This window comes from Helianthus annuus, chromosome 12, assembly GCF_002127325.2.
Source record: "Helianthus annuus cultivar XRQ/B chromosome 12, HanXRQr2.0-SUNRISE, whole genome shotgun sequence".
Lineage (NCBI taxonomy): Eukaryota > Viridiplantae > Streptophyta > Magnoliopsida > Asterales > Asteraceae > Helianthus > Helianthus annuus.
Window position 1 is genome coordinate 64,994,663 of NC_035444.2, and position 72,089 is coordinate 65,066,751.

The 72,089-nt window shown below is 36.5% G+C and overlaps 1 protein-coding gene and 3 long non-coding RNA genes across 6 annotated transcripts; 2 read left to right on the forward strand and 2 right to left on the reverse strand.

Annotated features, from left to right (window-relative positions):
- The first annotated feature begins 23,023 nt into the window (after positions 1-23,023).
- On the forward strand, positions 23,024-24,849 carry LOC110896790. 2 transcript variants are annotated; one of them, XM_022143908.2, is made up of 4 exons: positions 23,024-23,105; positions 23,278-23,709; positions 23,952-24,192; positions 24,639-24,849. In XM_022143908.2, the coding sequence occupies exons 1-4, from the start codon at positions 23,088-23,090 to the stop codon at positions 24,656-24,658; spliced, it is 711 nt and encodes a 236-aa protein (XP_021999600.1). In that variant the 5' UTR covers positions 23,024-23,087; the 3' UTR covers positions 24,659-24,849. The 2 variants fall into 2 exon arrangements, with proteins under 2 accessions (XP_021999600.1, XP_035836982.1); XM_035981089.1 differs by lacking the exon at positions 24,639-24,849 and having other exon boundaries at positions 23,952-24,356.
- A 5,606-nt stretch (positions 24,850-30,455) lies between these two features.
- Positions 30,456-33,123, reverse strand: LOC110895202. Of its 2 annotated transcripts, none has more exons than XR_002566981.2 (3): positions 31,781-33,123; positions 31,593-31,664; positions 30,456-30,939 (listed from the first exon to the last, which is right to left on the reverse strand). It is a non-coding gene; the product is annotated as an uncharacterized LOC110895202 (long non-coding RNA). The 2 variants fall into 2 exon arrangements; XR_002566980.2 differs by lacking the exon at positions 30,456-30,939 and having other exon boundaries at positions 31,615-31,664; positions 31,781-31,949; positions 32,357-33,118.
- A 5,402-nt stretch (positions 33,124-38,525) lies between these two features.
- On the reverse strand, positions 38,526-39,175 carry LOC118484954. Its single transcript, XR_004875208.1, has 2 exons — positions 38,965-39,175; positions 38,526-38,821 (listed from the first exon to the last, which is right to left on the reverse strand). It is a non-coding gene; the product is annotated as an uncharacterized LOC118484954 (long non-coding RNA).
- A 20,814-nt stretch (positions 39,176-59,989) lies between these two features.
- On the forward strand, positions 59,990-60,803 carry LOC110896788. Its single transcript, XR_002568165.2, has 3 exons — positions 59,990-60,165; positions 60,251-60,319; positions 60,437-60,803. It is a non-coding gene; the product is annotated as an uncharacterized LOC110896788 (long non-coding RNA).
- Positions 60,804-72,089: the final 11,286 nt, after the last annotated feature.

Genomic DNA, 72,089 nt, shown 5'->3' on the forward strand with positions numbered 1-72,089 from the left:
TCAAATACGACAAGTTTAACAAAACAACATGATAACATAACAAAATTTTGATACAACATTTTAAACCCTAACGTCTATATGTGTATCTAGGCATCAACGCTACTTCATTTCATAGCATCATCGTCCTCAACCTGTAACATGTTTAAAATAAAGTTCAATGCAAAAGCAAAGGCGAGTATACAAGTTTGATACGTACATAGCAAAAGATAAGTTTGAACAATTCCTCATAGCATGCATGTGATTCAAGATAAACATTTAAACATGGCATGTGTCTAACATATCAAACCAAGAAAACGCAACTTGCTCATGACATAACCAAAGTTTCAGTAGAGGCGGGTCGTTAATCCTATAGCGCTACATATGTCAAGGTTTGGCTTGTACGAAGTTAATGATAAGTTCAACACATAAGAATCACCCAAATTTAAAGTATCAAGCCATCACATATACAAGCATGTTATAGGAATGTTCATGTGTTTAGACAAAAGTTCATGTGTAAGTTTCAATAGGTAAACATGTTACACCCCAAAAGTAGTAAAAGTAAAAAGGGGAAAAGTACGAGTATACTCACAAAGTTTGCATATGTTTTCCGATTATCCAATTGTTGAAGAGTAGAGATTTAGAGTCCGAATGTATAAGGGTTAAGGTTCAAGTATGTTTAGAGTCGAGATTCGGTGTTTAAAACAACATAAAAATAAGACATGAGAATAACATGGAAAATAATCATTTAGTACATATGATGCTTGTTCTTGACACTAGGAAACTCGAAGGAGTTTAGATGTTTTCATGGAACAAGGTTCCATTAGAATCGTGACAAGTTATCATAGTCTAGGATGATGTAATCTAGTACCCCGACATATGAACACTAGTTCATCATCAAAGATTCGATTATTCGAATAATATATTTAGGTTATATAATATATGTCCAATAGTTCAAGCATGAGGTAGAAGATTAAAATCTTCATTTTGGTACCTCTAAATGTCATAGAAGTCATGTAGGAGGTAGGAAGATCAAGTCTTCCATTTAGGCACCTCTATGTGTTCACCACTACACTTGATGTAAAAAAAACAACCAAGGAGGGTCATGAACATACAATAAAGAATAAGAAATATACACACTAACTAAGAGAAATCATCAAATCATGTGAGGATTGTATGTTTGGACAACCCAAGTTGTTCCATAATCACTCATGTATCAAAGACAAAGTTTGACATGACTTGTGGGTTAAAAACCCTAAACAAAACACCAAGTTTATGAGGTTTAATCCTCTGATTTTAAATGTCTCAACCTTGTTTTTAAGCTTAACCAACCATGGGATAAGTTGTAAGCATTAGGACATAGGTATGAGATGTGTTAGACACAAGTTGCATAGGTTTAAACAAGTTTTTGATGAACATAAAAACAAACAGAAAGTTTATGGACTATTTCGGGGCATTTTCAGGTCTGATTTCTCCAAGGAGAAGTCTAGGAATCGAACCCCATGATTATACAAGCAAGTAGGAAAAAGAATCGAGTGAATCGGATAAGAATTGAGTGAGTTATGCTCATTTTCGTGAAGGGGTGTCAATCTACTCGAACCCTTGCTTTCAGCTACGGTTTGGTGGATGTTTTGTGAGTTTTTAGGGTTGCAAAAGTGGTAGGGAGGCTGGTTATAAGTGGTATTGATAGGGGGAAGGATTAGGGTTTCAATGGGTTGGGCTTTGGAAGTGTTTAGAAGGGGTTACACCTTGAAACTAGCCCACAAAACCCAACTATATGGGGCTGAATTTTGCTGAATTGGGCTGCCATATTTCTTTATTTTTTTATTTTTTTAAAACATTATAATGAGTAATTTTGTTAATTAAGTTGTGTAATAATATGCAACAATGTTTCCCCAAACTTGTAACAAGGTGAAATATGAAATAAAACATGATTTAACTAGGTAAAAAGTGTAATGTACAAGTTTTATTTACGAAGCAAGTTCCGTATTTTACAACGATTACGATGAAAGAATGGTTATAAGAACACAAGATTTCCAAAGATAGAATTTCACGTAAGGTTTCTAAATGTAGGATGTTTGAAAACGCAGGGCGTTACAGTCTCCCCTCCTTTAGGAAATTTCGTCCCGAAATTTATTCAAGAGGAAGGCTTGAAAGAGTTTTTGGCATAAAGGTGATCATTAAGAATTGAAACTTGAAAATTTTGAAACGTAAAAAGTACGAAATTTTGAAGAATGACAAGATAGGTTTGCAAAGGAGTTCGTTTGCCTAAAATGATTTGAGGTACCAAACATAATTGGAAACGTACAGTTGCGTATATGGAATTGAACGATTGACTCTTAATAAACGAATGCAAGCATAGGATTGGCATATGTATTGGATAGACGAAAGTAGCGTACTAAGAATGAAGCCTCATCATGGATAATCGGATATAACACGTTTGTGAGTTGTTTAAAGTTTGAATTAAGTCTAAAAGGTCTGCAAAACACTGAATTTCTCATGGCACGTTTTACGAAAGTTTGGTAACATGGTGAAAACACTTATGTATAGGAAGTACTAGCGGCGTATCCAGCATGTTTTGACCACATTACGTCCGTTTCGTATTCGGTGTCATGTTACATTCCGTGTCTTACCACACACAGTAGTACACTCTATGGTTCTCATGAGCCAATCACTATAATCCCGTGTGCACCCGCGATTATTTTGATCGTCGCATGATCCGCATAGCTTGTACTAGTTGAGTATGAATCAGGGTATACATAATTTAAAAATTAGAATGTGTACGTATAAGGATATAGTATAGAAGCAAGTCTATGCATAAGTATGTATAGGACCCACGTAAGCGAATCCCTCAGATTACGCTCGCGTACGGGTATGAATGTATGAATTTTAAGTATGAATGAAAGTATGAGCATAAGTATAAGTTTAAGTATGAATATGCACATAAGTATGAGTATAGACATAAAATGTACGAGTAGTATGAGTATAAGTGTAAGCATAAAACGTATAATCATAAGTGTAGGTACGAATAATAAGTATTACATATATGGTGTACGTTGGGACATAACGGATTTAAGCGTATAAAGCATTCAAAAGGTTGAGTAGGTAATACGAACGATATGAATGATGTCATCGTGAGATATCGACTAAAATGTGTATGATGAAATGCATGTATAGTTGTTTAAACGAAACTTTGAGCTAATAAAATTAGATTGAGCTTGATTTGAAGGGTAGAATATAGTTTGTAAATGTAAGACAATATAAAGTATTCATTGGTTAAGCATAATGTATTTCGTAGTCAATGAAAATGCTACACTTGTTTTAAAAGAATTTACGTAACCCGGAGATGGTCGGTCCCCATGAAGTCTGCTTGCCCACATGTTTTAAAAATTGGTGTAGGAAAAGGTGAAAAAAGTAAGTTCGTTTCATCAAACAAGAAATTTTGAATTTAGGAGGTTCATGTGAAAATGTTGATCCTTAGAAAAAGGAATTTAGCAAAAGGAGTTAGTGTTCATTGTAAAGGGTTTTGACAAATGATTCGTTGATGTTGAAAAGAGTCTTTGGTAAAACGATCTTATAATATCCATAAGATCTTATAAGTAATTGAGAAAGGTTGGTTTAGTTTTGATTAAGAATGGAAGTCTTTAGTATGGTGATATAACGTGAGTGTGTTTTAGTTATTAAGTCGAATATAAAGTTCATGGGCAAGAGATTCATTGGACCGATTGAATTGTTAGGTAGCATTTCGTAAGGTTTGAATTTCGGGTAATAAAACATTTTAAGACATGATTAAGAATCTCGTGTATATGAGTTGAGTGAAAATAGATTGTAGAATAAGAAGTACGTTTGATAAAATATTGTATTTTGAAATCGGTATAAGTAGGTATTTTGAATAATGAAACATGACCGGGTTTGCATAATAAGATATTTTGAAGGAAGATTTTTTGGTAACGATCACCTAGGTAAGGGAATCACCCCTAACTCGGTGGTGAGGTCGTTTCAAGAAAGAGGGAGTGGAGTTAATCGTCAAGGTAAGGAAATCACTCCTATCTCGATGATATGTCTCCACTTGTCGTTACAAGGAATGTGAATTTAAATTATATGAAATCATGTATACATAAAAAAAAATCAATAATTTGTGTGTGTGAGAAGAAAATACCGAAATTAAATTTGAATTTGAAAGATTGTATCGTATAAGATAAATAATAGAAACACATGTTTGATTAAAATTTGGGATGGTTCCAAAACGGAACTTTGACTAACCAAAGTGGTCGAAAAATCTTTCGAGTTTTGGGAGCATGCTTTGGCCTAATAGGTAAAATACTCTCGCCGACAAGTCGGTTAACGGTATTTACCCTTCCGGTTACTACATGTCCCAAATCAATCGAAATTTCGAGACTTGGCGGGATTTATGAAAAAAATAAAGGAGTGGAACTAGTCGACAAGGTGCGGGTTTCACCCCTAACTTGACGATTTCGTACCCTAAGTGTGGTTGATACTCATCGGGTCAAAAGTTAATTTCGACACTTTGACGAGGGTCCACTAGAATTTGAAATTTGAATTTCTCCATCAAGGTGAGGATTTCACTCCTAACTTGATGGTGAATTTCGTGTAAGAAAAGAAAAGTAGAAGGATTGAGAGTCATTCACCAAATTGTGGGTTTCACGCCTATTTTGGTGAAGTCGTCTCCTTTGTGTATTACGAGTGGTTTATGAATTTAGAATAGTCAAGTAAAATGTATGAGGAAAAACGTATGTTGAAGATTACACAAACAAGTATAAACATGTCAAGAATGACACATAAAGAATGACATATTAAAACAAATATTAACACATAATAAAACATGTATTAACACATAAGAATAGCATGTCAAGTATGTTACATAAGGATAAATGACATATATGTTTAAAAGGCTCAAAGAGAATGTATAAGAAACACATAAAGTGGCATGCATGTAGTTTCAAACAAAACAAAACATAAGGATAAGGCTCTAAAACTATAGACTAGGTAAAAGCATTCCTACTTTTCCTAATTCCCTATAGTTATGGCTCTGATACCAATCTGTCACACCCCAACCAATGGCGGAAACATCGGGATGAGACGAAGTGTGAAGATTGCTAGAGACATCATAACGCTATTTGTGACAATATTTAGAAAATCCAAATTTCATTTCATTTCATAACTTCAAATAGTCAGCATTACAAGAAATTCAAATACGACAAGTTTAACAAAACAACATGATAACATAACAAAATTTTGATACAACATTTTAAACCCTAACGTCTATATGTGTATCTAGGCATCAACGCTACTTCATTTCATAGCATCATCGTCCTCAACCTGTAACATGTTTAAAATAAAGTTCAATGCAAAAGCAAAGGCGAGTATACAAGTTTGATACGTACATAGCAAAAGATAAGTTTGAACAATTCCTCATAGCATGCATGTGATTCAAGATAAACATTTAAACATGGCATGTGTCTAACATATCAAACCAAGAAAACGCAACTTGCTCATGACATAACCAAAGTTTCAGTAGAGGCGGGTCGTTAATCCTATAGCGCTACATATGTCAAGGTTTGGCTCGTACGAAGTTAATGATAAGTTCAACAGATAAGAATCACCCAAATTTAAAGTATCAAGCCATCACATATACAAGCATGTTATAGGAATGTTCATGTGTTTAGACAAAAGTTCATGTGTAAGTTTCAATAGGTAAACATGTTACACCCCAAAAGTAGTAAAAGTAAAAAGGGGAAAAGTATGAGTATACTCACAAAGTTTGTATATGTTTTCCGATTATCCAATTGTTGACGAGTAGAGATTTAGAGTCCGAATGTATAAGGGTTAAGGTTCAAGTATGTTTAGAGTCGAGATTCGGTGTTTAAAACAACATAAAAATAAGACATGAGAATAACATGGAAAATAATCATTTAGTACATATGATGCTTGTTCTTGACACTAGGAAACTCGAAGGAGTTTAGATGTTTTCATGGAACAAGGTTCCATTAGAATCGTGACAAGTTATCATAGTCTAGGATGATGTAATCTAGTACCCCGACATATGAACACTAGTTCATCATCAAAGATTCGATTATTCGAATAATATATTTAGGTTATATAATATATGTCCAATAGTTCAAGCATGAGGTAGAAGATTAAAATCTTCATTTTGGTACCTCTAAATGTCATAGAAGTCATGTAGGAGGTAGGAAGATCAAGTCTTCCATTTAGGCACCTCTATGTGTTCACCACTACACTTGATGTAAAAAAAACAACCAAGGAGGGTCATGAACATACAATAAAGAATAAGAAATATACACACTAACTAATAGAAATCATCAAATCATGTGAGGATTGTATGTTTGGACAACCCAAGTTGTTCCATAATCACTCATGTATCAAAGACAAAGTTTGACATGACTTGTGGGTTAAAAACCCTAAACAAAACACCAAGTTTATGAGGTTTAATCCTCTGATTTTAAATGTCTCAACCTTGTTTTTAAGCTTAACCAACCATGGGATAAGTTGTAAGCATTAGGACATAGGTATGAGATGTGTTAGACACAAGTTGCATAGGTTTAAACAAGTTTTTAATGAACATAAAAACAAACAGAAAGTTTATGGACTATTTCGGGGCATTTTCAGGTCTGATTTCTCCAAGGAGAAGTCTAGGAATCGAACCCCATGATTATACAAGCAAGTAGGAAAAAGAATCGAGTGAATCGGATAAGAATTGAGTGAGTTATGCTCATTTTCGTGAAGGGGTGTCAATCTACTCGAACCCTTGCTTTCAGCTACGGTTTGGTGGATGTTTTGTGAGTTTTTAGGGTTGCAAAAGTGGTAGGGAGGCTGGTTATAAGTGGTATTTATAGGGGGAAGGATTAGGGTTTCAATGGGTTGGGCTTTGGAAGTGTTTAGAAGGGGTTACACCTTGAAACTAGCCCACAAAACCCAACTATATGGGGCTGAATTTTGCTGAATTGGGCTGCCATATTTCTTTATTTTTTTATTTTTTTAAAACATTATAATGAGTAATTTTGTTAATTAAGTTGTGTAATAATATGCAACAATGTTTCCCCTAACTTGTAACAAGGTGAAATATGAAATAAAACATGATTTAACTAGGTAAAAAGTGTAATGTACAAGTTTTATTTACGAAGCAAGTTCCGTATTTTACAACGATTACGATGAAAGAATGGTTATAAGAACACAAGATTTCCAAAGATAGAATTTCACGTAAGGTTTCTAAATGTAGGATGTTTGAAAACGCAGGGCGTTACATGCATAATTTTGCATATTTACTAACTAGTTCATAACTAGTTATTTTTGCCAAGATTTACATCAAAAATCAACCTTCCATGTCTAGTGTTCATGAACTACATCTAGAACTTATTTCATAACATCAATATTCATGAATTTAACACCCTAATCCAAGTGTTCATCACAATGACATGAAAACCCACTTAGCACATAAATGGGTAATAATCTATTTCACAATTTTTCATCATTAATTCATCAAATCCTTACTAGGGTTTGTTCCTAGACAAGGATTTATCCTAATTTCACTCTTACATCAAACATGCATGCAATAATTTCGTTTATCATAAATTCATCAAGAATCTCAACTTCACTAAACATAAAAATTTAACATACCTTGTGACCCCTAAGCTTGGTGATCACGAATTTGTGTTAATCCATACAATTTGGCTCTAAATTGCCTTTCAATTTGTTGAATCTTGATGAACTAGGGTTACACCCTTTTTCTTCTTGCTCCTGGGCGATTACACACACACACTCTCAGTGTGTGTGTTGTGTGTTATTATTTGTTTTAATGAATATTAGTTTCCCACTTGACAACATTAGTCCCTCATGTTTTTATTTTGATCAATTGAATCTATAATTCACTATTTATAACTTAGTCACATATTACTAACTAGGTCAATTATTCCTAGTTAAATTTAATGGGTTCGGGAAGTCATAACCCGTTTTATTTTACGTCCGTTAACTCGGGCCTTCTATATACTTTGTTTTCTCAAAGTATTTATCCTCTTTTAATTAACATCAAGTTTATTTATTTAAATTCTAACCTTTACCACGTTAATTTTTTTTACCACTAACGGTGTTTTACCCGTTATCACTATTAACGTGGTTTAATTACCAAACCCATTTTTGGGGTGTTACACATTTCATTGTATAACAATTGTCAAATTACAATACAAGGAAATTCAAATACAACGTGTTTCAAATACAACAAAGAAAATTACAACATAACATAGTACAAAACTTGATACCACAATGTAATCTAAGATTTCTAGGTTTGTATCTAAAGCATCGTCGCTGTGCCCAATTTTAATATCATCATCATCATCATCCTGCAATATGTTAAAAATACATGGTTCAATATAAACGTATTGGCGAGTATACAAGTTTTGATACATAGTATGGTAATAAAAGTTTAAAGGAATCCACACGATAAATTAGCTATTCAAGATTAACATTAAACTGGCATGTGAACAAACAAGTCAACCGAAGGTTTAACGCAAGTAAAAGACTTAACATGACCTCATGCTCACCGGAGGTGCGTTACTCCTATAGCGCTATACATGTTAAGGGTAGGCTCGTACGAAGTTAGTGACAAGTTTATCACAAAACGAACGAACCTAGATTGAAGTATCAAGTATAACGTATGCATGCATGTATTGGATTGTTTGTGCATTTTGATAAAGTCTAAGTGTAACTGTGTAGGTTTATAAGTTAACATATTGCACCCAAAGTGTAAAATGGAAAAAAGGGTGTTCGAGTATACTCACAGTTTTGTTGATTCTTCGTTAGAAATTCTGCGAGCATAGTTTTGGTAGGCGTAGTACAGGAACACCAAGGTTATTCTACCCGGCGAGCAAAGGGATGGTGGAATTAGTACAGGAACACCAAGGTTACCCTACAGGGCAAACGAAGGCGTGAGTAGGAGTTGCAGAATTTAAGGTACTTAGTAAGGTACGAAAGTATAATAAAACAGAAATTATAATCTGTTCGTGCCCTTGTACTGACACTGATTTTCTATGGTTTTACGGGTCCAGGTTTGCCCGACAGAATCAGCAACAAGGAACACGGAAAGCAGAATAACGGTAAAACCGAAATACGAACTGTTCGGATGAGAGACTGTTTCAGACGAATGGGCCGTTCGTACGAAAGGGCCGTTTGTACGAGAGGGACTATCTGCTAAACCGAGTCTCATTTGAACGTTTTAATTATCAAACAGTTATGTTTGTGATTTATGTTAAGTTTATTAGTTGTTATGCTAGTATATTAATAGTCCAGAATAATCAGAAGGTTCATATAAGTCATGCATGGAGGGTTAACCTCTTTATTGTTGACCAATGTACAAATCAGTTAACTGGCCGGTTGTTCAAGAATACGGAAATGAAATACGGAATGTAAAGTAAACCAAACAACCGAACATTGTACAACCAAGGTGTGCCAACAAGACATAGAAAGAATTAACTAAGTGTAGGAGGCTGGACGGGGTTCACTTGTTCTAGGTCTAGGAGATTGTTTGGGTGTTCATTAAACGTGTGAAGTGAGGTGGTGGATCTAGATTGGAAACCAGAGTTTCCACAGATCACACACTGATGTTCTAGATTAAACTATATTGAAACTAGAGATCTGGTTAAACATTCAACACTTAGAATCGTCGGAACTTGGAGAAACATTTGCACTCAGACGATCTGGGAGTCCCTTTCGTGCGAGAGGGGAACCCTCTCGGATGACTGGGCCTGCACTATTGGATGAACATGACTGTTTTTAGGTAAAATCAGTTCGGTTTTGTTTGAACTGATTACCTACTCGGCTGGAATTGGTTCACACTTGAATCCACAACTATTGACTTAGCTTGTGAGCTCATAGAACCTCAGATCTAGCTGAGTTCGAGATCAGAATAGTTTTTTTTAAATCATTTTGTAAGATTTACTTCACCTTCAACTTGGTCTTTAACTGATTTTTGAGAGTTCAAACCAGTTGCCATAGCAGATTTGGAAAACCAAGTGAAGATTTGTGAAGAATCTTGTAAATAGTTTGATAAAACAGAAGAATAGTGGAAGAATAAGGATGAAATTAGCTGTTTACGAGCTCTGTACTCACTTAGAAGTGACTGAGATAGGCTCCAAGTGAAATGCCCAAAGTTGGTTTGAGAGAGAATTCGGAAGTTGAAGGTTTGAAATGAAGGAAATGGACTTGTATTTATAGGCGGGTGTGCACTTTGGGACGAGTGGGCTCTCGGACGATTAGGCCAGGCCCATTCGCACGAGAGTGCCAGGACCATAAGCACAACTTCCAATTTTGCTTGGTTTTGACGGTTTTAAGCGTATAAGTGCAATGTATAAATGTTGTGTATAAATAAAGGAATGTATAAATGCATTTTGCATGTATAATAACTATAAATAAGTATGAATTTGCATGTAAATGGTATCAAGTATGTATGCATCAAAAATATCTAACAAGTATTTACGAATAATGATAGGATTTTCATTATGTTTCAAGTCTCGGATTACAACGTTTGAAATGAAATACGAATACAAAGGGATGCAAGTTTCCATAAATGGAAAGTACGATAAACTTGCTAAATAAGGAAAGTTACAAAAAGCGAAGCGTTACACATTTAACAGAGGGGGACCCACAGTTACGATCGCCCATAACGCCGACGCAGATGGGTTTTCCGAAGTTGTAGGAGATGAAGCTCATTAAGAAGTTCGACGTCATCGGCAAGCAGTTTAAAACCCGCAGAGGTCACGTATGGGTTCCGGAGGACCTACCAGAGCTGTTCGATCCAGTCTATCCTCCGCAAGATCATGCAGCGGTCGTGTAGGACCCTCCGGTGGATTTAGACGTAGCAATGAAGCCACAACCACCACCACCTCCCAGGGCGCCCCAGTTTCCACGACACCTTATTCCAGGTCATGCCTCGGGAGCTGCAGCAAATCCGTGTCTACGAGCCGACGTTGACATGCTTGTGGATTTGGTGGGTTGGTTGGTTTGGGAGGTGCAGGATAGACGAGAGAGAGAGAGAGAGAGAGAGAGAGAGAGAGAGAGAGAGTGAGGGAGAGAGAGAGAGAGTGAGGGAGAGAGAGAGGTTACCTGTCATATCGCTCACACCACCTCGAGCACCATATCATCATCATCAGCAGTAGCCGGATCCATATTCAGATTTGGACCCGGAGGCATAGACCAGCTGCATGTTTTTGGTATTTAGTATTCAGTTGTAGTTTATATTTTGTTTTAGATGTACAAACTTATCTTATATATGTCATATTTAAGTTTATTTTCAGTTATTTGGTTAATTAATGATTGTTTTTCTTAAATCAATATTTCATAATAAAAGGTAAAAACCTTGACATTGAAATATAATACGGAAACAAAATAATTTTCAAAATGTTAAATAATATTTAAACGATATAATATTTGAATTCTTATTAAAATATTGAAAACAATATAACATTTAAACAATATAATATTTTAATGGTAGGTAATATTGAAAAAGTAAAATGTTAAAAACAATGTAATATTTAAACGATCAAATATTTTTAAAGGGCCAATCTTGAAAACGGTAAAATATTTTTATACAAAAAATAAAGAGTAAACTGCCATTTTGGTCCCTGGGGTTTGATCATTTTTGCCACCTTAGTTCAAAACTCAGAACTTTTAAATCTGGGTTCCTTTGGTTTCAGTTTTATTGCCATTTTGGTTCAAAAGTGAAATCTACTCATATTTGTCTAATAAAATCCAGGTATTTTGTCCTTTTCCTCAGGGGCAAATGGTATTTTTGTAACCTCACCACAAGGACTTATTTGGCAAACTCAACCATCATCCTCATCATCATCATCATCATCATCATCATCATCATCATCATCCACCATTAACACAACCATCTGCTCTCTCTCAATCTCGTCCATGAATACCCGTATATTCAAACCATTGCCCTCAACAACCACCAGGAAACATCACCTTTCACCGACAAACACCATTCTCTGCAACCCCAACACCACCGATTATACTCACTGCAAAACCCCATTTCAAGTTGTTAATAAAACCAAATTACGGCATCTAATTGGTTTCAAGGTAGGCCCTTGTGTCCCTTTTCAGTTTATGTCATAATCTACATTATTAGGTTGTTGACCTTAAAGTTGTTGAATTTCTGATACCCACTTGAATGTTTAGATTTTTTTTTCCTGTTAATTAGAAGTTAGAATAAACACAAAAAGGTTAGTTTTTAAATCTTTGAGTTTGATTATATGAGTATTTGTTGAAGATCTGATACCTACTTGAATATTGACACCGCTTCATGAATTTAGGATTACATATATGTGTAGAAAGAGCTTGGTTGCATGAATTTGAAAAAGAAAAGTAAAGTGCATGTTTTGTGGATATAAAAAATGAAAAACAAATTAAACAATGTGTTAGAAAAATTAATTAAATGTATGTGAGATTTAGGATTTGCAGGTTTTGTGAATAGATTTGGGGATTGTGTCGTGTCCGACATTGTTGATTGTACATACAATTTCTCTTTTACCAGATAAATCCTTGTGGTGAGGTTATAATAAGTCCTTCAATCGTCGCCGATAAACACAACGTCAAGCCGATCTGCGAGTTCTGATCCTGCTCTGTCATAACCAATGTCACGGCACCGACGTAGGCGCATCGTACGGCGGAGTCAGGGTCGTGTAACCGAGAGTGAGATGATGTGTTGGTGAGGTAGGTGAGGAATGGAGCGAAGGAGGTATGGTTGAGAGTGAGATGATGTTTTGATGAAGAGGAACAGGGCAGGGTTTGGTAGGGTTTGGGTTTAGAGAAAATGATGTTTTGGGGAGGATTTCTAATCTCTGCTGCTTTTATAATAAAATTATTGTGACCATTTTGCCCCTAAGGAAAAGGATAATATACCAAGATTTTATTAGACAAATATGAGTAGATTTCACTTTTGGACCAAAATGGCAATAAAACTGAAACCATAGGGACCCAGATTCAAAAGGTTTGAGGTTTGGACTAAAGTGGGAAAAGCGACCAAACCTCAGAGACCAAAATGGTAACTTACCCAAAAATAAAACTTTTCTTCAAAAACAACCCAAATTACTTCACCAAAAACACTCATTTTTTCACTCAAAAAAAAAAAAAAAAAAAAAGCATCACCCTCAAAAAACAATCAAATTACCCCACCAAAACACCCATTTTTCAACTCAAAAAAAACACCAACCTGCTAGACGCCTCGTCTAGGCCTAGATGGGGCGTCTAGACCCCTTAAATTTTGTGCCCGACGTCTCACTCACAGCCCCTTGATTTCAGTTCCTATACGTCCCGTATAGACCTAGACGAGGTATCTAGGGCACCGAAATTGTGCAAATAGGTAAGGCGAGTGTGAATAGATCCAGCCAAAGAAACTATTCCATGTAAAACGCCTTAATATATTGAATAATATAGGCCACTACTGATGCATAAGGGGACTAGGGGTGGTTCACTAGTGATAGAATCTATCACTCCCACTATCCAATCAAGTCATGCCATGTGCACAACCAATATTCTATCACTAGTGATAGAAATGTAGGGGGGGTGGTATCACTAGTGATGGGATTCCAATGTACAAGTATTAATACCCAATGTACAAGTTAATACACATTCATTGATCAAGTTCAACGCGTTATACGTTTAACGCGTTTTCAAAATAACGCGTGTTGGATTGAGTGGCGGCGGTGTATAACGCCGTGGTAGAATTCATCACGGAAGAAAACGAAGCCACCCCGGGTCCTCTAACAGAGATATATGAATGCATCATAATATGATTTACAACACGCTACAATACTGCATGTGCGTGCTTCAAAGATGACTTTTACTCTTAATCATCCCACAATCCAAATAATGTAAATCGTCAGCTTAGAAATATATACAAATAAAATAAATATGTTTCTTCAAGCTTATTACTCTGAAATACTATACTGGCTTATTTGAAATGATAGAGATGAGTATTCCTTTTATCTTCTTTCTAGTTTCCAACCCATTTTGGACAAAGGTATATGAAAATTAGAATTTTCATTGCAATTCTCTTTACATATCTTATTCAAATGTTCTGTAGATAAATATGAAAAACCCAACAAAAGTTGTGTCTATATCTCATCTGAACTTAAAACAACATAAAATTTGGTTGGAGCATTCATCGAGCAGTTGTGTGCATCATAAAACCTTTCAGTTTTTAATAACATAATGGAAAATATGTTTCTAAAGCATAAACAAGATTAGAATCTCATAGTCAATTAGCTACAAGATAGCAAGAATCATAAAAAGTCCAAATAGAAAAACACCAAGATCAAATAACTTGTCTAGTTGTATCAAAATGACGGTAACAGGATAATGTGTGGGCTTTGAGGAGGTGATGGATTTGTCGCACTGAAGGTGAACAGAAATAGTAGGGCACAGCCCCACATGAATAGTGATGGGAACATAACTTGCAGATGTCGACATGTGATTTCAACAATTGACTCTTCTATAGGATGTATAAGTGTTACCATTTAACCTTTCTTTGTGAAGTATTCTTGGTTTAGTAATTGTCGTAGAACTTAATGGGTTATGGTTGTTCGTTTAAAATAATTATAGTCATAGTTTCGTAATTAGGCCATTTGTAATGTTCTTGTTATTGTGGGTGGAACACACCAACACCACCCTCTTGCTCGTTGTTGGGCAAAAATGGTGTCAGCTCGTGCTTGAGATCACGCGTTCTTGTTGATTTAATCTAGCTAAGTTACGGTTGCAAACGGTAACTCCCTTTATATAAAAAAAAATCAGTTTCTTATATTGGTAATACTATAAATACCTGCTCTTTCTACCATTCTATTTCACTAACTTATTCACAAAACACTCTCCAAAAATATTATCTCTTTCATATTTTCATCCAATTTCATGACGAACCGATGGATCCAGAAAAAAGATATTGCTTTGGCAACGAGTTGGGTGCATATTGCGGAGTTAGGGCACCCTCTAAATAATGTTACTATATGGAACACGATTTTCGCTTCCGTCGTCAAGTCATCAAGTAGGTACAAACAATCGTAATTTGGATCATATTACTGAAAGGTTTATTATCATGCGAGCAACGTGTGTGTTTTTTGATAGGTTGTTTATCAATGCCCTCAACCGCGAAAAGGGCATAATTGAAAATCAAGCGATTGAGGTGGCATGTGCCGAGTACGAAATACATAAGAACACAAGTTTCCGTCATCTTGCAGCTTTGGGAATTTTGCGTCCACATTAGGTTTTTTACATATTACCCCTTCCTAAGAGGCCTTATTACATATTCACCCAATCATTAAAATCAATTACATGTTTTCCCTTCCTAAACTATATATATTACATGTTTATCCAATTCATTAAAATTAGTCTCATTAATTAATATTTTACCCCTAATGAAGTTATTAAATGAGTATTTACATTTTTCACCTTTCCTCTAGTATCTAGCCAATTCTTCTTCTTGCACTCTTCCAAAATCCAAAACAAATACGAAGTTTCAAATATGCAATACACGGTTCAAATGTTCAATACCTTAAAAACATTAAACAAAGATATAAATCAAACTTTTAATAACCAATAAACCTGTTGGTGCACTTGTGTCTGTACTTTGTCTGTATTCGGTCTGTATGTAAACGATGTCCTAAGTTAGTCTGTAAGTTGACCAAGTCAACTATCCTCCTAGTTTGACTTGGCCAATAAGTTGTAATATGTTTGTCTGTATCGAAGGATAGCCTCGAAGGATACTGTTGATCCTTCGAGATGCTCGATAGATATGGTTCGACTGTTAGACCTCGAAGGATCATCCTTCGAGGTCCCTGCTCATCCTTCGAATGAAATGTACTCGATAGATGATCCTTCGGACCATCTATCGGATCCTTCGGGATAGACAACATGAGCTGGGTATAAATACCCATGCAGTGTGTTGAGTGAAGAGAGAATGCACACAGACAAGAGACTTGAGAGCTGAGAGCATTCTGTCCGAAACACACACACACATAGTGAGAGTTTGCAAGTTAGATTTGTAAACATTGTGCTTGTAACCGGAACTTTCATACGTATTAATACAGTGGTGTTAATCGGTGAACTCTTGTGTGTTTGTTTCTCTACTTGCTTCATCCCGGTTTGCTTACTAGCTTGGATTCCGCACTTGCTAGTGGGTTAGTATAACAAGGTTTAGGTTTATTCTCGATCCTCCGAGAGGGACCTACAAAACCAAGATTAAGAAATTAACTACTAGTTTTGTTTGTATTTTGAACAAAAAGAGACAATCTACTCACAGAAGTTAGTTCAATACTAAAAGTGATGGTTTTACAAATATTTTCTCATAGCTGTTAAAGAAAGGGATAATTAAAAGCAGGGACGGAAGCGCAATGTTAGGAGTCGTAGCACGGGCTACGGCTCAACCCTGTATTCATAGTGTTTTTTCCAGTTTGTGAAAGCACCAGATTGATAACAAACATCAACATTGCACTTGATTCAAGACATAAAGAACAATCATAAACAAAACAAGATAGAAAGATGTAGAAGATAAATTTCTATATTAACGAATCAGTCATCAGAGATTACAGTATACATCATTTACAAGCTGGTTTAGATCACAAAGATCAAACCGAGCTTTCTGTCACTAACACATAGTCACCCTCTCTCTAGAAATGTGAACACACTATTGAGGAATTTCTTAGGGTTTGTGAGAGTCTGCACAAAGCGGATCACCCCGATCCATTCTCACTGAGAGGAATGAAATGTTATGGATTGGATTGATTACCCAATTCTAACCTATACACCCATATATATAGGCTAGGGCAAAACCCTAAGTCCTGAGCATACATGCCACAAATTCGGATCCTTCACACATTATATTGTCGGAATTTAATCAACCAACTCAAACTATCTGAATATAATCAATCACTTTGAGTGGCCTTTGACTTTGATGATTAGAATTGATAAAGCATAGTTACCCGACAAAAGCTGCACTTACAGACTCCCCCTTAGTTGTTGCTATCAGTTCTGGCATCGATAATCTTCAGTCACCGGATACTGTGCTTACAGACTCCCGCTTGACTGATGATGTCATGCCTGCTTTCTATTTTGGTTGAGACTTAATCTTTCCGGCAGAACACAACGATCTTCAACCCTTCTAACGAAAGACTTGTTGACGATCACTTAAATGGCCTCTTTGTGAAACCTGAAGCATCCAACAACAAACACTGTAGATCCTCCCCCTCAAAGTACTCCTGAATCAAGTTAACGCGAACCAACCTACAACCAAATGTAAGAATATCGCTCGAAACCACAATCTTCAAACCTAACCGACAGCAGAAAGTGACATTGGATTTCCAATCCCCAACCTTGAACACTTCAAACTTCACAAAGACATGAAGTTCAGTTTGATACGTTAACAACAAACTGAACTTTCTAAAAGTACATCCACCATCTTTATCAAAATCTGCAACTCTTCATGTATGATCTCATCTCGTCACGAATCTTCATGAATCAGTCTCCTATTTTCACGAATCCACTAAATTCCCAATGGCTTTCATCTCCGATTTTCCCCTTATTAAGAAGCACCACATTATTTCGAGAACCGACTGGCAATCATCTTGGAAGAGAGAACAAGAAACCAATCTTCTCTACTCTAAACAACAACTAATAAAGCTGAGTCTTTAACTAGTCATCAACCGAGAATCAAACTTCATCACGTCCATGCTTGATTGAAAACACGAACATACTTGATAAAACTCCATCACACACGAGACATTTTACACACAAGCTTTCAAAGTCCAACCAAGTCACCATAATAGTCCAAGATTGTCCCAAAACTCAAGTAAGGACCAAATCCGAACTCCGAGAATCTTAAACAGAACACCGTGGACCACGATCTCCGCTTTTCATCCCCTCACTTGATCCAGACAACATACGTACCCAGTAACTTTTTAGTAATCCGAAACTGACTTCAAATTTCCAAATTACACAACATTCTGACTTTTGCTAATTATCTAGTACCCCCGGTAACCCGGCGTAGCTAGAAAAACTCAAAACATGCACAAATTGAAACCTCTGAACTACACAAACTTCTAAACTTAACTCAAAATCCGGTACCCCTGGTAACCCGGAATTCTAGAATGTTCGAAACTCGTAAAACCCGAAAGCTTTTGACACCGCGAATCAGATTAACCGAACAGTACCTCAGAATACAAAGACATTCGAAACAAGCAAAGAAATTCCGAATATAACTCATAAATTTGGATTTCAAAGGAATGGAGAAATTCGCACAACACAAAGAGAATGGAGAAATCTGACAAGCACTTAAACTCACACAAAGAGTGAATAAGCACATACAAACACTAAGTTCATCAAGCTCAACCAAAAATCTCCAATTTTGCTAACACCCGAACCCTGATGAAGATATAATTCTTGAAATCAAACACAATGAATCAGAAAATTAGCTAACACCCAAACCCTGATGATGATGCAATTCTTGAAATCTAACACAATGAATTAGAGAATTAGAAGTTTTAGATTAAGAGGGTGAGTGTTGTGGGTGTAACCAGTCACTAGTCACTGTGGGTTGTTTGAAATGGTGAAATAACAAGGTCGCACCACTGATTATAAATCAACCCCTAACTGTTTGTTAATTACAGATGGGTAAAACACTGATTCACACATTCACAAGCTCGGACTGAAAACTTAAAACAATTAAGTACTGCCAATGTTTAAACAGTTTAAGTGCGGACTTATTGAATACTCAAGTGCGAATGATAGTTCAACCCTAAGTGCGGACTAAAGAACTGAAAGTACAAATGCGGTTGATTTGAGGAAGTACAAATGCGGACTGATTTTAGATCTTATATGTGTGGACAAGCAAAAATTGCAACAAATGCGGACTGATTCACAAGTTCTGATGATTATCAAAAATCACAAGTGCGGACAAGTATTGTGATTCACAAGTTCTGATGATTATCAAAAAATCACAAGTGCTGACAGAATTTGTTTTCACAAATACTGATAAGTGTGACTTCACACAAGTCATGAGAACAAATACGGACAACCAATACTTCTAACACAAAATTAAGTACGCATAATACCTGTTAGGATCGGAGGCTCTCATGATTGTGTTTGTTTGTATAAGTTTAACATTCAGAGTACATTAAATTATGTAAAGTGCAGCGGAAATGAATACAAACTTTGTAAACACAATTCAAAGAGGAGAATAGTTTGATAAACAATTGTTTTTCATCAGCTGAAAGGTTACAAAGCAAATCAAAAGATTACAAGCATGCTTACAATACTAAGCTCCCCCTCAGCCTGATACCCCAAGGTTGGTTGTACAAGATGAAAGGATTGAATTGAGGATAAGAACTCACTCAAAACGATCAAATGTAACAGTACAGAGTACTGTTACATTTATAGACAATCCAATCCTCTGAAGCATCTCAGCTGACGTCACCATGAAAGTGACATCTAACAACCTAACAAACTCTATCTACTGATCTATACAACTACTGCTTTGCTAACTACTGATATTGCATTACATTATATAGAACAAACATAAAACTGCTGCTGCATCATTCTACTGCTGTGAACCCAGCAGTACTTGTCATGATCAGCAGTGCTTGACTCAAAGCAGCAGATTGAACAGCAGGGCTTTTAGTCTTCATCAGTCATTGTGTTGATCAGCAGATGTTGATAGAGGCAGTACTTTGGAGCATATCAGATGTTTGAGCCACAGTCAAGGGGAAAGCAAGGTGTAAACTGCTGCTTATTGTGAGTCCACTGATGTGATCCGGTTTTGGCTTTTCATTATCTGTTCCTCTGATAGGGTTCAATCCAAACAATACCTTTTTTGGATCAAAACACAGATCTAAAACAACTTGGAAAAGAAGAAAAACTTCTCAGACGACAAACATCTTCAAAATCTTCAATTTTTCTGCATAATCTTCACGTCTCCATGATGTTTGGTGGAAACAAACATCAAATAAAGAGCAATGGTGATTCGGAAGGCGGTTAGACTATTCCGAATCGGTAACCATGCTCTGATACCATTGTGAAAGCACCACATCGATGACGAACATCAACATTGCACTTGATTCAAGACATGAAGAGCAAACATAAACAAAACAAGATAGAAAGATGTAGAAAATGAATCTCTTTATTAACGAATCAGTCATCACAGATTACAAACCGAAAGAGTATACATCATCTACAAGCTGGTTTAGATCACAAAGATCTAAACCGAGATTTCTCTCACTAACACATAGTCACTCTCTCTCTCTAGAAATGTGCACACACTATTGAGGAATTTCTTAGGATTTGTGAGAGTTTGCACAAAGCTGATCACCCCGATCCATTCTCACTGAACGGAATGAATGTTATGGATTGATTACCCAATTCTAACCTATACACCCATATATATATGCTAGGGCAAAACCCCAAGTCCTGAGCATACATGTCACAAATTCGGATCCTTGACACCTTATATTGTCTGAATTTAATCAATCAACTCAAACTATCCGAATATAATCAATCACTTTGACTGGCCTTTGACTTTGACGAACTGAACTGATAAAGTACAGTTACCTGACAAAAGCTGCACTTACACAATACATGGGACATTGTTGATTTTTCTCCAAATAGAAAACCAATAGGATGCAAATGGGTTTATAAAATTAAGTACAGGTCCAATGGGGAGATAGAAAGGTTTAAGCCTAGAATGGTGGCTAAGGGGTTTAGCCAAAATGAAGGAATAGATTTCTTTTGATACATTTTCACCTGTTGTGAAAATGGTTACTCTTAGGTGTGCTTTAACCTTAGCTGTACATAATGGTTGGGACATATTTCAACTTTATATAAACAATGCTTTCTTATATGTAATTTAAATGAAGAGGTTTATGTGACTTTACCTGATGGTTATGATACTAATTCTGAAAACAAAGTTTGTAAGCTTAACAAGTCCCTTTATGGGCTGAAACAGGCCCCTAGTTTGTAAGTGTGACCATTCCATGTTTGTTAAAACAAGTTGTTCTGTGTTTATAGTTCTACTTGTATATGTGGATGATATTATCATTACGTGGTAGTTGTTCAAAAGAAATTGCTAAAATTAAATCTTTACTTAAATCTAGGTTTTTAATAAAAGATTTGGGTTTATTAAAATATTTCCTTGGTATTGAAGTTTTGAAAACTGTTGATGGTTTGTGTCTTTCTCAAAGAAAGTATTTTCTTGATTTACTTTCAGAATTTGGGATGACTGGTTGTAAACTGGTAAGCAATCCTATTGAAGCTAATCATGTTTTAACTCATCTGTGTGAGAAAGATAATCAGCCCTTACATGATGTTTTTGTTTATCAGAAATTAGTTGGTAAGTTGATATATCTCTCTCACACAAGACCTGGTATAGCTTATTTTGTTCATTATTTAAGTCAGTTTATGTATTGTCCTACTAGTGATCATTTTAAGATTGCTTTGAGACTTTTAAGGTATCTAAAAGGGTCTCCTGGAAAGGGTATTTTGTTTTAAAAGTGTGATGTTTTGGACTTAAAAGTTTTTCTTGATTCGAACCGAGGAAAATGTATGAACACTAGGAAGTCAGTCACTGGTTTCTGTGTTTTTTGGGTCATTCTCTGGTTTCATGGAAGAGTAAAATGCAGTCTACCATATCGTGATCTTCTGCTGAAGCAGAATAACGTTCTATGTGTGCTGCAACATATGAAGTTATTTGGCTTCTTAATATTTTAAAGGAGTTAAAGGTTGACATTAAAACTCCTATTAATCTTCATTGTGATAATACAACAGCTATGTCTATAGCAGCTAATCCTGTGTTCACGAACGAACAAAGCACTTTGAAATTGATCTCGTCCTTTTAAGGAAAAAATTACTAAGGGTGTTATTTGAACTATGGGAGTTTCTTCTGAGAATCAAACAGGTGACATTTTCACTAAAAGTTGTTTGTTGGTTCATTCTCATGAGAAGGTTTGTAAAAATTTAAGCATGTTTGACAGTTTTGCATATTGAATTAAGGGGGTGTTAAAATTAGTAGTCATTTCTTTTCAATTCAATATGTTTTATTATTTTTATTATTGTTTCTAATATTTCTGTTTTATGTTTATATGAGGATCTCTTTGTTGGGCTGCTTGGAGCTGGGCTTTTTTATTCTCCTTTGTGCTAACAGGCGTGGCAGATTCATGGGCTTTATACACGCGTGGGGATTACGGAATAGTCCGGCTTTATAATATCTAGGATCTTTGGGATCATAATCAACTCAACACTTCATCAAGGGCGGACCTAGTAAGAGATCCGGGTGGGCGGACACACCCCTTGAAAAAAAAAATAGTGTATTTTATAGGGTAAAATTGTGCCCGCACCCCTTGAAAATTTGGTTAAACCCCTCATCCGCATCCCTTAAATTTAGTCTGTTTGATCAATCTTTAGAGCAGACCATCGTATTGATGATCTGCATAGGCTGAGAGTTGTTCTTTGCTGTTTATTACAATCTGTGTTTGGATTGATTCTTGTATCTTTGTCGGGGAACTTGTGCCGACTGGTTTAGAGATAAATTGTTATTATCATCCTTAATACTGTGTATTTGACAGTATTACCCGTTTTTCTTCTAGTACAATTTGACCAGTGAAGCACTAGAATGGGTGGCTCATTGACTGATTCGGTTTATAAAACAAATGTACATAACACCCCAAGTGAAGATAAAAAAAAAACCATTACCTAAAAAGGATTATAGCACATGGCATAGCAAGCAAAATTATAGTAAATTACTATCATCAGCCTGTCAGGTACTTTTGGTCTGAGGGCCTCAAAGGTTTTTACATGTCTTTAAGAACGTGTACCTTTTCACAAATATCACTTTCAACTTGCACTTTTACATAAATATCAACATGCACTTTATGCTAATATCCAACTCCAAGAGATTTTATTTCCTCGAAGTTGCTATCACCTGCCAATAATTAGACCTTCAAAAGCTTCTATAAAGAGCCGTAAAAAACTCATCAAATTCACACAACAAAACCGTTATTTTCAATTCTCCATATCAAATAGTAGATTTCTCCCCACAAACGATGAAGATGAAGCTAAAGGTGTGCTTCTATTTCTATGAATGCAACTTTATAATTATATTAATTAACAATTTAAAGGTTGTTAGTTGAACATATATTTTATTGAATTTATTTATGTGTGTGTTATATATATTACTGGTGGGCACCATCTAATTAACAATCAAGTATGCTATGTTAATTAAATCTCCTACAGCATTATGTCCACCTTTCTAATGAGCGTTTGGAGGAGAAGCCAAGTGCTGAACTCTTTCATGGGTTTCAAACGATTAAGGGAGTTGAAAGAGACCAATACATCGCTGGTCTAGCGACGCCAGAGTTCGCTGCCACTTATGTTGAAAATATGATGAAATATGCGTCTAGAACAGAATATGTATTGAAGCTTGCCAATAAGAAGTTAGAGAGGGTGTTGAATTCTGATCATAAGGCATGTACTCTACAAGAACCACCGAAATTAAAACACAATAGAATAACACTTTCCGAGCTTTTTCAGAAAACAAAAATGGCAGAGGAAATAACTGAAACTAAAAGAAACCATTTAATGAAAAAGATACTGAAAAGAGGAAGATCAACAACAGATTCTGTAAGAAGCAATGACTCTGCTTTACCTGATGAAAAACTGCACAAGGTATGTCGTCGAATTTATACATCTTCATATGACCTGTAGAGGTTGTGCTAAGCGCTCCCCTTCATTTTGACTTGTCGTACCCTCCTCAAATTCTCAAGTCATTAATATTCCTAATCTAGAAGGCAAAAAAGAACCCCCCCCCCCCCCCTGATTTGATGTATTCACGGGATGGGCAGGTGGTACATTTAGCCAACCCCTTGATGTAATGTAATGTAATGTTTGGTTCATTCGTACGCATGCAGATTCTCCGAATGGTTCATCTTGAAGCATTGGCTAGTTCTCAAAACATGAGAATGTATGTGAAGAAAAGCAATGAAGAGGTGGAGGGATATAGAAACCGACATAAATTGCTAGCCGAAGATAATATTATATTTCCTTACCGGTCTATTTCGGCAAACCATACAAAGAGCAAGGTGTCCCATCCCACATATGCAGTTGGTACCACACGGAAAAGAGAACGCTGGATAAAATCAGATGAAGAATGTATGTATAATGTAGCATTACACCATCTAAGACAGACATAACTTAATTAATTAATTAATTTCCTACTAGATAACAAATTCTTATTTCAACCTATTATTTAGACATAAAAGAGGCATGTATTTTCAGAACCAATATTATGTCAGGAACGAACAGTAAGAACAGGATAAAGCACTTGTACATACTGCTTTCCTGACTTAATGTGAGAGAGAAAGTTAAGCAGTGTGTACAAGTGTATTATTTGGTTCTCGTAGTTCTTGATATAATATGATCGAGATATAAAGATTTTGTAATTTTAAAGAAATTATCTCTAAAATTAAGTCAACTACTGAGAGAATATAGTAATTTAAGAGATTTAACGAACACGTACTGCATTCTACATTCAACCATTGTCCTAAAGGCTAAAGTACCAATCGATTTCTAACTCATTGCTACTATTTTGTGTGCAGACCTGATATTGGAACTATAGAAGACAAATAATATATGGCTGGTATGGATATGCTAAACTGGGATAAATGCGTATGGAAGCACATGTGGTTAATAGTGAGTGAGTCTGTTGAAGAGATGTAATTTGTATGTCTTGCAATGTTCATGTGGTAGTAACTTATTATGGAAAGCAAAAAGAAAAAAAAAAACTAGGATATGTATATTCAATGCAGATCTAAATTAGCAGAATACTAATAACTACAACTCTATATAGTGCATCTACAATACTAGAAAACTGAGTCGTTTCTCACGGCAGTACTCGTCGGAAATATGTAGGAAACACCAACTAGCGAAAATATACTGATAAAAATGATTTCAAAAATTATTTCGTTAAAAAAACCTTCATGGAAAGTTTTTCTAACAAATTCCAATACATTTCTGGCATTTTCTTTTCAAACACAATATTTACCTACTTATTTTCTACGCATTATTTTCTTAGACATTTCCTACATAGTATTTTCTTACGCATTTCCTACACAATAATTGGTTCTATTTTTCCTACAAACACATAGCATACACATACACATATATACTATTACACATATACATCCAAATAACATGGAGATGCGCATTCACATAGTGTTAACTTATATATAAAAAATAGACTATATAAAAATAAAAGCAACAATAAAAATATTAAAGTTAACTTATATAAAAACAAAACTACTAAAATATATAAAGAGAGCAATAATGATGATTAATGAGAAAAACAATAATAAAACATTTCATTATAAAAAGGATCAGAACTTAAATGTATATAAAATAATAGATTTTCTTTGTTAGAAACAAGTTGACGCTACCCGTGCGTTGCGACGGGATGTCGATTAAGAATGCTTTTAGTGTCAATAAATGGGATGTGATAACCTTTAAATTTATGTAAAACATTTTTTTTCAAAAAGGAAATCAACTTGATATGTGCATAACAAAACTTAATTTTGTATGGTGTTAGAAAATAGCGTTAAAAATGGTGTTGAAAAAAAAACATATTGAACATAATGTGTGATGAACCATAAGAATACTTGTAAGTTAACATGAATCTTAGGACTCTACAGACACAGTCAACATACAAATCCTGTTGTAATGAGCCCTCTTGCAAAAAAAAACATGTGTTGTTTATAGCATGTAAACAAACAAATTGGCCACCAAAAATAGCTGAACCTGAAATTAGTTTATGTTTAATTGGGTCGGATGCCAGATTTGAATGTGTACGTTTCGGGTTACCCGATTAACCCGATGAACTTATTAACGGGATCCACTGCTTTTAGGCTATTTGTTTTCAAATAATGCATTTCTTCCATATCCTTACCCTTCCAATTCCCAGTTCTCACAACCTTAAATGCATTTCTTTACTAAAAATTAAGTAGAGTCATATATCGAATTCTACAACAGAGTTCGTTTTCTGTGGCAACAATGTAGTATTTTGTGATTCCTTAGTTTAATTATACAACAAACAATTTAGTATTTTGTGAATCCTTAGTTTAATATAACATACTCGTTTTAAATATGTGATGATCGAAATCATTCACTCGTAATTAGCGAATACAGGTTACAAAAGGGTCATTCAATTCGATTATTGAATACATGCTACAAATTCAAGCGTTTGATTCCCTCGTCATAATCATTTCAAACACTTAATCTGATCATGTATTTTCATAGATCACATATGATTTCAAATAACCATCAATTCTATGACAAAAACATACAATAACAATCAACAAAATAAGCAAATATCGTATCTTTCACTATATTCTTCCATAAAACTGATGATCATCTATGGCACGTAACAAAGAAATTGACTCCAAAAAATAGCCTTGTTAATAACAATTGCAACAAACTAAAATCCACATACAATTTGGAAATATGAAAAAACATGTGTTGTGTATAGCATGTAAACAAAGATCTGAATATGAACAAAGAACCAAAACCGAAAAAGCACAACAGTAATTCTTGGATTACCACCATGAACACATAGAACGGTGGGAGTGAAAACATACAGCGAGAACAGGAGTGAGTAACGATCGGAGAAAAACGGTAGAACGAAGGGGAAAGTGAATCGGCCAGAGTGAGAACAAAATACGGCGGATTTCTGTTGCATCGGATCCAAGTTCCAACCCTGCAAGAACTGTACTCGGATGATGATGTGAATCGGTCATTATGCTTGTATAGATCCTATACATGATGTTGTGTTTTTGGTGAGCATCGACTGCAAGAAAGTACTGGGACCGAGAAAATGAGTAGAGCGGCTTGTAGAAGGGACCTCGTTCGAACCGTTCAGAATGTGAATCTGCATACGCTTGTGTACAGCAGTAGAGGTTTTATATTCATTGTTGATCTTGTTCATCCTTGGCACCAATTTTTATGAATTTGATAAATTTTGTGGTGAATGACAATGATGATGTCGACCAGAGTGTTCCTGCGGCGTTGAGGGTTATAAAGGGTGGAAACGGTGGCAAGTAACGGGGAAACGGTGGTAGCGGTTGAAGGATACGCGGTGAAAAAGGAAGTTACGACGGTGTGCATATCTATCACCGATTGGGTTTGAAAATATTATCTTAACATATCATTTTTATGTATGTAAAGAAAGAACCCTTCCTAGTTCCAGTAATCCAGTTTGAAACTTGATTTCGGGATTATAAAAAGATACTCTAAATTAAATCTGCAACGAACATCTATGTGATTTAATTAGAAACAATTTTGTAATTGTATAGATATAACATTCAAAGCGGTGCATTGAATTTCATTGTGATTTACGTTTTAAACCAACGTGCCCCTTCACAACTTTAACTCATAAAACCTTTTGACAAAAGGATACAACGTTTCAAAGAGATGGGTGTTTTATATGGGATTATTAAATTAAAATCACACCCTTTTACTAAGAAGTATATATATTGGGACATGTTAGTTTGGGTTGGAACAACATGTGTTTAATATATGATATGTGTTTATTAATGAAAGGTATTAAGGGTGTGATGTGAAGAGACACAACTATTAAGTTAGCATAAGGTACCCCAATTTTTTTTTTTTGGGTTATATAATATGAAAGGGTGTGTAAAATGGTGTGTCTTAATACATTAGTTTGAAGGGTTGTGACTTTTTTATGAAAGGGTGTGTCTTAATACATTAGTTTAAAGGGTTGTGACTTTTTATGAAAGGGTGCGTATAAGGGTGTGTCTTAATACATTAGTTTTAAGGGTTGTGACTTTTTGAAAAGTTGTGATCTAAATCATGGTGCCCCAAGTTACTTTTTGTAGGGTTGTATAATGTGCTGGAAATTCTGACATCTATAAAAAATTTGGCAAAAAAAGACTGAATCTAGATTAGAAAATTAAATATATAAGAATATAATAACTCTGCGGAAAATAGTCTGAAATGTGTCACCGCATTTTCGTTATTTGTTGTGTAAATATTTTCTCGGAAATGCATAGGAATTTATGACAAAAATTTCGTAACAAAAATTCCCAAATAGTGCAACATAAGATGCCAAGTGAGTTAGAAAACTTACAAGATTTAGTGAAGGGTAAATAGAAAAATCAGTAAATTACAATTATTCATTTTAGAAAGTGGACAGACATATTGGACAAATAAAATTAATCAGTGATACGGACAATAACTTAGGACCAAGGGAAGGGATCGAGGAGTAGGATGCTTGATTCAGCGTCAGAATCCATTACTTTTAATCCAAAATAATAACTTTATAAATAATTCAAACAAGTTTAAAGCGACGTGCTAGCTAATACATATGTGTCGTATATAACAGTAGATCGGAAAGCACCATATGAGTTTGTTGCCATATATCATAGAGGTCATGGGTTCGAGACGTTGAAACAACTCCCAGCCCCTGCGCATGTGGGTGCATTATGAACCAGGTTTGCACAAAAGAATCGAAAAGTTCCAAGAGAAAAAGCAAAAGAAACATGACAAACTTGAGTCTTTCCTGATGATAGAGCATGAATAACAGGTTCGAGTCGTTTGAAAGATTTCAAGATCGTAAGGGAATACCACTGACATTGAGTTGTCCATTGCGGTATGAAAATGTGTGAAATTTGAGTTTATTATAAATAATTATATCAAGTACTTTATATTAAACCAATTAAAACACTATTATAGCACATATATACTACAAGAATATGGAGCAATAGCGGCGACAAGTCATATGTCGCCGCTATTGGTCGACTGGAACCCGGTATCCCACAATAAACCCCAGCCACTCATTCCTTATCATGATCAAACGGCTGGGGTTTATTTAACTCAATAGCGGTGACAGGAAGACTCAATAGCGGCGATGCGTGTCACCCCTATTAACCCTAAAACGCTGCAGACTCTAAAGGCTAGTTTCTTCCCTCCTTTCTCACTTTTCCCCAAATCTCTTCGGTTCCTTTCTCCTCCTTCGACTGTGAACGCATAAACATGAATAAAGGCATATTTTTGTTAGATTTTGTTAAATTTTTCTATAATTTATGTTATATCCTCTTTAATTTTTGTGTTTGTATGTGTGTATGCTAGATATCGGACCACCACCTCGTCTCCCCCAGCCACCACCTCGTCTCCACTGTCACTGTTTTGGTCAAAAATTACCAAATTACCGAAGCAATTTAGTGATCAAATTAGTTTGTGAGATAGTGTGCTAGCAATGTTTGTGAAAAATATGTTGGTTTGCTCGTTTATAAAAACAGTTTCAGGATATAGCCTCAGGATATGAAACTATGCCAATAATCAAACAATGAGCTACAAAAGGTAAAAATGGACACGAGATTTACGAGGAAAGCCCTTGATCAATCTAGATCTCCGGCATAAAATCTCGGGAGCTGACAATCGTCGGCTACCTTGTTCTTCTTATTGCTTGAATAACCAGGATACAGTGCAGGATAATGCTTAGATCGAATCTAAGTGTTAAAACGATTGAAAATTGTGAGTGTTAAAGTGTGTTTGCAGCTAGAAATGAGAGTGTACGAGTATGAGAGCATGAATAAAGCTCCTTGATTGAATTAGGTTCGAGTCGTTTGAAAGATTTCAAGATCATAAGGGAATACCACTGACATTGAGTTGTCCATTGAGGTATGAAAATGTGTGAAATTTGAGTTTATTATAAATAATTATATCAAGTACTTTATATTAAACCAATTAAACCTCTATTATAGCACATATATACTACAAGAATATGGAGCAATAGCGGTGACAAGTCATATGTCGCCGCTATTGGTCGACCGGAACCCGGTATCCCACAATAAACCCCAGCCACTCATTCCTTATCATGATCAAACGGCTGGGGTTTATTTAACTCAATAGCGGTGACAGGAAGACTCAATAGCGGCGATGCGTGTCACCCCTACTAACCCTATAACGCTGCAGACTCTAAAGGCTAGTTTCTTCGCTTCTTTCTCACTTTTCCACAAATCTCTTCGGTTCCTTTCTCCGCCTTCGACTGTGAACGCACAAACATGAATAAAGGCATATTTTTTGTTAGATTTTGTTAAATTTTTCTATAATTTATGTTATATCCTCTTTAATTTTTGTGTTTGTATGTGTGTATGCTAGATATCGGACCACCACCTCGTCTCCACCAGCCACCACCTCATCTCCACTGTCACTGTTTTGGTAAAAAATTGCCGAAGCAATTTAGTGATCAAATTAGTTTGTGAGGTAGTGTGCTAGCAATGTTTGTGAAAAATATGTTGGTTTGCTTGTTTATAAAAACAGTTTCAGGATATAGCCTCAGGATATGAAACTATGCCAATAATCAAACAATGAGCTACAAAAGGTAAAAATGGACACAGGGTGTACGAGGAAAGCCCTTGATCAATTTAGATCTCCGGCATAAAACCTTGGGAGCTGACAATCGTCAGCTACCTTGTTCTTTTTATTGCTTGAATAACCAGGATACAATGCAGGATAATGCTCAGATCGAATCTAGGTGTTACAACTATTGAAAATTGTGAGTGTTAAAGTGTGTTTGCAGCTAGAAATGAGAGTGTACGAGTATGAGAGCTCGAATTGTGTGTGTTTCCTATGATCTGGCCATCTGTTTATATAGTTACAAGAATTAACTAACTATCCTAAAAATCCGGGATACTTGGAATATTCCCTTGTGACCGTTGTAGACAACTTCTTTCGGCTTTAACGTTCTTTTCCTAAACAATTTGAGCGACTCTTCAGGGTGACTTGGTCCTCATGAACGTTAGTCCTTTATAGCCAACGTCTACAAGCAAGTTGTTAGTAATGACCAAGATACTCCGCAGGATGTTTCCAATATCCTGGTTCGGTATCCTGATCGCATACAAGAAACATAAAATCAAGATATATTGTCAGGATATGGGTTCAAAATTCCATCCATAACAATTTCCCCAAAAAATATAACTATTGGATATCCTGATTCCAACGGGTATATTTTTTAGTCATTCCAACGTGTCTGATAAGGATATATCCTTACGCAGAACCGTTGCATTGAATTCACTTAAACGAACTATTTTGAGAACAACCTCAAACGATCTAAAAACTCGGCTTGAGCTCATTTCAATATCGCTTAAACGAGCTGAAGCTCGGCTCGCCAATGCTATCATCATTTTTATTATTACATTATATATACAAAAAATAAAATTTTGTTTGGACTCGTTTAGGCTCGCGAGCCAAATTTACCCAACCGAAATATTTTCAATACTGATGCGGTACCAACTTTTGATGTTTTCGGTACCTGTTTGGTACCAGTTTTTACCTTCAAATATCGGTACCGAACCGTACCGTACCGGATATTTTTGGTACCGGTACCCGTTTTAGGACATTTTCGGTACCAACCGTTGGTACCGAGCTCATCCCTACATTTTCGGTACCAACCGTTACCCAACCCGCCCAACCCATTTTGCTTAAGAAAAGCAATAACTTACTAAAAAACATTCGGTGCTAAATGGAGAAGGAACACTAACCGACAAAACACTTCCGTTGTTCTTCCCGATTCTAGTTACCAACTTTCCATCACTCCAAGTACCTCCTCCACCCTGTTAACCACAAGTCTTTAAATAAGAAAGATAAAGAGTCCAGTAATAGTGTTCTAACTTTTTCAATAATATGTTATGCAACAAAAATAATGCAATAACGAATAATGAACTGTAACCTCGCCAAAACAAAAATTGCTTTTGGATTGTAGTATTTTTCTGATCACCAAAGCACCAATATCACGCCCACGTTTCTCTATGGGTTTCCTCTTTCCATCAAAGTAACATCAACGCTAAATTCGGCAAGTACAAGAGACGCAAACAAATCTGCGGGACCGCTGCTTACAACTGCAACTTTTGGCCTTTTAGTAATGGGAAGTTCATGCATTACAAAATTAGATTAAGGAAACACTGTCACAACAACTTAGGCCAAATACAAAATCAATCATGAAATCAAGCAGATGATCAAGTTGGACATTTTTTGGGTATTAAACTTCTTATTCTAAGAAAAGATTGTATATTTAATCACTATTTTCAGTTCCGAATGCTAGATATAATAAATAAACAATCCAAGTATTATGAATTATGTTGAGATCGCACTAGTGGTGATCATAAAGTCAAGAATCACCAAATTAAACTGTTTTAGACGAGTCGATCTTTGTTCCATTGATTTGTTCCTATTCAGGTTCCAACTTGTTTCTTATTAATGTGCACTTGAAAACATTGACGGACTGACTCGTAAGCGGTTGTCTTACCCCACTGGTGGTTGTACCAGCACCATAAAGTCAACACTGCTTCCTTTTGGGGATCACCATGGGAGACCTCTCATAACAATGTATTAATCCGACGACAACTTGAGGATGTAATTGGTGATCCATTGTAGAAAAAGTGTATGCTTCTAGAAACATTGACTTGAGATGATCATCTCGATGACTTTTCTTCAGCAGCAAACAGTTACTGTGCTGAAATTTAACGTTCTAACCTAATTAGTTATCAACTACTGGTAAATAATAACATATACCTGTACTGAAATTTATTCAGCAGAAAACTGTTTCCCAATAGCTGGACAATCAAGCTTCACATTCCCATTCTCATCACGCACAACCGAATACAAATTGCTGATGTAAGCATCCGACTTCGTTGTAGCAGCTAAATCTAAACTTTCAAGATTCAAACAATCGAACACCTTAATTCTTTGTTTAAACGTTAATCGATGATATTCAAGCTGGATACACTGCGAATCGGTAGAAATAAGGATGAACTTAAACATAATAAAGTCAGAGGGTTGGGTTTTGATGAATAATTTCGGAATTTAGGTTTTTTTTTGGTTGAGATTTGAGGTAAAGAAATTGAATTAGGGTTACAGATTTAGATGAGAAAGTGAATTGAAAAGAAGAGCAGAGACCGTGTCTGAAAATTGGAGGACATGAGAAGAGCATCTTCATGATATACTGTAGGGCAGAGTTACTGGTTGCAGACGAAGGAGCAGAAGGATGGGCAAGTAAAGATGGTCACATAAAGTATATTTAATTAAAGCATGATGGTAGACAACTTACGGTCACGTTTTTTTGTTTTGCGGTCACCATCTATAACAACCACACATAAAAAACTTATAAGTGGCTAGTAAATAATACTCTTTTGTCACATACTTAAAAACCTAATGTGGCATTTAGTAACATTTGACCACACTTTTCTATTGTGGCTAGTGATTGCCACATTTGTTATTAAAAGTGTTACCAAAAGTTTCTAAAAGATGTTTTTATGTCACATGAACTATAAAATCAAACAAATATTGTAGCAACAGGTCACATTTGGACACACTTTTTGAGGTGTGGCTAGACTGGCAAGTAAGTGTCACATTTTTTTAAAAAAGTGTGGCTAAATGTTTTGAGTTGTTATACAATAGTTACATTAATAATAAAATGTGTGGATAAAAGTAGGCTGGAAGGTTTTGAAATGTCATTAATGACCTTTAGCCACACATTTATTTGAAAGTGTGGCATGACGGTTTTTGAAAAAGTGTGGCCATAGGTCATATTTGGCGTAGTGACATACGCAAATAAAAATTAACTTAGTGTTCTGTCTGAATTTTAGTTTTGACTAAAACTACGTCTTTTATGTTCTATATGAACTTTGGCTATGTCCAAAATTTATATATTATGAACATACATAAATATATTCTGTCTCAATGTTTTACATTAACATTGGCTTTTCTTTGGCTTTGACCAAAATTCATGTATAACATACATAATAAGGTAAAGTACATAAATACAACACAACACTTTTGAGCCAAAAAATAAAATATTTATGTAAATTAGGATAATAATCCACGTGTATCATCACATAATTACATAAAATGCCATTACTTAAGCTTCAATATTAAATCCAATGATGATATTGAAGTTGTCATTAAGCTTTGTATGAATGGATATAAGCGAAAGTTCATATATGTGAAAGAGTAAAATGTACGGATAGTCCCTGTGGTTTTGCAAAATAACACCTATAGTCCCCAACTTTTGGAAATTACACCGGTACTCCCTATGGTTTGATAGTTTGTTATCGGATAGTCCCTGACGTGGATGATTGTTAGTTTTCTCCATTAAGTGGATGTGAAATGACAAATTTACCCTTCATCTTCTCCACTCTATAAAAACAAAACAACCCCGCCCTAATCCCACCCACCCCCACCTTTCTCTCTGTTGTTCCTCTTACCATTAACCACCAACCACCACCCAAATTGGGGTTTAAGTGAAAACTGGGTTGGTTGTAAATTGGGTTTTGAATGCTAAATGAAAAAGACGGACTTTACTTGTGTAATTGTATGGAACTTTTTTAGTGTAACAGGTGTGAATGACTTAGCAAAAGACTTGCATCCAGAAGCAGAAGCATCAGGTGAAATGGCTTAGCAATGTATACGTACTACACTATCTTTCATTACAATATGATGATGGAGGACGCTTACGCTAGATCTGTTGCTGAGATTTTGTCAAGTTAAACAAAGAAATAAGCATATTAGGCTACTATGCGCTGCCACTCACTCTTGGTATTTCCAAATCTCAATACTCTGCAAGTTAAACCCATTTACTGTAACTAATTTGTTTGTTGCCTCATCAAGAAAGTAAAGTCTTGTTACTGACTAACCTTCAATATTTTCCTGCTCCTCCGACATTAATTTATGATTATTACTTTTTTAATAACAATATACAAGCACTCCTTTTTGGAAATTGGTTCTTAGTCAATTTGATGATTGCCGCTGCTATTGTTTCTTTTCTTTTCTTTTGGCTTTGGTTAATGGAGAAACAGCTGGGTGGTGGTTGGTGGTTAATGGTGGGGGAAACAGAGAGAAAGGTGGGGGTGGGTGGGGTTGTTTTGTTTTTATAGAGTAGAGAAGATGAAGGGTAAATTTGTCATTTCACATCCACTTAACGGATAAAACTAACTGTCATCCACTCTGGGGACTATCCGAGTAACAAACTATCAAACCACAGGGAGCACCGGTGTAATTTTCAAAAGTTGGGGACTATATGTGTTATTTTGCAAAACCACAGGGACTATCCGTGCATTTTACTCTATGTGAAAAATCGGTCATCATTTAAACTTTCGCATTCAAACAATAACTAGTTTAATACCCGTCCGGTGGACGGGTTACGTTTATTTACTATAATAACCTGAATGAACCTATAAACACAAAGAACTATACACAAAACAAAACAACACGAGAAACAAAGATAACATATACTAAGCGCTCACAGAATTAATCAATGTGACAAACAAAAGTACCATTCTTTAAGTTATCAAAGGATAACGGACATTAAAAATTTACAACCAAAAAACGAAAAAAAGTAGAAATGATAGAGTGTTGAAACATGAAATTGTGACATTTTGATGAAAAAAGATAAATGGTTCCCTGAAGACAAGTGAGGTAAAGTACGTTAACATATGCAGAATGACAAAAGTTTTTATTTACGTTTACATGTATATTATGAACTAATCAAATGAGTTCACAACGTAATTAAAAAGGAAAAGCAAGGTTGAAGACAATTTCGATAACTCATATTATATTAAGTCTTTAAGTTGACTATTGACTACTAAAACACAAAAGCACGTGTATTAAATTCTGGATGAATCATACGATTTAATTAGCTAGTACCTCCATAAAAAGAAGTGCATAATCTAAACATTTTGTAGGCTTGTGAGGGCAAGGCTTCAGCAATAGAGATAACAAAATTTCGCCACTTGACAAAGTTTAATTAACCCTTAATTTCTAAAAAAGACCATCAAACGAATGCTTTTAAAACAAATTTGCTCGTCTAAGGTAATTGACATACAAACCGAGGACGGCATGATTGTGAGTTGATCTGATTTAGGAATAGAACCGTAAGATAAATATAAAGGGGTGATAATTTGATTACTAAAATACTTTAAAGATGAAAATATATGTACGAGTGATCACTCAGTCAATAAATGAAGCCTCTAATGTTATATTAGAATATCTATATGCAACATTAGTGAGTGTATTAGACAATCATAACCTTAAATTCATTAATGTAGTCTTCAAGGAACTTGATTTTCTAAGCTATGCAGTTAACGCGGTAAAATATCGGATATCGGTCAAGGACCGATATTTGAAATATAGGTTATCTCGGTGAGATATCGGTGGGATATCGGTAATTTTAATATAATGCAGAATTTATATATATAGCAATTTAACATAATAATTCAGTGATAAATCAGTGATATATCGGTTATATCGGTCAAATATCGGTCAATATCGCCGATAATATCGGTACCGATATTTGACATCGATATTTTACTAAGGGACCGATACGACCGGTATAACTGATATATCACCGATATTAACTGCATAGTTTCTAAGTTGATAAAATAAAAAAAAAATAAAAAACAACATGATCAACGTTAAAACATGTATATTAAAGCCAATCATCCTACAAGCCTCATTGAAAGCAACAATAGCCAAGTCAGTGATAACATAAGAATAAATGAATGATCATGATCATTTTGATGCTTCTCCTGGCTCAATACATAGTTTTTTCAGTAAAAAAATGCACTGCACTGTCTAAAAGATGAAGTATGTTGACAAAAGAGAAAGAATAGTTTTTGTAAAATCCGAGACCACATTAAGGTAAATACCGTTTTCAAGCTTCATAGCTCTCATTTTTGCTGCAGCTTTGAAGTGACTTTTTTATGGTAGTGCAAGAGGCCAAAACATTATTTTAGCATATAGTGGTGATATGTATAGAGTAGTTACAAGCTCTATCCAAGATCCCATGTATCAGCAGGCAACAACTTCTAAATCTCCAACTGGGCGCTACCATCAATTCAAAACAAATTGTTAATATAATAAAAGACTTGCAAAGTTACAGTTTTAAATTAAATCATGCATCACTGCCAAAATAAATTACCTCAAGAAGCAACCTCTATACCCTCTCCGAACACTTTAAAATTTATTGATTTGATGAAGCTGTAAGTTCCGGAACACAATTCAAAGGCGACTCTGGTTATTTCTAGATTATGGTGTGAGCCTGCATCCTAGGTCAATCGGATCACGGATTGCTGAGATGGAAAAGAATCCTGAAGTTATGTTCAGCCAGTGTGTCAAACAACATTCTTACCTTAGACTATGGGGTATGGGGCGGGGGTTGGGGCGTGAGTTGTAGAGAAACGCCCAAGTCACCACCCCGGGTGGGCTTGGGTTTGGGCGTGGCCCCTTGGGCGGGAGTTTTAGGCCGGGCGTGGGGCGGGGCTACCACATGACATGGCGGAACCTCATTGGCCAAGAACACTAGTCATTTGAAATGGGTTTTTTTTCCACACCTCCCAGCCCACGCCCCACCATACCCCTTTGAAATTGGCTTTTCGTCTTGGGTGTCCCATAGTCCACGTGTCGCACCATGCCCCCAACCCACGCCCCACCATACCCCACGCTCTTAGTAAAGTTTCGAAGTAGCAATGGACAAGTTTGTATTAGCAATGGACAAGTTTGTATTTCAAAGAAAAGGTGTGTATCAATAATAACTAAAAGTATTGCAATGAAATGTCATATTAATAAGTTGATAACTAATGATAAGTGAAGAATGACAAAATTAAAATATTTTCTTAAATCCTCATTAAAAACTTCATACAATTGTTAAGAGTAAAGCCACACAAAATGACGCCGACTCGCGAGCTTTAAACATCGGAATTTGATGCTAAAATCTGGTGTTCTTTTTTTGCAAACACTCTACTTTGCATATTAATAATGGAAACTGGGGCTGCTATAACTGAGCTTTTAGTTGGTTTGAATTAGACTTGGAGATTTGATAATGCTAAAGCCCTGTTAAATTGTATCATTTTCAAAATAGCACTTGTATTCAACTTACCTGTCACCACAACATTTTTGTTAAACACAAATGATATTCCCCTCAACATTTCAAACTTTATGGTTACACTCTGGCATCATAATCAAATAAGATTATAAGTAGAGAATTCAACTAAGAAATTGAATTAACATAATTTAGGGAAAATTTGATTAGAAAGGAAACTGTTAAGGTATTGGTAACGGTACCCACTTTCCCCGTTTTTTCGGTACCGGTACCGGTATCGAACCGATATATTCGGTACCAGTACCGATACCAACTTTTCCCGTTTTTCGGTACGGAACGGGTACCGTGCTCATCCTAGTTGCACATCCTATATATTTAATCTAGTTACCAACATTCAATCAAAAGTATAAATAAAGGACTTGAAGGTGGAAGCAATGAATTTTGACATTAATAATCTAACTATTAGATGACTTTTACTAAATGAGAAAGATGATGAATACAAACCTTTGTAATATCGAGTATCCATAGATACTCATGATTCTATTGTTGAAAAGAATGACTGGATTACAAAGATAATGAAAAAAATAGCGCCTGCAATCTATATCAGATTAATTAATAAACATTTAATTCAAATTTTTAATAAATATGTAGACAAGTCTTATAAAAACATAAACCTCATATGCAAATCTCTCAGATATTTGGGTTGCCAAACTTTTCCCTCCAAATACAGCAGCAGCTTGACACAAATGAAACAACCCTATGTATCAATTTTGCATATTTCTTTAAACTGTAATTAGTAGGGAAAAAATACATAGACACACCTATTTTTGGGACAGGGAGCTTTTTCAATGCAGCAGCGTATCCGTCAGCTAAATGTACATGGATATAATCCTGTACCTAAAGTCCACGGTGTAAATTGAAATAGCAAGATCAAAGTCGCAAACGTTGCATACTCAAAACCTTGGAATTTCTATGAAATTATAGAATATTAAGGGACTGCAGATCTAAATATCCAATCAAGTAAACATTACACAACATACCCTTGTTCCATCTTTAGTTAAGTAGTCAGTTCCAAAAACTCTTCAGTTCAGGCAGGCTCCCAATGGCAACTTACTGAAAAAACATATGAGTGTTGGGGACCCCACGTGAGTGTTCACCAATCTCACCAGTAGGGTGTGCACCAACAGGGTCAAAGTACCGCAATAATATTATTTTCTATTTATTATCTGAAACATAGCCATATCTTCTCATCATCAGCTGCAGGGATTGATCAAATAATTATTAGTATATAATACTTTGGGTGATGGACGAAGCAATGAAAAAATAATGTCTGTTTTGTATACCTGCAAAGTTACTCCTTTAATTTATCATCTCTGGCCCTACAAAAAATCACAACAATTTTAACGGAATTTATCAGAAAAAGATTATTTTTATTAGATAAACGCTATATAGTCAACTAATATGTGCAGGCAGTTACCTGATCACCGAGCACTCTACACATGCAAGAAAGTTCCAGTGGTATCAATGTTGATTTGCATATATCAATAAAAAACTTGTTCAACAGTGAACAACTGGTTTTGATTAGGAAATAGATATATGTAGAAGCAAATATTATAATTTCATCTATTGTAGTGAAACTATGAAAGGTGATATAATCATACCTCTCCTATTGTTGTATCTTTCTTTCCCTTGCGTAAAAGCTTCACAGCAGAGCATAGTAAAGTCTACACTAAAGAAACGTCAGAAAATTAGTTTACTTCAAAGAAAAGATCGTAGTGACAGTTGACCAGCGATGATTATGAACAACGACCACTTTGTAACGGTTCCATCGGACCTCCATCAGTGCGCTAGACTTCAGAGATATGATTAATGGATAATTGATACCAGTGAACTCAAAAAATCAAAACCCTAGATATGCAAATAAACATAAATCTCGCTGATTTAGGGTAAATCCCATAACTATGATGAATACACAAGCAAAGCGTATAAATCCATTAAAAAAACCCTTTGATTCAATGAAAATTAAAACGTACCTTGAGAGAGAGGCTGATACTACAGAGAGATACGATGAAGACGAAGATTGGTGGCTGGAGAGTGGAAAGATGCGAGAAGAGGGTATTTGTTTACCGAAACATGGGAGGTTACCAGCGAATAATGTGGGTAGGTGGAGAACGTGGAATTTAGGGGAGTTGTGGCGACGTGGGGAAGAGAGAACGGGAATTTAGGTGAAAAGCTAGAACTGTCGCTAACTGCAGGTTTATGGGAGAGAGAGTGTGGAACTGTGAAACTGCAAGTAACTGTAAAAAAAAACTGCCATCATAGCGGTTATTTTTGGGAGTTTAAACGGCTGTTCATCTCAGCATGATCGATCGAACGGATAATATTGATTTCAAAGGTAACTTCCACTTAATGGGTTCCATATATATATATATATAATTAGAATAATAAACTTTCAATTTATTAATAAACTGGATGTTAAATATGGTTGTAAGCTAAAATATCCATCAAGTATGAAAGCATAAAAATCATTTATGGATGTAAACTAAATTATCCATCAACGAACAATTAGCAGTCAGTAGCGTAAGTTATCTAAAACAATTAATTCTTCCAAACGATTTCAGCATAATAATCAATTTATTATTTGGAATAAAATGCTAGTCAATGTGAATTTTAGTAGCACATAAGTTATTAAACCTCATATAATTATTCATCAATTACAAAAACTAATTTTGAAAGCATAAAAGCCTTAAAATTTTGATAGTACGCGGCACACAATTCGTTGGATCAAGAATTAAAAGATATCAAAACTAACATTTCTTTATGATCTCAAGTATAATTATGTTGAATTTGAATGTATATTGATAGTTAAAACCGATGCGAACATGAAAGTTTTGCGATTTTCATCGGCCATTTAATCTCTAATTTTTAGAAATCATACTTTAATCGATGAATTGATATAATTAATATAATAAGCTCTGATACCACATGTTGATTATATCCTTATACATAGGTTAAGATCATAGAACCCTAATCATATTTATTAAGTTAAAACATAAACTTGAATATAAAATTAGAGATAGTTACTTGTGGGAATTATAATCTTAAGGGGTGTTTGGGGTTGAGTTTTGAAAATAGATTATGCGTTTTGAATAATCAGAATCAGATAATTAGCTGTAACAAAACGTGCTGCAGAAAGATAGTGTTTGGATTTGATTATGTTGTTTGATATCACAACAATCAGATAATCAACATTGTTTGGATTTGATTATGTTGTTTGATATCACAATAATCAGATAATCAACTATTTGAGTGTTTGGCAAGTATATATATTTCAAAAAAATAAATAAGTGAAAACGTAAAAAATCAGTTTTTGAATTATCACGTTTTCCTGCAGCAAGGGGTGACCTACTTATGGATTATCACGTTTTGAACTCTACAAAACGTAAAAAATCACTTTTTATTAATTTTTTACCAAACACTCAAAATAGATTTTTTGCGATTTCAAAACACAATAATCAAATAATCAGGTTGAAAACGCAATCCCAAACACCCCCTTAGATGACGACGATGAAGCCATAGTGATTCCCATTATGATGCCTTAATCTTGATGGGATAATGACAGGGTGTATATTAATGAGAGAGTGTATATTGTTGGTGTTCTTGATAGAGTTCTTTATATAGGGTGGAGATACAATAGAAAGTTTATTTGGCTACGAAGGATAGGAAGTGATCTTGACCATCCATTAAGTTAATCAAGAGCTAAGATTAAATCAGGGAAATTGAAAGGAAGAAAAGAGGCGCGTGAGTTTGTTCAAGGGCATTCTAGTCAATCCAAGCCAATAGTTTCTCTCTCCTCCAATTCCCCCCCCCCCCCATTTTTTAAACGTTAATAACTCTTTAACACGATTATTTTTTTTATAAAAATTGCACAAAAAACGAGCATTTTTTATCTTTAAAACGAGTATAATATTGCTATATTTAAAAAAAAAAATTAAAACCCAGTTGCGTAAAACGCAATAGAAAAACTGTGACACCCCAGGAAAACCAGTGAACGATGTGACTTATCTAGCTTCCTCAGTGAGTGCGTACCAAATTTCGGGACGAAATTTCTTTTAAGTTGGGGATAATGTGACAACTCGAGTTTCTGACTTTCACTTTCGCATTAAATGCGCGTTGACTTTGACTGTTTAGTTGTTTGGATTGTGGAATTGAAATTGTACGCGTTGTGTTTTAATGAAACGTATTGTCGTTTTGCCTATATGTGATTACTTGCCGTGGTAGAAAATAATATTAGAATTATTATTAAAACACTTAGTCTAGATCACGAAACATGACATACAGTTCGAAGGATTCGAAGGATCACGAAAGATAACCTTCGATTCGAAGGATCAACTTTCGGTTCGAAGGATTACGAAATATATCCTTCGACTAAGGACTCTATCCTTCGACATCTTTCGGCCCAGTCTTTCTAATGGGCTTGGCCCATTCCTGTGAAACGATTTATAAACGTGAGTGCATGTAGGTCGACTGTTAGTTTCAAAAACCCTAGTTCTATTGTGTGTGTGTGACGGCATAGCAGACCCATTCCCTGTTCGAAGGATTTCATTCCGTAATCCAGATTTCCGGTTAGTGTGTGATGTTGTTTATGATGCTTTGATTTCATGATTAATCAATTGTCTTGCAATATGTTGTGTGTATGTTGTTAGAACCGGACGTTATTTGCACGATGATCGGATAATATACGAATTGAATTGTCATGGTTGTTAAGATGTTTATGTTAATCAGGTTTATAATCGGCCGAATATTGTAATCGGACATGTTTATGTAATCGGCACCTATGTGTAAATCGGATAGTTTGAATGATTTTGTTATTCAGATTAGGGTTCTTGATAAACATGGGAATCATGCTTGTTTGATCTTGTTGATGTTAGCTGATTTGTGAAATTTGTGTTAATTGATAATCACGGTTAAACTTGGAAACTTTGAGTAAACGTAACTGATTTTGACCGAAAGATACTAGTTGTTCGAAACATAGTTGTGACCGAAGGATAGCTTTGACCGAACCATAGTAGTGTTGACCGAAGGATAGCTTTGACCGAACCATAGTAGTGTTGACCGAAGGATGGCATTGACCGAAAGATGACACTGGTTCGAAACATAACATTCGGTCCGAAGGATAACTGTGATAACTGTGTGTCGAAAGATAACCATGAATCGTAAGATGATAACTGTGTATCGAAAGACGTGTCGAAACATAATTGAGATAATTGTGATAATTGTTAGACCGAAGGATGAGCAATGCATCGAAGGATGGGTAATGTGAATCGAATGATAGTTGATGATTAAATGTGAAATGATACGTGTTGTGCCGATATGCAAACTGACTGTTATGTGAACATTAAATTGCATGCGTATCATTGTGAACATGAACTGATTTGTTATACGTGCATACAATAGGACGTGATTAATTACTTGTGAGTGCATAACCTAGCATACCGAGCAAACCAAGGTGAGTTCACACTCTTACCAAGGCATGGGATTCCCGGGGTGTTGGGAATGGGATTGAAAGGATAAGGTTGAATAGATACACTACTGACACTATGACTAGACTACCATATTACTATCCTCGGATGTGAAGGATACTTATACTGATCACTATCCTCGGTTGTGAAGGATACTTATACTGATCACTATCCTCGGATGTGAAGGATACTTATACTGATCACTATCCTCGGTTGTGAAGGATACTTATACTGATCACTATCCTCGGATGTGCAGGATACCTATACTGATCACTATCCTCGGTTGTGAAGGATACTTATAGATACGAATAGTTTAGTGGTTATACAACATGGGAAGCCCCCACCAATAGAACGTACTAACGGCCCAGTAGAGCCACCTGTTACAAACGAACTTACTATTACGCATTTACTTTCTGTGAACTCGCTCAACTAGTTTGTTGATCATTCTGTTACATGCCTTGCAGATCGTTAGGTACTTGGAGCTTGCACTGGAGAAGCGGGTCGTTGTGGGCAAGGATCGTGGTTTCTACGTTGAACTATTATGACATTTAAAACTATTAACTATTGTTGGTTTATTTACTATGCTTCCGCTACATTTTAAAACTATGGTTATGTTTTGAACACCTGTCGTATTGAATGGATGGTTTACATTTATTTTACTTAATATTAATTACATGTTCAATATGATTGGTGGCTTGATCCTGGTCAGTCACGCTCCCAAGCGGTGATACTCCGCGTGTGGATTTTGGGGGTGTGACAGATTGGTATCAGAGCCATTGGTTATAGAGAACTTGGTTTTAATATGGGAAAACGTTTTTATTAAAACCAGACTATAACCAGAACAGTGCTCTCAACGATCCACAACGACGCTTCGCTCCACGTGCAAGACTCAACTTCCTAGGTAATAAGGTTTATGTTTATTGCCTACATGCTAGAATTTGCATAGAACTTTGCTCGTAGTATGCTTACATTACTTTGCTCACAACTTGTCATTGCATGAGAATACTTATGTGCTTACACTCTTCTGTCATCGCACTATTCGCGAACCTTTCTCACTTATGTTGCCTTTGATGTGAAGATCAATGGCCGCACGAATTAACATGACTCAAGCCCAGCTAGAGGCTCTCATTGCTGCGGCAGTTGCAGCCGCCCAAGCAGGTAGTATACCCTGCAGTATAGACACTAGGATCTTTAGATCCTACATTAATTCTCGTACTTAACTTTGCCCTATTCGTACACAATAGGTCAACCCGCTCAGCAACAACCTGGGTGCACCTTCAAGAATTTCATGGATTGTCGTCCTAGCTCGTTCAGTGGCACGGAGGGAGCAGTTGGACTCCTCCACTGGTTTGAAAAGCTCGAGTCGGTTTTCGAAATGTGTGAATGCCCTGAGGCTCGCAGGGTGAAGTTCGCCACTGGCACACTTGAAGGGATTGCGCTCACTTGGTGGAACGCACAAGTGCAGATCTTAGGGTTGGCAGCTGCTAACGCCACACCCTGGAATGATTTCAAAGAACTGATCAAGAGGGAATACTGCACTAGAGAAGACATTCACAAGTTGGAGGACGAGTTGTATAACTTGAAAATGGTTGGTTCGGAAATCGAAGCTTACACCAAGAGATCAAATGAGTTGGCTGTGTTATGTCCAACTATGGTGGACCCTCCATACAAGCGAATTGAGTTGTATCTCAAAGGTTTGGCACCAGAAATACAGAGCCACGTTACCTCGGCTAACCTCAACAACATCCAGGAAATCCAGCGTCTCGCGCATCGCATCACCGATCAGGCAGTGGATCAGAATAAACTGCCTAAGCGTATCAGTGCTACTGCTACCGCTACTGCTTCTACTACACTTGCTACTCCCAGTGAAAGTAAGAGAAAATGGGATGGGGATTCTAGCAAGGGATCAGCTTCAGTGCAGTCGCAAGCTCAACAGCGAAAGACAGACAGTTACCAGAGTCCAAGTCAGCACTCCTCAGGCAGCCACAGACAGGGAGGGTATCGAGGAAATCTCCCAAAGTGTAACACCTGCAACAAACATCACATTGGCCAGTGTAATAAGGTTCGTTGTCAAAGATGCCTCAAGATGGGTCATGAGGCCAAAGATTGTAGAAGCGCTCGACCTGCGAACCAGAACCAGCAGCAGCTACCGGCACAGCAGAATCAGCAACAGGGCAACAAGGGGTGCTATAATTGTGGTGCTGAAGGTCACATCAAGAGACACTGCCCTCAGCTAAACAGGAACCAGAACAACAACAACAATCAGGGCAACGGGAACAATAACAACAATAACGGGGGAAACAACAACAACAACGGCAATGAAGCTCGTGGTCGTGCTTTTGTGTTGGGTCGAGGAGATGCAGTGAATGATCCCAATGTAGTTATGGGTAAGTTTCTTCTCGACGATATTTATGTTACTGTCTTATTTGATTCGGGTGCTGATACAAGCTATATGTCATTGAAAATGAGTAAATTATTAAAACGTACACCAACACCCCTAGACACCAAACACGTTGTAGAACTAGCCAATGGTAAAAGTGTAGAAGCCGCACAGATAGTCAAGGGTTGTAGTATTGTTCTAGCGGGTCAGACTTTCTCGATTGATCTCATACCCATAGTTTTGGGTAGTTTCGACGTCGTCATCGGTATGGATTGGTTATCCCAACATCATGCGGAGATCTTATGCAAAGAAAAAGTTATTCGTATTCCTCGCTCCAGTCAGGAACCTCTCGAAGTACAAGGTGACAAGAGTGGTGCTGTGGTTGGCATCATCTCTTTCTTAAAGGCGCAGAAATGTTTACGAAAGGGACATACTGCCATTCTGGCACTTGTCACTGACGCATCAGCAAAGGAAAAGAAGCTGGAGGATATACCAGTTGTGCGTGATTTTCCTCAAGTGTTTCCTGAAGATTTACCTGGTTTACCTCCTCATCGTCAAGTCGAGTTTCAGATTGAGTTGCTCCTGGAGCAGCACCAATAGCCCGCGCACCGTATCGTTTAGCTCCAACCGAACTGGAAGAACTGTCGAAGCAGCTACAAGAGCTCTTGGAAAAGGGCTTTATTCGTCCAAGCTCTTCGCCTTGGGGAGCTCCAGTGTTATTTGTGAAGAAGAAAGACGGTACGTTCAGGATGTGCATCGACTACCGCGAACTCAATAAGGTGACGGTGAAGAACCGTTATCCTCTTCCGCGCATAGATGACCTATTCGACCAGTTGCAAGGGTCGTGTTACTATTCCAAGATTGATTTAAGGTCAGGGTATCATCAGCTGAGAGTCCGGGATGAGGACGTCTCCAAAACCGCTTTCAGAACTCGCTACGGTCATTACGAGTTTCTCGTCATGCCATTCGGGCTTACGAACGCGCCTGCAGTCTTCATGGATCTTATGAACAGGGTGTGCAAACCTTATCTTGATAAGTTTGTTATCGTTTTCATCGACGACATTTTGATTTACTCCAAGAGTCAGGAGGAGCACGAGCAGCACTTACGTCTTATCTTGGAACTTCTTAGAAAGGAGCAACTGTACGCAAAGTTTTCAAAATGCGACTTCTGGCTTCGTGAAGTCCACTTCTTAGGCCATGTGGTGAACAAGGATGGGATTCATGTCGATCCATCCAAGGTTGATTCGATCAGAAACTGGCCAGCACCACGTACACCGACAGAAATACGCCAATTCTTGGGTTTGGCGGGTTACTACAGGCGATTTATTAAAGACTTCTCCAAGATCGCGCAACCACTTACTATGTTAACACAGAAAGGTGTCGTTTACAGATGGGGTAATACGCAAGAGACCGCTTTTCAGTACTTAAAGGATAGGCTTTGCAGCGCACCTATTCTCTCATTGCCAGAGGGCACGGATGACTTCGTGGTTTATTGTGACGCATCGATACAGGGGCTTGGTTGTGTATTGATGCAGCGGGATAAAGTTATTGCCTACGCTTCGCGGCAACTCAAGGTTCATGAACGAAACTACACGACGCACGATCTAGAGCTGGGAGCTGTTGTTTTCGCGCTTAAGATATGGCGACACTACCTGTACGGTACCAGGTGCACGATTTACACCGATCACAGGAGTCTCGAGCATATTCTTAAGCAAAAGGATTTGAATATGCGTCAACGGAGATGGGTTGAACTTCTAAACGACTATGAATGCGCCATCAAGTATCATCCAGGCAAGGCCAATGTTGTGGCTGATGCCCTCAGTCGGAAAGACACTCTACCTAAGCGCGTGCGAGCGCTACAGCTTACTATTCAGTCCAGTCTTCCTGCACAGATACGAGCTGCTCAGTTAGAAGCACTGAAACCCGAAAACGTCAAAGCTGAAGCCTTACGCGGCTCAAGGCAACGCATGGAACAAAAGGAAGACGGCGCCTACTATGTAACGGGGCGTATTTGGGTCCCACTTTATGGCGGTTTACGCGAACTTGTAATGGATGAAGCTCACAAGTCTCGCTATTCGGTACATCCAGGGTCGGATAAAATGTACCACGACATCAGTACTACTTATTGGTGGCCTAGTATGAAGGCTCACATCGCTACGTATGTTGGAAAATGCTTAACCTGTGCGAGGGTCAAGGTTGAATATCAGAAACCATCAGGCCTACTTCAACAGCCCAAGATACCTCAATGGAAATGGGAAGAAATTTCCATGGATTTTGTTACAGGCCTACCTAGATCCCAGCGTGGGAATGACACTATTTGGGTGATCGTTGATCGACTCACAAAGTCTGCTCACTTCTTGGCTATCAAAGAAACGGATAAGTTTTCTACCCTAGCAGACATCTACTTGAAAGAAGTTGTTTCGAGGCACGGAGTGCCCACCTCTATTATTTCGGATCGCGATGCACGATTCACGTCAGAGCTTTGGCAAGCGATGCGCAAATCCTTCGGCTCACGTTTAGACATGAGCACAGCATATCATCCTCAGACGGATGGACAGTCTGAGCGAACTATCCAAACTCTAGAAGACATGCTTCGAGCGTGTGTTATCGATTTCGGCAACGGCTGGGAAAAGCACCTCCCTTTAGTGGAGTTTTCATACAATAACAGCTATCATACCAGCATTCAAGCCGCTCCATTCGAGGCATTGTACGGACGTAAATGCCGGTCACCTCTCTGTTGGGCGGAGGTGGGGGATAGTCAAATTACGGGTCCAGAGATTGTAGTGGACGCCACAGAAAAGATTGCACAGATACGACAACGCATGGCGGCAGCACGCGACCGTCAGAAAGCCTACGCGGACAAGCGTAGAAAACCATTGGAATTTGAGGTCGGGGACCGGGTTTTATTGAAAGTTTCACCCTGGAAGGGTGTGGTTCGATTTGGTAAACGAGGCAAACTGAATCTGCGGTACGTCGGACCATTCGAAATCTTAGAAAAGATTGGCAAAGTAGCCTACAGATTAAACCTACCAGCTGAACTCGGTGCAGTTCACAATGTATTTCACGTGTCGAATCTGAAGAAATGCCTATCAGATGAGACCCTTATAGTTCCTTTTAAGGAACTCACTATCGACGAGCGGTTGCAGTTCGTCGAGGAACCAGTTGAAATCACGGACCGGGATGTTAAGGTCCTCAAACACAAGAGAATCCCTCTTGTTCGAGTTCGTTGGAACTCCCAGCGTGGTCCAGAGTATACCTGGGAACGCGAAGATCAGATGAAAGAAAAATACCCCCAGTTATTCGAAACCAATGCATCCACTTCTGAGGCTGAAGCTACTACTACTGAATTTCGGGACGAAATTCCAAATCAACGGGGGGATGATGTGACACCCCAGGAAAACCAGTGAACGATGTGACTTATCTAGCTTCCTCAGTGAGTGCGTACCAAATTTCGGGACGAAATTTCTTTTAAGTTGGGGATAATGTGACAACTCGAGTTTCTGACTTTCACTTTCGCATTAAATGCGCGTTGACTTTGACTGTTTAGTTGTTTGGATTGTGGAATTGAAATTGTACGCGTTGTGTTTTAATGAAACGTATTGTCGTTTTGCCTATATGTGATTACTTGCTGTGGTAGAAAATAATATTAGAATTATTATTAAAACACTTAGTCTAGATCACGAAACATGACATACAGTTCGAAGGATTCGAAGGATCACGAAAGATAACCTTCGATTCGAAGGATCAACTTTCGGTTCGAAGGATTACGAAATATATCCTTCGACTAAGGACTCTATCCTTCGACATCTTTCGGCCCAGTCTTTCTAATGGGCTTGGCCCATTCCTGTGAAACGATTTATAAACGTGAGTGCATGTAGGTCGACTGTTAGTTTCAAAAACCCTAGTTCTATTGTGTGTGTGTGACGGCATAGCAGACCCATTCCCTGTTCGAAGGATTTCATTCCGTAATCCAGATTTCCGGTTAGTGTGTGATGTTGTTTATGATGCTTTGATTTCATGATTAATCAATTGTCTTGCAATATGTTGTGTGTATGTTGTTAGAACCGGACGTTATTTGCACGATGATCGGATAATATACGAATTTAATTGTCATGGTTGTTAAGATGTTTATGTTAATCAGGTTTATAATCGGCCGAATATTGTAATCGGACATGTTTATGTAATCGGCACCTATGTGTAAATCGGATAGTTTGAATGATTTTGTTATTCAGATTAGGGTTCTTGATAAACATGGGAATCATGCTTGTTTGATCTTGTTGATGTTAGCTGATTTGTGAAATTTGTGTTAATTGATAATCACGGTTAAACTTGGAAACTTTGAGTAAACGTAACTGATTTTGACCGAAAGATACTAGTTGTTCGAAACATAGTTGTGACCGAAGGATAGCTTTGACCGAACCATAGTAGTGTTGACCGAAGGATAGCTTTGACCGAACCATAGTAGTGTTGACCGAAGGATAGCATTGACCGAAAGATGACACTGGTTCGAAACATAACATTCGGTCCGAAGGATAACTGTGATAACTGTGTGTCGAAAGATAACCATGAATCGTAAGATGATAACTGTGTATCGAAAGACGTGTCGAAACATAATTGAGATAATTGTGATAATTGTTAGACCGAAGGATGAGCAATGCATCGAAGGATGGGTAATGTGAATCGAATGATAGTTGATGATTAAATGTGAAATGATACGTGTTGTGCCGATATGCAAACTGACTGTTATGTGAACATTAAATTGCATGCGTATCATTGTGAACATGAACTGATTTGTTATACGTGCATACAATAGGACGTGATTAATTACTTGTGAGTGCATAACCTAGCATACCGAGCAAACCAAGGTGAGTTCACACTCTTACCAAGGCATGGGATTCCCGGGGTGTTGGGAATGGGATTGAAAGGATAAGGTTGAATAGATACACTACTGACACTATGACTAGACTACCATATTACTATCCTCGGATGTGAAGGATACTTATACTGATCACTATCCTCGGTTGTGAAGGATACTTATACTGATCACTATCCTCGGATGTGAAGGATACTTATACTGATCACTATCCTCGGTTGTGAAGGATACTTATACTGATCACTATCCTCGGATGTGCAGGATACCTATACTGATCACTATCCTCGGTTGTGAAGGATACTTATAGATACGAATAGTTTAGTGGTTATACAACATGGGAAGCCCCCACCAATAGAACGTACTAACGGCCCAGTAGAGCCACCTGTTACAAACGAACTTACTATTACGCATTTACTTTCTGTGAACTCGCTCAACTAGTTTGTTGATCATTCTGTTACATGCCTTGCAGATCGTTAGGTACTTGGAGCTTGCACTGGAGAAGCGGGTCGTTGTGGGCAAGGATCGTGGTTTCTACGTTGAACTATTATGACATTTAAAACTATTAACTATTGTTGGTTTATTTACTATGCTTCCGCTACATTTTAAAACTATGGTTATGTTTTGAACACCTGTCGTATTGAATGGATGGTTTACATTTATTTTACTTAATATTAATTACATGTTCAATATGATTGGTGGCTTGATCCTGGTCAGTCACGCTCCCAAGCGGTGATACTCCGCGTGTGGATTTTGGGGGTGTGACAAAAACCATCAGTTACGTAAAACGCAATGAAAAAAAAACATAAAAAATGACATTTTTCTAAAACGCAATGCACCAAAAACACAAAGAAATGACTTATTTGTAAAACGCAATGGCCAGAAAACACACAGAAATGTCTGTTTTCTAAAACGTAATGGACTAAAAACACATAAAAAAGTGTTTTACCTAAAACGCAATGCACCAAAACACAAAGAAATGACTTATTTGTAAAACGCAATGGCCAGAATACACTTAAAATGTCTGTTTTCTAAAACGGAATGGACTGAAAACACATAAAAAGTGTTTTACCTAAAACGCAATGCACCAAAAACACAAAGAAATGTCTTATATGTAAAACGCAATGGCCAGAAAACACTTAAAAATGACTCATTCTAAAACACAATGGACTGAAACACCTAAAAATGTGTTTTACCTAAAACGCAATGAGTAAAAACACTTAAAAATGTGTTTTTTTTCTAAAACGCAATAGCCAATTTATGGAAAATTAATTTTTCTGATGCGTTTTTAGTACAGCAATTAATTTTTCAACCCCAGCCAGGGGCTCTGCCCCTTGGACCCCGCCAGGGGCTGCCGCCCCCGGACCCCCGCAAAGATCGTAAAACGCAATGACGAAATCAAAAACCCAGATCATGAAAATGAAATTAAAGAATTTCTTACATGGATTGAAGCCGATTTCTTCATCAATTGACGAAATTTGAATGATAGAAACACTTATCAACGCTCGAATCGAGTGATTATCTCCAAAATCACCGGAAAAAACGAGATTTTTTTATGAAACTAAACTGGGTTTTCTTCAAAAAAAGCTGAAGAACACGTTGATCTGGTTCTGAATCATTGATTGGTGATGAAAATCGCACTATAATGTAGTGATTATTGAGAAAGAAAGTGAAGAAATAGTTGAAGATGGTGGGTTTTGAAAATGGTGGGTTTTTGAATTTACTGGGTTTTGAAAAAGGAAGAAGAAGGAGTTGGATTGACTAAAATACCCTTTCTCTTTATTTTAAAATTTGCCACATGTCATAATCCTATGGCTTCCTATCCTTCCTAGCGAAAATTAACTTCCTATTTGATCTTTTCCCTCTTTATATAACTATTTGTAAACCATGAATATTGTCACTAATGATCCTTGAATATGAATCATGGTTGGTTATTAACTCTTGGCATTCTCTACGTTAAAGGCATCTAAAGGGAAATCATAAAATCCCTTTAACTTATAACAATTACTTTGGTCAAGTAAATGTTAGGAACTTGCAGTTATGTCATTTCGATAAAGTTTGATTACATTCATAAAGTTAATCGAATTATTCGTAAGGCCACACTAACATGTTATTTCCAACAATCTAATATTTGATTTTGAACCAATATCAATGTACCATAGCTTACTGGTATGAAAAAGGCCCCAACGTGGTTGATTAATTGGTGTGATTCTGATGTTTGTTAAATTTCACATCTATTTTTACTTCTTTTTTGCAGAGTCGATAGATTGCATGATACATGAACAATTCAACTGTAGCTTGTATAGCACATGCATAATTAATTTGTGTTTTAATGGATTACATCTACATGACCATTTCAACTCAACATAATGTTAGTTATTATTCCCAATTTTTGCAAAAGTTTTTGCTTACTGTGGGTTGGGTTTAGTTGTTGAAAATTCCCTTCAGTAGAATAGCTTAAAATTATTGAATGTACAAAGCTAATTGGGTCTGACTCTTATTGATGCCGCTGAGAAGTATATGGGTTCTTCTCATTCAAAAGTAATAGTTGTAGTTTTTTTGTTGAATCACATGGTAGGTGTAGTATTGATGCAATCGATAAGTATATGGTTCATTCTTCAGCGGGTCAAATCTAGAATCAAACTGAGGTTAGTACATATTATGCTTTATTAAAGCACCGGATCGATGATGAACATCAACATTGCATTTGATTCCTGACGTGAAATAACATAAACACAAACAAGATAGAAAGATGTAGAAGATGAAACCCTTTATTATTGAATCATTCATCACAGATTACATAAACCGAAAGAGTATACATCATCTATAAGCTGGTTTAGATCACTAAGATCTAAACCTAGCTTTCTCTCACTAACACATAGTCACTCTCTTTCTAGAATGTGCACACACTATTGAGGAATTCCTAGGGTTTGTGAGAGTTGCACAAAGCTTTTCACAGAGATTTTTTCACACAGATGGATACCTCATTCTCACCTACACATATATAGGCTAGGGCATAAGTCTTAACACAAAGAAGCCCTAGCCCGAATATACTTAAGTTCGGACGTCACCCTCTTCACACTAGTCAGTACTTAACAAATAAATACTGACAAGCTAATAGCCATATATTCAGACCCTTAAAACCTTATATTGTCCAAATTTAATCAATAACTCATACTATCCGAATTTAATCAATCACTTTGACTTTGACTTGGCCTTTGACTTTGTTAAACAGAACTGATAAAGCAAGGTTACCAGCAAGAGTTGCACCTACAGACTCCCCCTTAATTGTTGCTATCAGTTCTGTTTGGCATCGATAATCTTCAGTCACCGGATACTGCGCTTGCAGACTCCCCATTGACTTGACTGATGATGTCATGCCTGCTTTCTACTTTGGCTGTGACTTGATCTTTTCGGCAGAGCACAACGATCTTCAACCCTTTGAATTAAAGACTTGTTGACGATCACTTAAATGGCCGCTTTGTGAAACCTGAAGAATTCAACATCAAACACTATAAGAATATCGTTTGAAACCTTAATCTTCAAACCTAACCGGCAGCAGGAGGAAACATTGGATTTCCAATGCTCAACAAGGAACACTTTAACTTCTGCAGAGACATGAAGTCAGTTCGATAAGTTAATAACAAAGTGAACTCTTTAGAAGTACATCTACCATCTTGATCATGATCTGGAACCCTTCATGTATGATCTCATCTCGTCACAAATCTTCATGTATCAATCTCCTATCTTCACGAATCTACTAAATCCCCGAATCTCTGATCTTCCCCTTATCAAGAAGCACCGCATTATTCGAGAACCAACTAGCAGCCGTCTTGGAAGTGGGATCAAGAAACCAATCTTCTCTACTCTAAACAGCAACTAATAAGGTTGAATCTTTAACTAGTCGTCAACCGAGAATCCAACTTCATCACGTCCATACTTGATTACAAACACAAACACACATGACAAAACTCCATCACACACGAGCCTTTTCGCGCACAAGCTTTAGATTTATGAAGAAAATAGGAAATTTTTACTCCCCCTATTTCCTTGTAACTGTCAACGTCCAAGCCACGTCACCTTCGTATCTCTTCAAATGCCCGATAAAAGTCCCAAATTGTCTGAAAATTGTAGAACAGACCAAATCCATACAGTGAGAATCTAGAAACCAAATATAACTCGAAAATTCTGAATATAACCCATAAATTCGGACTTTACAAGTAAAAACCAAAAATTTGGATTCAAAGAAACAGAGCCGGCCCAATAAGCTTACAACCCTAGGCCCAAGCCTAGGGCCACCATTTTTCTAATAGGGTTTCCTTATACTAGGCCCATTATTTACAAAATATATTCAGCCCAAATCTTATTGTACATGATATCTATCTGATAAGTGATAACCCAGAAGGCCAGAACGTGAAACTCAAAAGCGCGTGGAAAGAATCTTGATGTTAGGGCATGAAGATCGCTGACGATGGCTATGTAAACACGCAACGATGAACGATAATCATGGCATCACAATTTCAATCTGCAACAGTAATCATGTCAAGTAGCAATGGTTGATTTTTTTCTTTTTTATATGAACTCAAATTCTGAAATCGAACACATTGGCAACTTCGATTTTGTGAAATGAGTTTCTGATTCGAAATAAGTTTTGTGATTTGAAGTACTCTGATTCAGTTTAGCAATTTAGTTTTGTGGCTGGCCAGTGGCTTGGAACCTGGAGGCTGGAACACATTGGCAGTTTGGCACTTTGACTCCTTTTTGCGAATTAATTTTGTGGCTCTCACTCAGGTTAGACATCCTCATTTGTTGATTTTAATTGTTGTTGTTTAGAGAATTAGGGCTTATTTGTTGATTTCAATTTGTTGTTAGGCATTTAGGGCTTGTTTTATGATTTTAATTTGTTGTTTAGGGCTCATTGTTAATCTCTATAATAGATTTATATTTTAGCAATGTCGAATCGAATCCGAACTTTTAAATCCGGTTATGCAAAAAGGAAAAAAATGATTAAGAGGAAGCTTTAATCGAATCACATTCATAAAGTTTATTTCAGTTATACTCTATTTTTAATAGTCTTTCATTAAACATGTTGGCTCAACTTTGAAGTAATCGAACATATTATTTCTTAAATATTAGTTTTTCAAACTTGAAAGCACACCACACTCATATATTTGTATAACTTTCAAAAAAAAAAAAAAAATTAACTACGCCAGTTATAAACTTTTCAGTTTATAATTGCCGGTCTGAAGCCCGGGTAAAGGAGGTGGGTTTTGTTATTAAATATGTTGAAAAGGAAAATTTTGTAAAAGGGCCTCCACTTCGTAATTCGCTTAGGGCCTCCAAAAACGTTGGAACGACTCTGCAAAGAAATAATAAATTCGAACAAGAAGTAAGTACACAAACCACAAATTCTGACAAGGGAATGTATAAGTACTGACGCACAAATTTGGACAAAGAATGTGTAAGTACTTACACTCCATAAATTCGGACTAGAATTAAGTACTTACAATCTTAAATTCGGAAAAAGAAAGTTTAAAAACTTACTCTAAATTTGGACAATAGAAGGAATAAGTTCTGATAACTTTATAAACTCGGACAAGAGAGATGAATTAGTACTTATATCTCTAAATTCGGACAAGACTCATAAGTACTGATAACTCTATAAGGTCGGACAAGACACTAAGTACTGACGAAATTTCTAAGTTCGGACAGATGATAAATACTAACCAAACAATAAATTCGGATACATGAAAATAAGTTCTGATCACTTATAAATTCTGACACAAGAAAATAAGTTCTGATTAATTTATAAATTCGGACAGAATAGAAGAAAATAAGTACCGACACTTGCAAATTCGCACAAAAGAATATAAGTTCTCACAATACTTGAATTCAGACAAGGATTGATTTTAAGTGCCTTTACATACACGTGTCAAGTTCTGCACACTTTCATTTTGCGAAGCCTCTATAGGTTATCCCTTTCCGATGTTAATTTTGGCTTTTCTAGTGGTAAAATTTTATTTTTGTGATTTTCCTTATAAAAATCAGGGTAAGAATTGAATTGCTACAGAGAATTGTGCGGGGTCCATAATTCAATTTTAATTTGTTGCCATTAGAAAATCACTAATAGTGAATAAACAGCTTGTCCTGTAGTTATCATTTTTGTTTGTTGGAGAAAGTGACGTAATTTCTGTTGTCCTTTTTCCCCTTTTAATCATCTTTCATATATAGTTTACAAACAACCTAGAAGCCGACAAATTAATAAAGGGAGAGAGGATGAGTATTACACGACACTTCTTCAAGGGTACATCAAACTAAAGAGGGGAGGAATTGGTCGGTCATCACGGGTTGTTTGTTAAATTCAGAGAATTGTGCGGGGTCCATAAACAGCTTGTCCTGTAGCTAACGTCTCTCCCGCTGCATGGTCTAATATTTCTTGACCGATTGACATATGTAAATATTATTTCACATATAGCTTTAAACACTCATCAGCATCCACCCAAGCTTTTTTCTTCGAGTAGTGGCAAGTGAGCCAGCTAGTATATAACTTGCATAAAGAAATCCTACTTAACGTAGTACGTCAATATAATATATACAAAAATATAGCATTCTGGAGTAGGTGAGAGAGAAAAGAATATGATGTGTCTTCTCCTCATGATTAAAGCAACCATTAAGTCAAGACGGGGCACGCAACTCACGAACCTACGAGCTTGTGCTAGTGTAAGGGGTATACCGTCCCTCCCAGGTTACCAACGTGGGTTCCTAAATTGTTTTGGGAAACTCACATGCATGTGGAGAGGTATCAGCCATTGGGGATGGGTTGGGAAACTCGCGTTGATTTGGAGAGGCTGTTGGGAACGTTCTTTTGACCGTTACTCCGTTAGGCCATACGGTATGGAACCGTCGCCCCCGTCGTCCTCCAACTTCGCCGCCACATCACCACCGTCGTCCCATGCCGCCGCCCCTCCGTCCCGCTCCGTCCCGTCGTCGCCGTCCGACTTTAGCCGTTTGAGACGGACCAAAGATGTGGGCCTCCCCCTCGGCGACGCCGTCCTCCCACGCCGCCCCCGTCGGTCTTGCTCCGGCGACGTGCTCGGCTCCGGCACCATACCGAGTAGCCTTAGGGAGGAATCGAGTTCCAAAATCAAGGAAGTAACTACCCCTACCAACATTGGGTTCAAGGATGTTTTTGGATTAATTTGAGGTGCATGGCACCTTTTTAGCGGCCATTTGTGTAGGTTTTTTGCATTAAGGAGGTAACCACATCTTCCACTCCAAGGAGGTACAAAAACGTCTAAAAACATAGCCGGACGGTTACAATATCAAATTTTCACAGGTGTTTTCAAAAAAATGGTTACAAGTAGCAAAGACTTAAAACGCCTAAAACATTCCCAAATTATCACCTCCTTAATTTTAAATTTGTTTTAAATAACCAATCAGTTTATTCTTATTTTTGTACAATTTAATTGGGTTAGGATATAATACAAAGTTTATTTGGCTAAGAAGGCTAGGAACTAATCTTTGACCATCCTTTTAGTTAATCAATAGCTAAAATTAAATGAGGGAAATTTAAGGGAAGAAAAGAGGCGCGTCAGTTTGTTTAGAGGCATTCTAGTCAATCCAAGGCAATTGTTTCCCTCTCCTCCAATCCCCCCCCCCCATTTTTTAAACGCTAATAACTTTTTCATACGACATTATTTTTATATAAAAATTGCACCAAATAAACGAGTGTTTTTTATCTTTAAAACGAGTATACTATTGCTATATTTTCGAAAAAAAAAAATTTGAAAACCCAGTTGCGTAAAACGCAATGGAAAAAACACAGTTGCGTAAAACGCAATGGAAAAAAAAACCTAAAAAATGATATTTTTCTAAAACGCAATGCACCAAAAACACAAAGAAATGTCTTGTTTATAAAACGCAATGGCCAGAAAACACAAAGAAATGTCTTAATTCTAAAACGCAATAGCTTAAAAACACAAAAGTAAGTGTAGTTTCTAAAACGCAATGGACTGAAAAACACATAAAAATGTGTTTTACCTAAAACGCAATACAACAAAAACACAAACAAATGTCTTATTCCTAAAACGCAATGGCCAGAAAACACTTAAAGTGTGTGTTTTCTAAAACGCAATGGACTGAAAGCACATAAAAAAGTGTTTTACCTAAAACGCAATGCACAAAAAAACACAAAGAAATGTCTTATTTATAAAACGCAATAGCGAGAAAACACTTAAAAATATCTCATTTCTAAAACGCAATGGCCTAAAAAAATAAAAGAAAGTGTTCTCTGTAAAACGCAATGGACTGAAAACACCTAAAAATGTGTTTTACGTAAAACGCAATGACTAAAAACACTTCAAAAATGTGTTTTTCTAAAACGCAATGCCAGAAAACACATAAAAATGTCTTAGTAATAAAACGCAATGGCCTAAAAACACCAAAGAAAGTGTTCTCTCTAAAACGCATTGAACCAGGACAATAGTTTTGTCTGTGAATTGTCTGAACCATGAATGCAGTTCTAAAACGCAATGGCATAAAACTGTCTACGAATGCAGCTCGACCCCAGCCAGGGGCTCTGCCCCTTGGACCCCGCCAGGGGCTGCCGCCCCTTGGACCCTGCTACCAGGGGCTGCCGCCCCGGGACCCCCGCCAAGATCGTAAAACGCAATGACTAAATCAAAAACCTAGATCGTGAAAATGAAATTAAATAATTTCTTACATGGATCAAAGCCGATTTCTTCAACGATTAACGAAATTTGAATGATAGAAACACTTATCAGCGATCGAATCGAACGGATCCAGTGATTATCTTCAAAATCATAGGAAAAAACGAGATTTTGAATGAAATTAAACTGAGTTTTCTTCAAAAAAAGCTGAAGAACACGTTGATCGGGTGTTTGAATCATTGGTTGGTGATGAAAATCGCACTATAATGTAGTGATTATTAAGATAGAAAGTGAAGAAATGGTTGAAGATGGTGGGTTTTGAAAATGGTGGGTTTTGAAGTTACTGGGGAGAAGAAGGAAGAAGAAAGGATATGATTGACTAAAATACCCTTCCTCTTTATTTTAAATTTTGCCACATGTTATAATCCTATTGCTTCCTAACCTTTCTAGCCAAAATAAACTTCCTATTTGATTCTCACCCCAATTTAATATAATAAATAGACAAATATTTATTTTTGAAAAGGTTAGGCGCCTGGGCCCGGAGGGGTGTATATCTATTATATATAATAAATGAATGTGATTTGGGCCACGTGTCACTTAATTAGGGTATCCTCAGTTCTCTTTTCCAGCCCAACAGTACCACACTTCCGTCCCTTTTATACTTCTTTCGTCTTCTTTTTTCCTTTTCAAAACCCTAGATCTGAATCTTCTTCTCTTTCTCCTTCTCCTGTACTCTTCTCCGTTCTGAATCAAAGATCAAACCAAATCATCTCATCATGAATCATTCCAAGCGTCACCAGGTAAGCCCTATATCTTCATTTATTTCAGTACGAAGTTTCTAATTAAACCCTAATTTCTACTCCTAATCTCATCATATGGTTCCAGGGTTGTTCTCATCGATTGTCATCAAAGTTGAGATCCGCTTACCTGCGGCTAGATTTCCACCATGAACTGGTATGTTTGAATATGTTCAGAAACTAAGTGTTTTTTTCTTAACTGTGATGATATTAGTACAACATCTGTTGATTATTGATCTGTGAATATGTTCACCGATTATTCTTTTGAAATTAGGGTGTCATTTGCTTGAGATTTGAATCTTCCGATTGTTGAAGCCTTTGAAGCCGATCCTTTTAAATTTCCAGTTCCCGAGGTATTATCTGTTTGTAACAGCAGTGGTTCAACATCTACAGTGGATTCAACATCTATAGTGGATTCAACATCAGGTGTTTGGTTCTCATCTCTGATTATTTGTTTCTTTGTTCTTTGATTATTTGTTAGATGTACAGATTCTACAGATTGTAGTTAAGAGCCGCCCATAAATGTGACCAGTTATGGCTTCGGTAAGTATCGGTAAGTTGTCTTTGATTTGTTATTGTTTATTCAGATACTTGCATTGGTGTACCATATGATTACCAGTAGATTGATTTTTATATGTTTGTAGTTTTTGTTTTTCAGAATCTGTTTTGTTGTTTCATTCACCCATGTTTCACTCATAGATCTCTATAATCTATATTTATGGTTTCAAATATGTTTCCTGAGTTATTTACAGTTGTAGCACACCAAATATTTATTATTTTTATTTAGTTGGTATATTGGGATTAAACACTAAACTGGTGGAATTATAGCAAGTGCAGGTTATGCTTCAAGCTGTCTCTATCTCTTTGGAGCTGGTTAGGTGACTTTGGGAGGTCTGAAAAACAGAATTGATAAATTTAGGGAAAATGGGGTTGAAAGATGATAACCCAATAGTTGAAGATCTCATTCTACACCTTTGATAAATTCAAGGTTATTTTCAAATAATGCTTCCTAGATGTTTGAAGACCGACAAATGTTCGAAGAAGCAGCTCCGAGGACATTTGTCTGTCTTTGTCGTTCTTCAAACATCTAGGAACCATTATTTGAGTATACCCCTAAATTTATTGGAGCTACAGAATGAGACCCTCCACTGTTGGGTTATCATCTTTCAAATCCATTTTTTCTAAATTTATCAATTCTGTTTTTCAATAGGGTTGTAATGCAATGACTCCTCTCAATTGAATAGACGGACACTTGCTTCCTCTCTAATGCTTATGGAATGGTTATAACAGCTGATCATGCTAAGAACTGTTATAATTTACCACTGCTCCTTATAAAGACTGATTGACTTAAAGACTGATGAGGCCTATCCACTGTTGAAGACAAAGCCCTGTTAAAGACAAGCACTTATGTACCTAAAGTCTGATCAACGAAAGGAAAACCACTACTCGGAAGCAGCAGTGGTTGTTCATCTACAGCGGATTCAAACTCAAAGACGAACCACTGCCCAACAACAACAGTGGTTCAGCATCAACAACAGATATTCTACCTTTGTTTATGTTAACAGTGTTTATATGTAACAGTATTTATCACATCACTGTTTTATACTCTGTTAGATTGTTAGATGTCATATCACTGAGATGTTTATATGTAACAGTATTTATCACATCTCCCCAGCATGCTAACTGATCTGTACTATAAATTGATCAGTGGTTTGATCTTTATAATACTAAATAAAAAGAAAGTACACTTGGATGATTATTAACCTCCTCATTTTGATTGTTTGGGTATAGTATTTTTGAAATTGGTCTTTTTTTTTTGCAAACGGATGTTTATGGGCAAACATTTGTTTAAGCTCAAACTTTTGTTTAAGGCCAAAACATCTGTTTATGGCCAAACTTCTGTTTATGGGCAAACATTTGTTTGAGGTCAAACTTATGTTTAAGTCCAGACAACTAATATATAAGGCGAAATATCTGTTTAAGCCCTAACATCTGTTTAAAATCCTGTTGCAACCACTGTGTTGGTTGAAACATTTGATTGTTAAAAGTTATCCACTATTGAAATACAACCTCTGTTTCTTCAATCTTCGTGTTGAGCACTGACTGACCAAACATCAGTGTTTAAAAAACTGTTGGGTAACCACTGATCGGAAAACTAGAATTACAATAAAATTGCCATTTTACCTAATCGTTACATTTCAATGAGATAAGAGTTCCCCCAACATTGTTTTCATGATAAAATTTTAAGTTAAATTAAAAAATAAAAAAAATTCTTGATGACTATTTGTTGCAAATCAAATCAATAATTAATGCTAATTTCTTGAGCTTTGGACATTTAAAATATGCAAAATGTGAATTTCAAACTGACGATTATTATCTCTTAATTAAAGTTAAAATAAAAATTAGAAAAGTTATCATGACAATTGCTTTCAAATCGGTTCAGTAATTAGTGATAATATCAGTAATTTTGAAATTGAAAATATGCAAAATGGTAATTTAAAATTGACGTTCTCTCTCTTTTTTCCTACTTTGCATATCATTTCTAATATTTAATTACTTTAACTTTAATAAACCAGGATATACACTATTTACCTTTCAGTTCCCAATAAACATCAGTTCCCAATAAACATCATTACAATTGCTTTCAAATCAGATCAGTAATTACAGATAATATTAGTAATTTTGAAATTCAAAATTCAAACCATATATTCTAATCTTATAAATAAGATATAATTATCTGGTTTCACATTCTAATCTTTTAAATTTAGCGTATCTCTCTCTCAAATGCATCTTTCTCGTGATTCAGCCGCTAATCTCCGATTACACTTCTTTGTTCGAATGTTTGTTGATTATGTTTACATATTATCGTTCCAGTATCATTGTTCCAACATCGTTGTTTCAATGAAGCTTTCTATCACACATCAACGTTTCAATATCGATGTTGCAATATAATTGTTGCAACATCGTAAAAAGTTGCATGTGCTACTGCTGTAAGATAAGATTTTATCTTACTAGAGCAATGGTCTTTCCTGCCTTTTTTGTATTAGAAGTAGCTTAAAGTTTGGTTTAAAGCAGCTCTTTATGAACAAGGTTAAGGATTAAACAGATGATGATGATGATTGTTCTACGGTTGTTTCTAGTATCATTGTTCCAACATCGTTTAAAGTATATGTGTTTTTTGCTACTCCAATTTTGAAATTTTGACTTTTTTATTTTGAAGTGATATACTCTAATTCTCGCTTTATATTTCAGTCTAATCACAGTTGTTTGAAATTCATACAATCTGCTGCGGGTTATTATAGGTTTGTATTAAAAGAAGCATAAAGTTAAATTAAAAACAAAGAAAGATTTTTAAATCTACATTTAAAATAATTTTTGCTACTGACTAAATGATGATTATATATGACTCTGGGCAGATGATGATGATGTAGAAGCCGCAGTAGTTCCTATTAAACGCAAGAAAGCATCTGCTATTGCTGTAAGATAAGATTTTATCTTACTAGAGTAATGGTATTTCCTGCCTTTTTTGTATTAAAAGAAGCATAAAGTTTGGTTTAAAGCAACTCTTTATGAACAAAGTTAAGGATTAAGTATATGACGACAGGGCTACTCTTCAACAGCCGAAGAAGTGTTTTCATGTACTGCATCTTGGTCTGTTCAATAGAGATCAGGTTTCTATAAATCCCGATGTTGATGCATTGAGTACTTCCGTGGAGTTCATGGCGATTGTCGTAGATATACATTGATGGAGTTTAAAGCTAAAAGCACTAAATTTTAAGCTAAAAGCACTAAATTTTTGCTGTTAGGTTTGTAAATTTCTTGGTGTTGTTCTTAGATTCTAAATTTTTGCTGTTAGGTTCGTAAATTTCTTAGTTTCGTTTTCTTGAATTCTATGTAATTTTGTAAATAAGTACAATAACAAACGGGGCTTTGAACATCTGTTTGCATTTTGGTCAAGAGTTTATGGAAACCCATGTTAGGTTGAACAGTGTTTTTAAGAGGAAAACAGTGTGAGAAGACAGTAGATCTTATTAAGTTAAACATCTGTTCATGGTTAAACAGATGTTTGGCCTTTTATATTAGAGGTTTGGACTTAAACAGTTGTTTGACCTTAAACAAATGTTTGGCCATAACAGATGTTTGACCTTAAACATATGTTTTACCTTAAATAGTTGTTTCGCCTTCTATATCAGATATTCGGACTTAAACAGATGTTTGACCTTAAACAGATGTTTGGCCATAAACAGATGTTTGGCCTTAAACCAAACATCTGTTTAAGGTCAACATCTATTTGACTATTGGTCAACATTTGATTGACTTTTGGTCAACATCTATTTGAATTTTGGAGAATATCTTATTTTGTAAAGAAGTACAAAAACAAACATTTTTACAAAATCCTAAATCACCCTATCATTCAAGTGCTGTGAAGTAAAAGTGGAAATGCTATTATTTACGTGGTCCTGTTGTGCTTTTGTTTGACCTCTAATATGGGTTCATGATCTAATCCGGTGATTTGAAGACACTGTTGTTTCATCTTAATACTAATAAATAAAAAGCATGTACACTTGGATTATTATTAAGCTCCTCATTTTGATTGTTTGGGTATAGTATTCTTGAAATTGGTGTTTTTTGCAAACAGATGTTTATGGCCAAACTTTTGTTTAAGCTCAAACATTGTTTAAGGCCAAACATCTGTTTTTGGCCAAACTTCTGTTTATGGGCAAACATCTGTTTAAGCTCAGGCCTTTGTTTATGTTAACAGTGTTTATATGTAACAGTGTTTTTCACATCAGTGTTTTATAGTCTGTTAGGTTGTTAGATGTCATCACCTAAGTGTTTTATATGTAACAATTTTTATGACATCATTGTTTATATGTAACAGTGTTTATCACAATAGTGTTTATATGTAACAGTATTTATCACATCACTTCAGTGGTTTGATCTATACTATAAATTGAACAGTTGTTTTATTTTTATACTAATAAATAAAAATCAAGTATACTTGGATGATTATTAAGCTCCTCATTTTGATTGTTGAAATTGGTCTTTTTTTGCAAGCAGATGTTTATGGGCAAACATTTGTTTAAGCTCGAACATTTGTTTAAGGCCAAACATCTGTTTATGGCCAAACTTGGGTTTAATAATCATCCATCTTTATAAGGTCAAACTTCTGTTTAAGTCTAGACAACTGATATATAAGGCGAAACATCTGTTTAAGGTCCAACATGTGTTTAAAAGCCTGTTACAACCACTGTGTTGGTTGAAACATTTGACTGTTAAAAGTTATCCACTGTTGAAATACAACATCTGTTTCTTCAATCTTCGTGTTGACCACTGACTGACCAAACATCAGTGTTTAAAAAACTGTTGGGTATCCACTGATAGGAAAAATAGCCACTGCTCACTTTTTTTTTTGTTAACATCCATTGATATTGACCATCAGCGGTTTTCCAAAAAAACAGTCACTGCTCACATTTTTATTATTGATGGTGTTAATTAGTTATAGATTGAAATTATCAAATAAAAACTAGAATTACAATGAAATTTCCATTTACCTAATCGTTACATCCCAATGAGATAAGAGTTCCCCCAACATTGTTTTCGTGATAAAATTTAGAGTTAAATTAAAAAATAAAAAAAATTCTTGATGACTATTTGTTGCAAATCAAATCAGTAATTAATGCTAATTTCTTGAGTTTTGGACTTTTAAAATATGCAAAATGTGAATTTCAAACTGACGGTTATTATCTCTTAATTAAAGTTAAAATAAAAATTAGAAAAGTCATCAAGACAATTGCTTTCAAATCAGATAAGTAATTACTGATAATATCAGTAATTTTGAAATTCAAAATATGCAAAATGGTAATTAAAAATTGACGTATATCTCTTTTTTTCCTACTTTGCATATAATTTCTAATATTTAATTACTTTAATAAACCAGGATATAAGGATATACACTATTTACCTTTGAGTTCTCAATAAACATCAGTTCCCAATAAACATCATGACAATTGCTTTTAAATCAGATCAGTAATTACTGATAATATCAGTAATTTTGTAATTCAAAATTCAAACTATATATTCTAATCTTATAAATAAGATATAATTATCTGGTTTCACATTCAAATCTCGCTCGCTCATATATGTGAGCGTATCTCTCTCTCTCTCTCAAATGCATCTTTCTCGTGATTCAGCCGCTTATCTCCGATTACACTTCTTTCTTCGAATGTTTGTTGATTATGTTTTCATGTTATCGTTCCAGTATCATTGTTCCAACATAGTCGTTTCAATGAAAATTCGCATCCCACATCAACCTTTCAATATCGATGCTGTAGTATCATTGTTGTAACATCGTGAAAAGTTGCATGTGCTACCTTCTTTGATGGCAGAGATGCAACTTCAACGGACGATATGTATCTTCTATCTTGAAAAGTTGCATGTGCTATCTTCTTTGATGGGAGGGTTGCATTGTTCGATTTTTGTTAAATCGAAAGTCAGGTTTTCTTGCGCCAGGAAGATTTTCTTCTTTTATAGAAAGTATAGATTCGTGCAATATCGTGAAAACTCAGATGTGTAACAACAGTTGAGAAGAGACCTTTGCATTTTAGATGTTTGTTTCTTATTTGTGTTGTTAGTAATATAGAGTGCGGTGATAGAGACGTGCAGTTCATGGCAATGCTGAAGGACATACATCGAGAGGTTCAGCAATCGATGGAGTTGAAACTAAAGTTTCTTAATTCTTGCTGTTATTCTTAGATTTGAACTTTAATATTGTTCAGTATGTGATGTAATTATTGGACTTATAGTTTTAAAATGAAATTACAATTTTTCCTAATCGTTGTGTTTTATTTTTATTTATTATTTAGTGTTTGAGTAAGATTTAGATTATGTTGATGTTGAATTATGTCTGAACATCTGTTTGGTAAGTCAACAGAGGTTTAATAGTGTCAAGGATTGGTTTGATGGTCAACCTCTGTTTCTTCATTCTTCATGTTGACCACTCACTGTCCAGACATCTGTGTTTCAATCACTGTTGGCTATCCACTGATAGTTAAAAAATAGTTACGGCTCACATTTTTATTGTTTACATCCACTGATATTGATAATAATTGGTTTTCCTAAAAACATCCACTGCTCACATGTTTATTGTTGATGTGGTTAATTAATTATAGAATGAAATTTTCAAATGAAAACTAGAATTAAAATGAAATTACAATTTTTCCTAATCGTTACATTCCAATGAGATAATGCTTCGTAGATTCGTAGATGTTTGAATACCGACAAATGTCCAAAGAAGTAGCACTGTGTACATTTGTCTGTCTTTGTCAGCTCTTCAAACATCTAGGAACCATTATTTGGGAATACCCCTGAATTTATCTGAGCTGTAGAATGAGATCCTCTACTGTTGGGTATCATCTTTCAAATCCATTTTCCCTAAATTTATGGATTCTATTTTTCAACAAGGATGTAATGCAATGAGTCCTCTCAAATAAATAGACGGACACTTGCTTCCATTCAAAGGGTTATGGTGTGGTTATAACAGCTGATCATGCTAAGGACTGTTATAATTAACCACTGCTCCTTATAAAGACTGACGGAGTAAGTCCAAGTCAAAGTCAAAGTCAAAGTCCAAGTCAACTTTGACTTCTTGACTGTAATTAGTCGTTTTTGTGTTTTATTTGTATTATGTGGAGTAAGTGTTGTCTAAATGAAATGATCGAATGTTTAATCAATGCGACCGATTTACGACTGTGAATAGTAGGAAGTAACAATGCGACAAAGTTAATCAATCAATAATCAAGATTAATCAAATCAATCAATCGAACTCGAGACTCGAACTATGGGAAACTGGTGTGGTAATATTTACGTGTATATGTTCCTTATGTGTTACTTGTGCATGTTTACTTTATGTTTGTGTGGTATTCAATCGAATCAATCGAAACTCGAATCGAACTCGAAAGGCAATCAAACTCAATCGAAATCGACTTCGAAACGTAACTTATAGATATTGTATGTTAGATATAGTAGTTGGGACTGAAAGTAATTTCACTAGGAACTCTATCGTATTCGTATCCTCGTCTACCGAAATCGAAATGTCGAAAACCGTCGCGAAACACTCGAAAAGGGTTGCTGATCGAACAGGAAGCATCCTGATCGAACAGGCCAGCCGATCGGCTAGCACTTTCCTGGCCGATCGAGCAGGCCATTCGATCGGAGATCCTGGCCGATCGGTTGACACTTTCCTCTTTGGGAGGCCTATAAATAGCCCTGTCATTGTCACTCTTTCCACTTTTGGAAAGCTCTGACCGAACCAGCCTTGTTCTTCAACCTTTTCTCAGATTTCTCTCAACTCCAGTAAGTTTTCACTCTAAGTCTTGTACGTTTTTGATCATTATATGATTCTACACCTTTCTATCTTTCAAAACTTGATTTCTAACCATGAAATCATCAAGATCTAAGTGTTCTTGGGTGATGTCATCATGGTGTTCTTGAAGAACATCATACTTTGGCCTCATTTAACCGTGAATAGCTTAGATCTGACTGATTTCCACATAAACAAACTAAGATTTGTAAAAAGTCTTAACATCTTCATGGTAAAAAGGATTGAAAGAAGGATTTCCAACTTTCTTTAAACTCTTTTACACTCAAAACCATAAAACCGAAAGACACGGAGCTCGAACCAACTAACTACTCATTCTAACAGTCAAGATGGTTCAAGATTCGGAGTCTACCTACGAGGTTCACTGATTTCGGGTTAAACACCAAACTACCGTTCCGAACCGTTCACCGGCCGGACTTGGGTGATTCCTGTCCGAACCGGTGAAGCAAGTAAGAACCCACGTTCTACGGTTTAACTCGTTGTCAAAGTACCTTAAAATCATGACAAATAATCAAGCAGCCAAGTATTAGGCGAAAGGTCGACCAGGTCAGAGATGCTGGCCGAACGGCTAGGCTATTCGAATGAATAGCCCAGCCGATCGAACATACCAGCCGATCGGCCGGGCCAGCCGATCAGCTAGCACATGGTTCCACACTTTTCAAATTTCATGAAGTATGCTATTGACGAAGTGATGTTCGATCGAATACGCCACTCGATTGGTAAACATTACTCTTCGGATCATGAGATACTATGCTTCAACACTTAATCGATTTTGCAACTCGTTCGTAGTACGGAATGCCAGCCGATCGAACAGGCCGTTCGATCGAGTGACATTATGTTGAGAACCACTTCTAAGTTCCTAACCGATCGGTTAAGCCGGCCGATCGAACAGACCGTTCGATCGATCGACCTGAAAGGTAAGAACACTTCAGTGTTCTCAAATGCTACAACAAAAACTTCAAAAGTTCAAACCATCATACACAAACACATCAGAGGAAGAAACAATCCTCTCGAATGGTCCAGCCGATCGAGCCTACCGGCCGATCGAACGGGATTATTCAAACGGACTTTCAAGCCGAACGAACAGCCCGTTCGATCGAACCTGCTGTTCGATCGACCGGGCTATTCGATCCATTTACACTTGTGTGCATTTCCGCGTTACTCATTGTTGTGCTATCGAACTATTCAGGCTAACCCTACTTGTAAAACCCGTGAGGATCACAATGATATCAATCTAAACTTGTATAAGTGCGGAATTCAAATACAAGTCGATTCAAGAACAATATAAGATCAAATAATAAACAAACAATAAAGAACAATCAAACCGAAACTTGCATTCAACTTAGAAGATGACTGATACAAGATCGATGGAACTCGGTTCCTTGCTTGGTGTCGCCTTTCCTTCTACTCGTAACCAACAACCCCTAATCAAGTGATTAGGGGTGTTTATATACAAAACACATCAGGGCCGAAACCATAGTTAGGCCCATGCGACACCTACTCTAGCCCAACCCACAAGTATTTAACCCAAAACATAAACAAACTAGTTACAAGATCAATCCCTATTGTTAACCTACATGAATAAACCTTCAGGTTCTAACAATCTCCCCCTAGGTTTATGCATGCAGGTTCTTCCGACTTCAGCTGCTTTGATGACCACCACTTGCTCTGTCACTACGTCCTCCAAATCCTTCCTTATGAATACGAATCACAGAAGCTACTGCAGACGTCCATCCCTTAGCAATTTCTTCATATTTTTCTGTAGCTCGGATTTGGTTGCTTGCCAGTACTTCAAGATCTTCAACAGCAAGATTCAATAAATCAACCTGATCCACCAAACAGTAACTCTCCTTCTTCATCTTCAGTCAACAAAGGTCTCTCAGCCATAGGTGTCTCAGCAGGCTTTGCATCCGTGAACTTGAACTTTGCCAGCACATCATCCACATACTTCCCTTGATGAATCAGAATTCCTTGCGAACTCTGCTTGACTTGAAGGCCCAAAAACAGAGTCATCTCCCCCAGAGCACTCATTTCAAACTTTTTCTTCATAACTTTCTCGAATTCCTTGCATAGATCCTCGCTTGTTGATCCGAAAATAATGTCATCAACGTAGATTTGAACTAAGATTTGATCGCTGCCTACTCTCTTGATGAACAGAGTCTGGTCAATAGTGCCACGTGTATATCCATGAGCCAACAGATGTTCTGTTAGGGTGGCATACCAAGCTCGAGGAGCCTGGTGTAACCCATACAGTGCCTTGTCTAACTTGTAGGCATAATCAGGATGATCTGGATGCACGAATCCTGGCGGTTGCTCGACAAAAATTTCCTCCTTCACATCTCCATAGAGAAACGCGGTCTTGACATCCATCTGATAAACAGTGAATCCCATGTATGACGCGTACGCCAAAAAGATCCGGATGGCTTCAAGTCGTGCAACCGGAGCATATACTTCATCATAATCCAGTCCTTCGATTTGCCTAAATCCCTGAACCACCAGTCTTGCTTTGTTTCGAACAATGACACCTGCAGAATCCTGCTTGTTTCGAAAAACCCATCTAGTTCCAAGCTTACGCTTTCCGGCTGGCAACTTGACAAGCTTCCATACTCCAAGTTTTTCAAACTGGTTCAGCTCTTCGTGCATAGCATCTACCCAGCCAGGTTCCTGCAAAGCTATATCAATGGTTTTAGGTTCAATTTGAGAAAGATAACTAGAATATAAGCAAGTGTTAATGGTCCCTGATTGACTCCTGGTCAAAACTCCCGCATTTACAGGACCAATCACATTTTCGATTGGGTGATTGCGTTGAACACTCGTCGGTATGGCCAAATCTGGTACCGTCTCCTCTTCAGTGGTGGTGTTGCTACACTCCCCCTCATCAGGTGCACTTGTAGTGTGAATTACAGGAGAAGTGACTGTACAATCCTCAGGGATTGGATCAGGAAACATTGCTGAGTCACTGGTTGATGCACCTTCAGGAGATTGATTGATCACCGGTGTCGGTGTAGGATGTTGCGTGAACACCATTCCCGGTGGGTCAACAGTATGATGCTTCACAATTTCTTCCATCTGTACTTCGTCCTCTGTATCTTCAAACGACAATGGTTGTTTTGGAACTGATGCACCTGCAACTGAAACATCACTTGACAAAATGTTAAATGATTTAAACAGAGCAGAATAATCATATAACCAATCTGGACCGACTCTAGCGTCCGTAGCATTCTCTTCAAGCCATTCGATGTTGCACGACTCAATGACTTTCCTAGTTACTTTGTTGTATACCCTATAAGCAGAGCCTTTAGCATATCCAACAAAGTAACATTCGTCACCTTTGACTTCAAACTTTCCATTTGAGTCCATTAGTAATAATACACATGGACAACCAAAAATACGAAAGTGTGAAACCGAAGGTTTATGTCCTTCCAGAATCTCATAAGGAGTTTTCATGTGACGTTTATTAACTAAAGCATGATTCTGGATATAACAAGCCGTGCTAACAGCTTCGGCCCAAAAGAAGCTAGGAAGCTTTGAATCAGCCAGCATGGTA

What these genes read in the sequence shown, in the direction of transcription:
- LOC110896790 (XM_035981089.1), top strand. An exon ending in CTGATGAAAAACTGCACAAG is followed by an intron (nt 23,710 to 23,951) that starts GTATGTCGTCGA and finishes GTACGCATGCAG; the next exon opens with ATTCTCCGAATGGTTCATCT.